The sequence below is a fragment of the Apium graveolens genome, chromosome 3 (assembly GCF_009905375.1).
Source record: "Apium graveolens cultivar Ventura chromosome 3, ASM990537v1, whole genome shotgun sequence".
In the NCBI taxonomy this organism is placed as follows: domain Eukaryota; kingdom Viridiplantae; phylum Streptophyta; class Magnoliopsida; order Apiales; family Apiaceae; genus Apium; species Apium graveolens.
In genome coordinates, this window is record NC_133649.1 from 152,971,309 (window position 1) to 153,043,397 (window position 72,089).

At 36.0% G+C, this 72,089-nt stretch overlaps 1 pseudogene; it reads right to left on the bottom strand.

Moving 5' to 3' along the window:
• Positions 1-29,056: 29,056 nt before the first annotated feature.
• On the bottom strand, positions 29,057-29,844 carry LOC141716113 (18S ribosomal RNA; annotated as a pseudogene).
• Between the last annotated feature and the right edge of the window lie 42,245 nt (positions 29,845-72,089).

Here is a 72,089-nt window from a genome sequence, read left to right on the forward strand (position 1 = left end):
TTTTATGTTGGATACGATATTGGTGTCATTATGGACCTCATTCTCAGGTCTGCTCGGCGGGCCTATCACGTAGCTGATTTTGGCCGTGGACTACATGACCCACTTTGGGTCGTTGTCGTCATAGTCTGCTCGGACTATCAAGACTCATATTGGGCCATGACCGTGATGACCTATTTTGGCATGTGGCGTCACAGGTTTGACCAGTCAATTTTGGGACACAATTAATTCAATATTAGTTGTGTCTTTACGGATTAATTTTCATCCTTATCAGTACTCAAATAATTTATGAACATGGGAGATAATCTTACACTTACAGGATGTCCTACATTTTTGGATTTCTAAAAATATGTAGTCATCAAAACTTATAGGGCTTGCATAATACATAGCAAATGCTACCTAATAACTTATAGGGGCTTGCATGATAATAAGCCCATACTACCCAAAAGGCCAAATCATAAACAGTCTAGCCATGTCTATACGTGTCCCACAACCTCGGTGACACACCTATACAATTTAATTACACTGCATAGGAGGTGTCAAGCATGAGATTATCCACTTGCGATGGATACCTACAAATTCCCAAGTCATACAAATATCATAAATAAATCAAAATACATACTTCAAGATCACACACCTAAATATCTTATTTCTCCAAAATCATATATACATATATCAAAATAACCTCAAAACACTCTAATCCAAAAACACAAACCAAAATCGTACAAAATCACTAATTACTAATAAAATCAAATCTGATTAGTTCTAAAGAATGTCAATTTACTCCATTAAGATGAATTCAAATTAAAAAGAATGAAACACGGAAATCATAGATAATTCCAATGTATTTACATAATGGTTAGGAATGTCAAAAATGAACCAGTAACGAATTCAGAAAATAAATAAATACGGACTGTAGAACAGAATCAGCCCCTGATCAGTTCAGTATTTTACAATTTAAGGCATCTGAATTATGGAAAATGGCAGTGGAACATCAAAGCAAAATGTAGATGTCGAAAAGAGTTTTTTCGGAAAGGTATTTCTCATAATATTTGAACAAATATTCAATTTATTATGAATTTATGAAGTTAGGACCTACAAATAGAACTTAACCCGCCAAATTACACAAAAGGCAATTTTTGCATATTTACAAGTAGAATTTCAGAAAACGTAAAGTACGAAAAACGAAGATTAATCAAATTATCTTTTCAACGAGAATAAAATCAAAGTAAAACGATGAACAACGAATCATATGTGAATTTAACAAGATTCAGACTATACAAACACAAATTCGAATATGAAAAGAAAGAGTACACGAAAGATATCTGTACCTGGAATTTAGTGATTATGAATGCTAACCAATGAATTTTGAAACTCCAAATCATAAAATTTATAACTCATCAAAACTCAAACCACAATCTCCGAAAAGTTCTTGATGTTCATCTCCATCTTCTCTCTCTCAAGTAATATAAGCACCATTTTTTTACAAAACCTAACTCTTCTTTTTTTTTTTTTCTCTTTTTTTAAACCCTCACTTTTTTTAATAAAAGCCTCCCGTCATATCTTGCTGAGAAATCAGTGGTATAATACAAGTACCTTTTTAAAGTCTTACTCTCTCTCTCTCTCTCTCTCTCTCTCTCTCTCTCTCTCTCTCTCTCTCTCTCTCTCTTTATGTTCTTTTTGCACTCTACCACTGAGCTAATAGCCCATCGTGCGAGCCTTCCGCTGGGGGCCCTATATGCCAAAAGCGAGAGAAACCCCATCCCTCTCTTTTCTTTGCCCCCATAACGCCACGCGAGGGATATGGGAATGTAAAAAGGGGATCATATCAATTTGTTCCGACCTGGTATATTAAGCTCATGAGCTTGGTCTTACTTCACTGTTGAGAAATGGAAGAAGACTTCCATCTCCAAGTTTCACCCAGATGTAGCTCCCTTCTTTTTGGGTGTGAAGCGGTGTCAAACTAAAATACCCAACAAATATTAGCTCTCTCTGAAAAGGAGGTGATCCAGCTACACCTTCCAGTATGGCTACCTTATTATGACGTCACTCCGGTCACTAGCCCTGCCTTCGGTAAACCCCTCCTTGCGGTTAAGGTAATGACTTCGGGCGTGGTCAGCTCCCATAGTATGACGGGCGTTGTGTATAAGGCCCGGGAACGAATGCACCACCGTATAGCTGACCAGCAATTACTAGCGATTCCGACTTCATGCAGGCGAGTTGCAGCATGTAATCCAAAATGAGGACGGGTTTTTGGAGTTAACTCACCCTCGCGGGATCGTGACCCTTTGTCCCGGCCATTGTAGCACGTGTGTCGCCCAGGGCATAAGGGGAATGATGACTTTATGTCATCCTCACATTCTCCGGCTTATCATTGGTATTCTGTTCTGGTTCAAAACTCAATGATAGAATCTAAACACGAGGGTTGTGCTTATTGCGACACTTAACCCAACACCTTACGGCACGAGCTGACAACAACCATGCACCACTTGTATCCGTGTTCCTGAAGGCACCCCTCTCTTTCAAGAGGATTCGCGGAATGTTAGGCAATGGTAAGGTTCTTGTAATAACCCCAATTTTTGAAACCCTGATGAATAGTAACTTTTGCTGATGATGCTGATTAAGGAAAATTATCAGACCACACTATATAGGAGTACTGTTATGGAAATTCTAAGATTGTATTAGTACTCCATAAAGTAAATAAGTGTATGTGAAGATCGTTAGAATCCAAATCCGAATACTTTGATTTTTTCCCGAAAATCCACCAGATACCGAAAGAATTGAGTATAAGGTGATAGGATAAAAAGGATTTAAATTCAAGGATTTTAAGAGGGGATCATAAAAAATAATATAAAATATTGAGAAAGGTTTAGAGGAACCCAAGTAATAAGATCCCAGATATGATCCCTCAAACGACGAACGAGAACGAAAGTTAAGCGAACCGTAAAACAAATAAGCGACCAAGAGACAAGCTTGTACAAGAAGCCAAGGATTGTGACATCATCAAACCACAAGGAAGAGACATGTGGCAATGGGATGACATAAGAATGATGACCTAAGCATGAAAAAAAGAAGTGTGTTGTCGGTTGATTGTGAGCCATTCATTTTTTACCATGGTAAATCCTCAAAATTAGACAAGCCATAAACAAAGAAACAAAACAAAAAAAATCATAACACAAACTTGACTTTTCATTTTAAAGAAGCAAGCTCTCGGCCAAAACCAGAGCAGCAACTTCAAACTACCATATCTCCTTTAATACTCACTCAAATAGTATGTTCTATAGCTCTTTGGAAAGGTATTGAGATGGCCTACAACTCTTGTTCACAAGTCTCATCCAAATAAGCATGGTAAGACCCTCGTTTTGACAGTTCTTTCAATCTGACTTTTAGAAACTTCAAAACCTAACTTTGTGTTCTTGATTTCTTTGGAAAGATCAAGCTTGTAGGAGGTTAGATTAAGGCTCCCTAAGGCTTCCTAGCAACTTAACACCTAGCAAGGAAGGTATCAACTTCAAACCCTAGCTTTGATTTTATGATTCCATTAAGTTTTATTGAAGCATTGTTAGTAATAAGGCTTGATCTTTGATTATAAGTAGTTTTGGTGGATTTGTATTGGTTTTGAATATTGGGTCTTTGATTGGTTGGATAAATTGGTAAAACTTGGAGTTGGGACTGAGTTTGTAGTATGATGGTTTGTTAGGTCACACACACACTGTAGAGGGGGTGAATACAGTGTATAGTACACTCAAATCGAACTTTAAGAACTTAAGTAACAGAAAACAAACTTTATTGAAATAATAAACTCTGTTACAGTATGGAACTGTTACCTCTCAGTGATGAACAAATATCACGAGAGCTACAAGGGTTACAATGAATAATCTTTTCTAATAACGATAACACTTATAGTGTAAACCCTATGTCTGTGTTTATATACTACACAGTTACAAGATAATCGCTAATTGATATGGAATATAATTCTGCTTCCTAAAATATATCAATCAGATATCTTTTCTTCCAAGTATTCCATTCTTCACGGAATTCCTTCTTCATGCATATCTCTTCTTATGTTTATCTCAATCTTCTTTCCTTTAATCAGCTACTGTCCTTATCTGATTGTCCTTCAGCACTTAAGTTCTGATATCTATCTTCTGATGATTATCTCCTGATAATATAAGTACTGATATCCTTAAGTCCTGACTTCCAGTATAAGTACTGATCAACAGTTAAGTACTGATTTATCCTGTTCACATAAGATTCTGAAAGCTAAACATAAAACATATTAGCCATGACATTATCAAATATATCTAACAATCTCCCCCAACTTGTAAATTAACAAAATATACAAGTTTAACAGATATTTGATGATGTCAAAAATATTAAGTACAAATGCATGAGAAATAGACTAGATAACTACAACTTACAGTCCTTAAAGTTTTTACCAATTTCAACTTCTGATAACAACTTCAATCTGTATAAATATCAGAATTTAAGCAGTTGTAGATCTTCGACTTGGCTTCTTCATTTTCTGATCTCTCTGATGTCAGAAGTTGTTCTGAGATAGTTCTTCAACAAACATTTCTCAGCATATCTTAGTTCATCAATCATTCTCCTTTTAACATCTTTAAGCTCTGCAGTATCTTCACCAGTTTGAAAGATTGCAGCTCTGAGATCATTAATCTTTGCTTTTCTCAACTCCTGATCTAGTCTTATGACATAAGCTTTGTCAGACTCAAGATTGAATTCAAGTCCCTTAATACCAAGATATGTTCTGATCTGTGCAGTATTAGGCTTCATATCAACAATATCACCATTGTGATCTCTGTACTTTGGGACATATATGCTGTCAGACTTAACAGAATAAAGCCTTTTCTGTCTCTGAATCTGTTCTTTTAAGTAATTTGCAGCAGTCTCTGTTATTCTGTCATCCACTTGAAGTAAGAAAAGTACATGCTCCAATTCTTCAAAATACTTCAAAGGAATGGCATTTTGTCTTATATGATAAACCCTACCATCTGTCATGAAATACAACATGATGTATTCTTTCAAGTAGGTATGGTAAACCATCTGTACAAATTCCAGTTGATTCAATCTCTCAGGAGTTGCTCCAATACCTGGTTCACTCAAGGAAGTTGGATCATTGGTAGTGTTGTGTACTCTTCTTTCATCAGCACTTCCCAATCCAGTTTTATCTCTAGCTTCCTTTCCAGTAACTACTCTTGCTTCAAAACCACTTGCAGTAGTCTTCAAAGATTGAGTCTGTTTTGCTTTAGTGAATCCTGGTAGGAGTGTCTTTGATCTATTTTCTGATATCAAGTTAACTTGAGCTCTGTCAGAGGTTACTTGCTTCTTCTGAATATCAGAACTTACAATTTCTTGACTCTGAACAACTTGAGCCATGTCAGAGGTTGTTTTAAGAACTTTTCTTGAAGTCAGAGCAAGATCATCTTTTTCATCAGCAATTTCTTCTTCCTCAGGAGGTACATAACCCTTGATAGGTTCACCAACCTTTTCTTTACCCTTGGATCTTGGATCTATCTGTGGTTGTGATCTAGCCAATGTTGCTTCAGTATGTGTCCTTTCTTTGATCACAATGCCTTTAAGTTTTGGAAGTGACTTTTTACCAGAAGCTTCAGATTTAGATGTGACTTTCTCTGATTTAAGTCTGGCTTCTTCTTCCTTTAAACTTTCCAAGTCCATTCCTGGATTTTCTTGAAGAAATAACTGTCTTGACATTTCCTCATCAAGATCTAGAAGTTCATCAGAACTTATCCTTTTACCAGCAGCAGAACTTATTCTTTTCCCAGTATCAGAACTTGTTCTGTGACTAGCTTGTCTTGATGTAAACCTTCTACCTTGACTATGACCGCTACCCATTCCAGAGTTTCCTTGGTCATCTTTTCCATCATCCTTTCCTTGCAGTGTCTTGTTGGTTTTGCATTTGGACTTAATTACCTTCTCCCCCTTTTTGGCATCAGCAGGTAGTAATAGAGAGATAAGTAGTTCCACTGAGGTCTGGATTTCAGTAAGTTGTGATTGCTGAGAAGCTTGATTTATCAGAATTTGATCAATCTGAGCTTGTTGTTTCTCTTGAGTTTTCTCAATATAAGCAATCCTGTCAATGGTAGGTTGAAAGAACTTTTTCTTATCAATTTTCCAAACTTGTTCCTGTTTGATAAAGTTCTCCTGAATCTTGTGTAGCTCTGCATGAGTAGTTGAATGAAGACCTTGCAGATGTTTAGTACTCAATGCAGTGACTCTAAGCTGGGTTTTAAAATCATCAGAATTTAACATTTCATCAGCTTTAGTCAAGTGCTCAGCAAGATGTAAAGCATTTGGAACACATGAAACTGAGTTCCATTCCTTAGTCCACTCCTGACCTGCAGGAGTTTCACTCCAAGGCACTGGTGCATCCCTGATAACAAACTCCTTTACCAGTTCAGACTTAGGAAGAGTCGGTGGAGGAGTATATCCTGAAGGACCTGCTTCATCAGCATCTACAGTTGGAGCAGCTTCACCACTATCTCCAACATTTGCAACATAAGAACTTAAATAATCAGTATCTTCTGATAAGACAACAGTGTGAGTAGCAATGGAGGCTTCAGCATCCTCTAATTGCTGATCTGATACTAAATTCTGATCAACAGCCATATCCTGATGCTCACCTAAAATCTGATCATCAGCATCTTGATGCAGAGAAGGTGTTGTTGATAACTCTGGAGTTTGAACAGCATCAGTAACAGGTGTTGTGGAAGGATTATTTGCTGTTGGAGCTTCTAAGAAAAGTATTTCAGGCACAATCAGGTTTTGAATATCAATTTCAGCACTTGTGCCTGGATCAACAAAAGACACAGATGGTGAGTTAGCCTTGTCAGATACAGCTTCCTGAGATGGAGTTGATGGAGAAGAAGTGACTGGAGCAAATTCCTTGTCTTGTGAGATCAGAGATTCCTAATCCCCTTCCTTAGCTGCTTCCTCCTCATCATCTGAAACTGGCCTTTGTGCCCTCTATTTCTTGTACTTCCTTGTTGATTTAGATTCCTTGGGAGTTTCAGGAACTATCATTCGTCTAAGCCTCTTGAGAAGCCTAGAACCCCCAATTTCAGAATCCTTCTGAGAAGTTGCTTTCTTAGCTTCATTTACCACAGGTTCTGAAGAAGGAATCTGGTCCTCAGAATCTGATTCATCTCTCAAAGTAATCCTCCTCCTTTTTTTGAGATGTTTGAAGAACAGTCTTTGTTCTCTTTGGCTTAGAGGATGTAGGCTTCATAGTAGGTGCTGAAGAAGAAGGTTGAGCAGTCTGTGAAGTGGAGAGATAGGATTTGAGATAAGTTCTGAGGGTAGGTTGAGTAGAATGAGAGGTAGGTACTGAGGTTGATGGATTTTGGGTGTTTGGAGTTGGTTGGACATCAGAGTAAATAGATCTATAAGTATCAGGATCAGCATTTACCAGGATCTGTTTTACAGACTTAGGAATCTGTAATGGTCTAACCACTTTTTTCTTAGTATCAGCATTTACCAGGTCATTAAAGTATCGTTTTGCAACCTTAAAAGGTGGGGTTTGAGTGCTGACTAAATGAGGTTCATCAGTACAGTAAGTGTAAATAAGTTGACAGAATCTAGCAAAATAAACAACATCTCGATCCTCTGTCATCCTATCCCCAATAAAAATAATTATTCCAGTTGCAAAATCAAAATGAGTTTGATGAATAATAGCATACCCTATGTGCTGACTCAGAATTGGGATAGCATCAAAATTTGAACATTTGTTCCCAAAAGCTTTGGTGATGCAATCAAAGAAGAAACTCCATTCTCTTCTGATATTAGCCCGTTTCTACTGTCCAAGTTTTGTCAGACTCTTTTCATATCCCAATTCAGCCATTAACTCCCGAAGGGCTGAGTCCTCTGGAATTGAGAAAGTACAATCTGCTGGAAGATGTAAAGCCCTGCGTACTGTACCAGGAGTGACTACAAAGGATGAATCACCCACTTGGAAGATAATACTGGGAGTTCCACGTTTACCACCATCATCAAAAACTCCAGTCCTCCAGAACCTCAGAACTTATTGGCTTGAAAAGAATTCAGGCTGTGTTAATGCATACCCAACCTCACTATGTGCAAGAAGATCTTGCACAAAGTGCAATTCAGATGGAGCTTCAGTGTGATCAAGAACTGCAACATAGTTGTTGGGGACAAACTTTTCTCCATCAATGATTAAATCCTTTGGTGCCATGTGAAAAATATTGAGATTCAAGTATGCCTGTTGGGTGTTTGAGATAATGTCTGTATGAAAAACCAACGTGAGAAAGAAGGAGAAAGAGAGTAAAAGTAAGGAGAGAGATAAAGTATAAAGAAAATAAAAGATTAAAGAAATCTTCTCTCTGTTGTACTTATACTCTGAACAAAAAAAAATATTACCGTTGGACACCTGTCAGACATGCAGTAATAACGGTCAGTTACTGGGCTCGAGAAAATAGGAATCATTACTTACCCAGTTGCCTAGTTTCAAGGAAAAACCGTTCCATTAATCAAGAGAAACAGTTTTAATTCAAAATTTAAACCATTAGTACTGATTGAATTATTTTTCACTGCATCATTGATATTCTGAAAATACATCACATGAAAATGACCAAGATAAATTAGATGAGTAAGTGCTGAAAATGAATCAGAACTTAATATAAAACAAAATATATATGGTCATCAGAACATCAATCAGGATTTATCAACACAAGATGAAATAACTCAGAGATAAAATCTTGAAGTAAAAATAACTTTCATTAATATATCAAGACAATACATTTATGAAATGGAAATTACATCAATACTTAAACAAGATTTTCCCTAAGCTCCTAATCCTAACATCAACAGCTTTAGTCCTAGCTAAGAAGCCTGACAAAGCTGAGGATGAAGAAGAACAGGAAGAAGACAAGATTAAGTCATCTTCCTCTTCCTATCTTCGATAAACAAGATGGCGAGTCAGATGATTCGCTCTTGCTGACGGATAGCTTCCCGCCTTTCCTCCTCCAATCGCTCCAGATGGCGATGGTAATCCATATAGAAGAATAGAAGGTGAGCCAGCACCTCCTGTGGGACAGAATCCCAGATCTCCTCAGGAATGGCTGTTATATGCCACTCCTGCTGCCACTCGGCACAACTTAGCTCCATATTGAAGGTTTGGTAGTTCAAAAACATGTTGTATCGAACCATTGTGTTTTTGACAGAAAAAGGAGGATAAGTGTGTGAGAAGAATGTGATGGAAAGACTGATGTGAAGTGGTTGCTTATATAGGCAAGAGAATGCCAAGAGACGCAAAGATATTTAATGCTGACAGGTAGAATTAATTCTACCTCGTCTCCCTAGACTTTGAAAAAGAATAACAGTCATTGGAAAGAGGAATCATGGTCTAGACCGCACAAGACACAAGAAACAGTGGACTGTTCAAGTACGAATACCATTAATCCTAATCATAGTGACTATTAATCTTCCACTTCAACATATTCTAGTTCGAACTGAGACTGTTATCAAATTTTATGCACAGATAAGCCAAGTAAAGGATTAGACTGAGAAATCAGAACTTAGACCTATACCAGAACTTAACAGTCATCAGAACATAATTTCTTAACTCGAAAAAGGAATGCCCATCTTAGTAAATACTCATACAAGTTCTGAGTTATGGACGTCAGATCTTAATCATCAGAACGTGTAACTTAGAACTTGTCCTCAGAATTTGTGCAATAATGACACAATGACTGTTTATCTAAAATAACATAGACCACCACAGAAATTTTCATCATTCAGATGGAGTGATTAGTGTGTGCATTAAGCTAAAAACAGACAAAGAGTAAAGTCTGATTCACTTCAGTACATCTTAGAAATAAGGCATAACTAAAATTTTGCTAAAGATCTGTCATTGTCCTGAAACCTACTGATGAATGAGTTCATGCTTGAGTCCATCTCAACTGTTTTGTGCTAATTTTATGCATCTTTTGCAATTCTATTTTACAGTGGCTTCTCAGTGTAAGTGAGTCACGACTGTTTATCAGAATTTATGCTATTTTCAGAGTATTTCTCCAGTAATCATAGAGTGTGAAAAGTCACCAAGAAAATATTTTGCTTTTCTAATACATATTTACTTAATACCAGCAATGCACTTGGATCGTCCCTTCCACATTTTTACTCTAGATCTCAAAGGAGTACCTGATTTTATTCTTTGATCTTTTTGCTTTTTCTTTTGATAAGAGAGGTTTATCAGCACTTAGTACATTCAGCAGTTTTACTAGTATCAGAACTTAACAGATGAGTAGCATTATTCTAATTTGTGACTTAGTAATAAGATAAACAAAGTAAACTTAACTAAGCTCAATTATCAGAATTTGCTAGTGTCATAAGATTTCCACCGAAATAATTACTTCTTACATGGAATCATTTGTTTATTGAAGACTACTAGGTCAGTTATCTAGCACAGTTATTCTCATAGGATTGAATAGGTACTAGAACAAACATATCACTTATCAGAGTTTAGAAACATATATCAGACAACAGTCAGTACTTAAAGACATTTATCAATTAAGCACAGAATATACAATGAGATTAATTCTGTAAATACTAAGCATAAAGTCTGATAACACAGAACAAGTCTAAGCAGATTTAGAGAAAGAACCTGAAACCATTCCAAGTTCATTTACCAATCTTGTAAAAGTAGCTTCACATAATGGTTTTGTGAAGATATCTGCCAATTGTTGATCTGTGGGAACAAAATGCAATTCCACTGTACCTTCATCCACATGTTCCCTGATGAAGTGGTACCTGATGCTGATGTGCTTTGTCATTGAGTGTTGAACTGGATTACCTGTCATAGCAATAGCACTTTGATTATCACAGTAAATAGGGATTTTGAAATATGTTAACCCATAATCCAGTAACTGATTCTTCATCCAAAGAATCTGTGCACAACAGCTTCCTGCAGCAATATACTCTGCTTCTGCAGTTGATTGGAAATTGACTTTTGTTTCTTGCTGTACCAAGAAACCAATCTGCCTCCAAGAAATTGGCAACTTCTACTTGTGCTTTTCCTGTCAATTTTGCAACCTGCAAAATCTGCATCTGAGTAACCTATTAGTTTAAAATCTGATTCTCTAGGATACCATAATCCCAGAGCAGTTGTTCCTTTAAGATACTTAAAGATTCTTTTTACAGCTGTTAAGTGAGGTTCTCTTGGATCTGCTTGAAATCTTGCACAAAGATAGGTAGCATACATGATATCAGGTCTACTAGCAGTTAGATAGAGTAGAGAGCCAATCATACCTCTGTAGTCAGTAATATCTACTGATTTACCGGTATCCTTATCCAGTTTTGTCGCAATGGCCATTGGAGTGGATGCACTTGAACAATCTTGCATTCCAAATTTCTTTAGCAAGTTTCTGGTGTACTTGGTTTGACAAATAAAAGTGCCTTCCTCATTCTGCTTGACTTGAAGGCCCAGAAAATAGCTAAGTTCCCCCATCATACTCATCTGATATCTTGACTGCATTAGTTTGGCAAACTTCTTACAAAGTTTGTCATTTGTAGATCCAAAAATGATATCATCAACATAAATCTGGACTAGAAGTAAGTCCTTTCCATGGTTGAGGTAGAACAGTGTTTTGTCTATTGTCCCTCTGTTAAATCCACTTTCCAGAAGAAACTGAGCTAAAGTCTCATACCATGCTCTAGGAGCTTGCTTTAAGTCCATAAAGTGCTTTATCAAGCCTGTAGACATAATCTGGATGTTTGGTATCTACAAAACCTGGAGGTTGTTCAACATATACCTCTTCCTCCAATTCTCCATTGAGAAAAGCACTTTTCACATCCATTTGAAAGATAGTAAACTTTTTATGAGCAGCATAAGCCAAAAATATCCTTATGGCTTCTAACCTAGCAACTGGTGCAAATGTTTCATCATAATCAATTCCCTCCTGTTGAGAATATCCTTTTGCAACCAGCCTTGCCTTATTCCTTGTAATTATGCCATCATTGTCAGTTTTGTTTCTGAATACCCACTTTGTACCAACAACAGATCTATTCTTTGGTCTTGGCACTAGGGTCCAGACTTTGTTTTTTTCAAATTCATTCAACTCTTCCTGCATTGCTTGCACCCAATCAGCATCTTGAAGAGCTTCTTCCACTTTCTTTGGCTCAGTCTGAGAGAGAAAAGAATTGAAAAGACACTCATTTGAAGTACCTGTTCTAGTTCTGACACCTGCATCAGGATTTCCAATTATCAAATCAGGTGTATGTGATTTTGTCCACTTCCTTGCAGATGGAAGGTTTTCTCTAGAACTGGATGCTCCCCCATGATCCATGCTATCTTCATTTTCATTTTCTGATGCTCCCCCTGAAACTATGCTCTCTGAGTTGGATTCTTGAGTATTTAGATTTTCAGCACTATCAGAACTTGGCTTATCAGAACTTGACGAATCAGAACTTGAAGAGCCAGATGCATGTTCTGATGTTTCTTGAGATGTGGTAGGATCTTGAATATGCTCCCCCTGCATAGGTGCATCTTCCTTTAACGTAGTCACCACAGTTTCAATAACATCAGAGTTTAATCCATCAGAGTTTGCAGTATCAGGACTTAGACTGTCAGGATTTTCAGTATCAGAATATGAGTCTTCATTTTCAAATCTCAGCTGATCATGGTCAATGAAATCTTTAAGACCAATGATCTTCTTGTCATCAAAAGAGACATTGATAGATTCCATGACCACTTTTGTTCTCAAATTATAGACTCTGAAGGCTTTTGTGGAAAGTGGATATCCAACAAAGATTCCTTCATCAGCTTTTAGATCAAACTTTGATAGCTGTTCAGGATGAGTCTTGAGAACAAAACACTTGCATCCAAATACATGAAAATATTTCAGATTTGGCTTCTTTTTCTTCACCATCTCATATGGTGTTTTTCCATGCTTGTTAATGAGTGTTGCATTTTGAGTAAAATAAGCAGTCTGCACAGCTTCAGCCCAGAAATAGGTTGGAAGCTTTGCTTCTTCAAGCATTGTACGTGCAGCTTCAATGAGAGTTCTATTCTTCCTTTCAACAACTCCATTTTGCTGTGGAGTTCCAGGAGCAGAAAATTCCTGCTTTATTCCATGGCTTTTGCAGAACTCTTCCATTATCAAATTCTTGAACTCAGTGCCATTATCACTCCTTAAAATTTTCACAGAATCTTTGACCATTTTATCCAGCTGTTTGACATGATCAATCAAGATAGATGCAGTTTCACTTTTTGTGTGCAAGAAATACACCCATGTGTATCTGGTGAACTCATCCACTATGACCAACGCATACTTCTTCTTTGCAATAGACATGACATTTACTGGACCAAATAGATTAATATGTATAAGATGATAAGGCTCAAGAATTGATGATTCAGTCTTGCTCTTGAATGAAGATTTTCTTTGTTTGGCTTTCTGACATGAATCACAAAGACCATCAGGAGCAAATACTGTGTTTGGCAATCCTCTCACAAGATCTTTCTTGACCAGTTCATTTATATTGTTGAAATTTAAATGAGAGAGTTTCTTATGCCAATTCCAGCTTTCTTCAATTGATGCTCTACTTAACAGACAGATTGCAGAACCATCAGTACTTGTTGAAAGCTTAGCTTCATAAATGTTACCACGTCTGTATCCTTTCAGAACAACTTTGCCTTTAAATTTACTCACAATTTCACAGTGTTCTTCAAAGAAATCAACATGATAACCTCTGTCACAGATTTGACTTATACTCAGTAGGTTGTGTTTAAGTCCTGAGACCAGAGCTACTTGTTTAATTATGACATTTCCAAGATTGATATTGCCATATCCCAAAGTTTTTCCAATGTTGCCATCTCCATAAGAAACACTTGGGCCAGCTTTCTCCACAAAGTCTGATAGCAGGGCCTTATTTCCAGTCATATGTCCTGAACATCCACTGTCCAGAACTAGAATATTTTTCCTGTTGCCCTGCAATCACAAAGACCACTAATTATTAGTTTTAAGGACCCAGACTTGCTTGGATCCTTTGGCCTTATTAAGTTTGTTAACATTTGCAGCGGATTTAGCATCAGAGTTTATGTTAACATTTTTCTTGTCAGAACTTACACTATCAGACTTTGAATCAGAATTTACACTAGAAGGAACAATGGAAACTTTCTTCAAAGAAGGTTTTATTTGATAATAATCATAGTACAAACTATGATATTCCTTACAAGTATAAATGGAATGCCATAAACTACCACAATGAAAACAAGGATTTTGTGGTTTGTATCTAACAGACTGACTCTTAACTCCTGATTTTGAAGGTAAGGAGTTAATATTCTTATTCTTCCTGCAAAAAGAAGCCAGATGGTTAGAACTTCCACAGTTATGACATGTTTTCCTAGGAGCATCAGGAACAGGTTTATAATCATTGCTTTTATTCACACCTTCCTTTCCATTCCTATTTTTCCTAGGTGATTTTACCTTGTTTGCATTCTTGACATCTTTCAGCTTATGCTTAAGCTGCTTCTTTGTCATTAAGCCTATGTTCACTTCAGCTGTCTTTTCCTATTTTAGTTTGTTAGAAGTTAATTCCTCTTTAACTTCTGATTTCTTATTTTCAGACTTTACAGTTACAAACTTAACAGGTTTAAACTTTGGCTTTTGCTTAACAACAGGCTTAATTTCTTCAGTTCCTTTATCATTCTTATCTTCTCCATAACCTAAGCCCTCTTTCCAGTTTCCACTACTTAGCAAATTTTGAGTTGTTTTGCCAGAGTTAGTCCAAGTCCTGATAATCTCTCTTTCCTTTTTTAACTCAGTTTTTAGAGATTCATTTAGTTTTAGCACTTCATTCCTAACATAAAAAGCATCATCTCTATCCTTCTGATTTTGATGGAACATGACTAACTCTTTTTCTAAGAAATCATTCCTTTTCTTAAATACAAGATTTTCAGAAGTTAATCTTTCACATGTTAAAGTTTGATCTTTATAGCTAACAAACATGGTTTTAAGATATCTTCTCAACTCATTAATATCATCAGTATGAAAAGCATAAGTAGTCTGAGGTACCTCTGTTTCAGCAGCTTCAGAACTGCTCTCAGCACTTTCTTTATCAGCATTTGCCATTAATGCATAGTTCTCCTCACTTTCAGAGTCTGAGGTGTCTGTCCAGCTTTTCTGCTTTGTGACAAGAGCCTTGCCTTTGTCACCCTTTACCTTCTTGCAGTCAGGAGATATGTGGCCTTTCTCACCACAGTTATAGCATTTAACATTGGTGTAATCTCCTCTGTCAGACTTTCCTCCTCTGCCTTCAGATCTTCTGAAATTCTTCTTATCAGAACTTATGCTTTTCCTGGAAAACTTCTTTCCCTTCCTGAACTTCCTGTATGCAATCTTTGTGATTCCTTTCACCATAAGAGCACACAGCTTCATCATCTCCTCATCAACATCGGTCTCAGGCAAGCTTTCAGAATCTGAGTCATCATCACTCTCAGAACTTGATGACTCAGTATCAGACTTTATGAAAAGAGCTTTACCCTTGTCTTTCTTTGAGGAAGCTGCTTTGGGGAATTCTTCTTCAGCCTTAAGAGCAACTGTCCTTGACTTTCCTCATTTTCTCTTGCTTCTTTGTTCCATCTCCAGCTCATGAGTCTTGAGCATTCCATAGATTTCGTCAAGAGTTGTTTCATCAAGATTGTAGTTGTCTCTTATTGTCGTTGCCTTCAAATCCCAGCATTCAGGAAGAGCTAACAGGAACTTAAGGTTTGAATCTTCAAGATCATACTCTTTATCAACCAATGACAAATCATTCAAAAGTTTGACAAATCTATCATATAAATCATTCAATGACTCATTAGTCTTTGAGTCAAAGTGTTCATACTCTTGAGTGAGTATTGTCTTCCTGTTCTTCTTAATTGTGTCAGTTCCCTGACACCTTGTTTCCAGAGCATCCCATATCTCCTTAGCAGTCTTGCAGTTGATTACCCTGTTTGACATTACATTATCAATGGCACTATGCAGTAAGTGTCGTACCTTAGCATCCTTAGCAATTGATGCTATGTCCTCAGCAGTATAATCACTCTTCTCCTTTGGTACGGTCTTTGCTGCTTCACCTGTAACTGCAACAGCGAGTTTGGTTGGTTTGTGAGGACCTTCCTTGATTCTATCAAGGTATTCTGGATCTGTTGCTTCCAGGAACATGGTCATCCTTACCTTCCATATGGGATATTCAGATGGTCTCAGTATGGGGACTCTGATGGTCTCATACCGACTCTGAATTTGTGTCTTTGGTGGTTCCTCAGTTGTGGTAGGCTTAGTTGGAGTTTCTGTGTCCGACATGATTGTGTTTGGATCTTTAACTGTATGTATGTTAACAGATAGGCTCTGATACCAATTGTTAGGTCACACACACACTGTAGAGGGGGTGAATACAGTGTATAGTACACTCAAATCGAACTTTAAGAACTTAAGTAACAGAAAACAAACTTTATTGAAACAATAAACTCTGTTACAGTATGGAACTGTTACCTCTCAGTGATGAACAAATATCACGAGAGCTGCAAGGGTTACAATGAATAATCTTTTCTAATAACGATAACACTTATAGTGTAAACCCTATGTCTGTGTTTATATACTACACAGTTACAAGATAATCGCTAATTGATATGGAATATAATTCTGCTTCCTAAAATATATCAATCAGATATCTTTTCTTCCAAGTATTCCATTCTTCACGGAATTCCTTCTTCATGCATATCTCTTCTTATGTTTATCTCAATCTTCTTTCCTTTAATCAGCTACTGTCCTTATCTCAAAAAGAAGCACTTAAGTTCTGATATCTATCTTCTGATGATTATCTCCTGATAATATAAGTACTGATATCCTTAAGTCCTGACTTCCAGTATAAGTACTGATCAACAGTTAAGTACTGATTTATCCTGTTCACATAAGATTCTGAAAGCTAAACATAAAACATATTAGCCATGACATTATCAAATATATCTAACATGGTTGAATATTGTTGTATTGGTGGTTGTGAGTGAATTGATGATAATATAGAGTGTTAATTAAATTGGAAATCGCGTAAACATAAACGTCATAATGCCCGATTTTCCTTAACTGTTCTGTTCTTAACTTTAGGACCCGTGAACTCACTGAAAGATTTTAACCTTTACCATGTTTAGATAGTTCCTGTTACGAGCTTCTTTTTGATATGTGGTTCGCATGAATCCGAAGTACGGTTTAGGAGAAACGACCATTTTAAGTAACGGCATTTCACGAACGAATCATTACCCCTCGCCTTACTTTAAAACCTTGGTTAAGGCCATTAAATGACTAATTGGAGTATGAAACAATTATGTAAAGTGGGTTAGGCAGTTGGTAGGGGACTCGTGAAAGAATCGCCTTAAAATCCTTAATGGTTAATTTATTAAAAATGGTGGAGCCGAGGGTACTCGAGCGACTTAAGTGAATCGTTAAGCGCAAAAGTGAACGTTAGGGTCTAATTGGTTAAAGTATAGATTCATAAGCGACTTTGGTTTAATTCCAACTTATATGTTGTTTATAGGTTACCAGACTCGTCCCAAGCCTTTTATCACCCCCAGTCGCTCAGGCAAGTTTTCTACCCGTTATACTGTTGTTGTGATGTAAATATATGTATATGCATTATCTTGTGATAAGTGCATGATTGTTATTAGCAAATTTTGCGATATATTGGAGCATGCTGATATGGTATATATGCATGTCTGTTTCGTAATCTTGATATCTAATTGTTGATTCAATTTCTTATAAGTTGCATAATACCTATGCTAGAGATAAGCAGTAGTTGCATATACCCTTAGCATAGGGGACCCAAAGGTGAACATATTTTCTAAACCGGGAGACGATGTTCCCGAGTATATTATATATATATATATTTATATATATATAAATAGTTTTCAAAATTATTATTTGAATAAGGTTTATTCGATAACTTTATTTCCCTTAATGAATATTATTTTGAATATTCATTCCAGGACTTATGACTCCGCTTATTTTATTTAATGAATATTGTTTTGAATATTCATTCGAGGACTTATGACTCCGCTTATTTTATTTAATGAATATTGTTTTGAATATTCATTCGAGGACTTATGACTCCGCTTATTTTATTAAATAATATTCTTTATTTTATTAAAGAATAATGTTTCGATAATCAAACTTATTTTCGATTATTCAAATAAAGATCGTACTTTCGTATAAGTATATCTTTGGTTATTTATTATTCATTTCAAGTATGAGTTTTAAAACTTCTACTTCAATTATTTTTATAAAGATTATTCTTTATGGGAAAATTATTTAAATAATAATATTCAGATATTTTCTAATATATTGAGACTGATTTATTTTATTAAATCAGCATTACTCCAAATATTCTTAAAAAGTCTTCAAAATGATTTTAAAAGTTAGGGCGGATCCCAAAACTCATTTTTATATTTAAGATCCTCCTTTCGAAGGGGATTTAAATACTCGCTCAAAACCTGAGGGATCCGGCTCTGTGGTGTGTTTTATATTCGCAACAAGGTTGCTGTTTTGATAAAAGAGTTTTTGCTTACTTACCCAACACTCGGGAAGTAAAATTCTTAGAACAAGTTAATCCATTAACAGGCACCGCCTGGGAAATATCGGTGAGTTTTCCTTTCCAACTAGATACGACTTTTTGGTGGAGCCGTATCAACAAGTTTCTACTTGGGGAAAGGGGGGACAAGCTTTACGTTTCAGAGTCATGGATTTAATCTGAACTAGGAGTGGTGTAAGTGGTCGAGTGGCGTCGGCCCAGCCTTATAATATTGGCCCAAATGGCCTGGAAGTTCCGCTAAGACAGTCCATTCCTTAGGAGTCCAGTGTTTGGTTGACAAGTAAATCCGACAGGTTCTCCTCTACATGTAGAAAGGCTCCCGTAATGAGTTCATCATCCAATTGGATATTTCTGCAATACTACCCAGAGCACTTCGATAGAAAGGCTACGGCTGGGCGATTGTTAAATATTGGCAGGGTCGAGTTTTCAAAATGATGTTTTCATCAAATGAAGTATCTCGTAACTTCATTTCATTCTGATGATATTTCAAAGATTAATTCTATACAAGTTTTGTCGTGTAGCTTCATCTATGGGATGGACTAATTATAACTTGAATGGTGGTAGTTCAAGTAGTATTCGGAAAAGATATAAGTATATTGGAGTATCTTGTAACTTCATCTTTTCAACTTATACCTGGTTAATGATTATCTTATGCTTGACAAAGATTTTCACAAAAACGTTGAGACAAGGTTAGATATATGAGATCACCTTGCAACGATATATTTATACAGTTATAAACTGGAACTCTGTGTATATTATACATGGAAGAGGATTTAAAAATTCTGAAAAGTATATATATATACTAAATATTTTGCGACTTGGTCGCATTAAGAGATCAAACTTGGTTCATTTCTTCTTGACCAAGACTTTCATGAGTACTATGAGGATGCTCATATATTGTTAATTATTATACATATTATTTTGGTGGGCTTGTTGCTCACCCTTGCTTTCTGCTTTCATCACATAACATCAGATAGACAAGATGAACATGACCAAGCTCCCAATTCGCGAGCGGATAGGAAACGTTCCGCAGTTTCCTATAGGCGTTGATATCGCTGTAGCTGAGGTAGGAACTACCAATAGACTAGGCTTTCAACTTTTGATGTACCAGACTTATGTATCTTTATGAATTGTAATAATGGCAAAGAAATGTAAATTTATTCAAAAACCCTTTTAAGGTGTAATGGCATATAATTGTGGAATAAAATGACTCATGTTATTTTTGGATATTCATCTCTGAGACTATAACTTGTGGTGTGTGTGTTTATTGTGGGGTCACAGTATGGAGTAGTTGATTATTTATTAAGATTGGGTGTTATTAAGGGAAATGGAACTCGTGATAACCCGGATCCCCGACCCCGGATTTGGGGGTGTTACAGAAATGGTATCAGAGCTAAGCGTTATAAACCTCAGAGATGATGTGACGTTAAAATAATAAGTTCACTAAGATAATAAGAACTCTTGCCAAGTTCATAGTCAGACTACCTAACATAGTACTGACAGTTAAAACCCTTATGGGAATCCTTATAAATATCGTGATAGAAGCGTAGTTCGTTATCGTATATGGTAGCGGGACTCCGAACCCTGAGGTTGAGGAGCAACAACGCGATGATGTTTTATTACTTATTGGAGATCAGATTGTGGATCCGATAGAGGGTCCTAACGCAGGACCGGATGATGTTCATATTGAGGATATAACGATTGAGGATGTTGTCCTAGAAGGGATTGTTGTTGAGGAGGATCCCGTGGGGGATCCTGAAAAGAATGAATAAAGGACCACTGAGGAATTGATAACAATGGTTAGGGCGACTACCAGAGGTAGGATTGGCCGGTCAGTACCGGAGGTTCGTTCAAGTTTGTAAAGATAATAGCCCCTTTAACGCGGCTTACTCGTAAGACTGAGAAGGTTGAATGGACAGAGAAATATGAGAACAGCTTTCAAGAACTGAAGCAAAGGTTGGTGACGGCTCCTATGTTGGCATTGCCGGATGGAAAAGGAGATTTTGTGATTTGTAGTGACGCTTCGCATAAGGAATTAGGGTGCTTCTTATACAGCACAGCAAGGTAATCACGTACGCGTCAAGACATCTAAGGGAATATAAAATTCGATATCCCCACCCATGAGCTTGGGCTCGTGGCAATAGTTTTGCGCTAAAGATTTGAGGCACTACTTTTATGGAGAGAAGTGCGAGATTTACACAAGCCATAAGTGCTCTAGTGCATTTTCACGCAGAAAGAGCTCAACATGTGCCAGAGGAGGTGGTTAGAGCTAATCAAGGATTACGATTATGAGATTCTTTATCATCCAGGGAAAGCCAAAATGGAGGCTAATGCCCTTAGTATAAAGGAGAGACTCAAGATGAAAATGTCTTTGGGAGAGTTGATAAGAGATTTTGAGAAAATGGAAATAGAAGTGAAGGTAACCGGAGCCGATACTGAAACGCTGTTTGAGATTGCAATACAGTTCGAATTATCGAAAAAGAACATATTGTGCCAAAAAAAAGTGATGAATGAAGGCAGAGAGTCAATGACTGGAGAAGAGATGAATACCAAGAAAGATGATAAGGGAATAACGAGGTATTCCTACAGAATTTGGGTTCCAAATGTTTAAGAGCGTAAGGACTGGATCTTAGATGAAATCCATAGCTCGAGGAATAAGATTTAGGGCAAACCCCGAATGTGATAGTCAGGGAGGTTGCCATTAAGAAAGAAGGAGCCCATAACATAATGAAGTGGAAAACAAGGATTTTTAACGTATAAGATAACCCCAAGTACGGGAGAAGGATGAAACATTTCATACTAAGGAAACGGAAAGTCGAGTAAGGAAAGGAGACCCGATACGATACTCCTATACGGCAATTTATGGACCTGTCTAAAAAGAACTTAGACTATTATCCCCAACCACCACTTTGAGGAGACAGTGCGGTGGGAAATTCTTTCAGGACCTTTAAGTCGCTAAGCTCTCAGAGTTCCAAGGAACAAGCAAACCCAGTAGAGGCGAGAGCCTGGCTAAAGGAAATATAGGAATCATTTGAGATTCTAAATGATGGACGAATCACAAAAGAACTGTTTTTGTCACTTACCCTCCTAAGAGAGAGGCCACCCGCTGGTGAAAGACCAAGAAAGGCACGGGGCCATAGGTTAGAATAAACTGATTAAAGTTCAGTCAATTATTTTCGGGAAAGTAATTCCCAAGGCTATGGAGATAGTGTAAAAGCTTTAGAGCCATAACAAAAGCGGAGGAGTATGATGAATTAGGAATCTAAGTTGTAAAAGTTGTCAAGATTCGTTCTGAGGACACGAATCCAGAATGACGGGATGTTTGAAATCAATGCTTATGTTGTGTTGGTTCATGTAATGGTTGTAATGGAAATGAAAATAAAAGACTGAAAAGGGAAGGAGTATAAAGGGATATAAAAGACAATAGAGTTTGAGGAATGATAAGGGAGTTGGGTATGAGGAAACCCTAAAGACTCGTAGCAATAGAAATAGAAAAGTGTGTATTCATCAGGATGAGGGTGATTCACCATAAGTTAAAGTTGATGGTTGAAGGCATAAGAGATACATATATTTTATCCCCTATAAGTTGGGAGGATTCGAGGAAATCTTGAGATAGTTCGAAGGATAAATAATGAGACGCGGATAGACTGAGGAGACAAGAAAGTAAGAAATTAGGAAAATTGGATGAAGGAAGTGACCTTCAAGAATGTGAAGTGTAAGACCGGTGGCATGATACCCAGAAAGGGAGACGCCAGGTATGAAAGATATCCCAACATTGAGATGACTGTTGAGATAAACAACAAAAGTAAATTAGGAATTATTAAGAAGAAGTTCACGTTGAACACGACCAATATCTTCCAGAACATCCCTGTTATCATTACCAAATCAGGAAAGAAAAGTGGATAACCGTTATTGTCTTTTGGAGGCCATATGGATTGACCTCATTTTGGATAATGATATTATTATGAAATTTGGTATAGAATATCAAGGTGGAAATGATTGAATAAGATACCCTTATCAGGGATATATGACTTGATTTACCCATGGAAGGATGTGAGTACCTTTGTAAAGGAGGAATTAAGGATAAAACCTCGATAACTTGAGATGAACCATAGGGGAATGCATGAAGGTTGGCATTTCACCCTTAATAGGGACAATATGAGTTTTGACAGTATGAATTGGAAAGGATTAAGGTAACAACAACCTTCAAGGATCAGTGGGGAAATTTTTCCGAAGTATATAGACAATGATTCTGGTATTACTAAATGGTATCTTGATATGCCCTGAGCCTAGGGTGTACCTGATGAAGGATTTAAGGATAACCTTAGAGGTTTTACAAGGAGAAAGGTAGTATTCAAAGTTCTCAAGAAAATAAATTTTGATAAAGGAAATATGACGTATTTATAATAATGCAAGGTGGGGCATGTATTGAACCTTAAGAAAGTATAGATCGACCCAATGAGGGTCGAGATTGGTGAAAACAAGAAGGAACCAAGATAAGAGACGTCCTAAGTATGATCGAGAGTCAGCCGTGACAATGTTCACATCTAAAGACTAAGGCAATGACTTATGGAAAAATGGTGATTTTTTTTTCTTTTCTCACCAGGAATTAAGAAAAGCATTTTCACATAAGCAGTGATTGAAATGAGGTAGAAAATTTAGTTGGAGGTGGTTAAAATGAGATTGATTGTAAGGAAATTTTACTATCAGGAAAGGGCAAAGAGATGGCCGACACTTTAAGTGTAAGAGGACAATTATAGGCGCTCGTGCCAGAGGAATACAGTGATGATGGTTAAAGCTATGAAGGTTGTATTATGGTTTGGAAGATTGACATTCCTTCTGATGACTGTGCAATACCCAACCGTAATAGTAGTTTGGTAAAGGTTTAATTCGTGTAATCGCCATGAGCGGGCTATCTATCTTAGAAGGTACTATCTTAAGATAATCCAGGACCATGTTTCAAGAAGGACTAAACGAACCTTTGAGTTAAGTCTTCTATTGAAGGCATATGATTAAGAATGGTATTAACCTGCTATCGTTGCTTTGATTGAAACTCTTCTGCAATTTTATCTGCTTCATGTCATGAATGTACGTCAGGATCTGGAGTGTTCTTCATGAATTATGAATGGTGATTATGTTAACTCCTTAGAAGAACTCGATAAGGTAGGTATGGACTTTGTGTGGTTAGATATAAAGATTTTATGGAAAACAAATGACTATAGTACTATAGTAATGCATCAACGATTCTTTGAATAATGAGCCGATTACAACCCTGAGAGTTGTATTGTAATGGATGTTGAGATTGAGTACCACTAATCGGGTTGTGGTAATGTATAAGTTGTTATTGATAGACTATTTAAGTCCATTATCTACCAATTGAATATTTATTCCTTCTTATCAAGTAGAGGGTCGTATTACTATATGAGGAAGGTTGCGATGCAAGCATAGAATTCTAATAACGATGATGTCTAGAATGAAATCCCAGATTCGATTTTCGATGTCGAGGAAGTTCCAAAGGTGATTGTTTATAAGCTCGTGCAAGAGCATGGGTCCATAGAATGATGGATGGAATAGCAAAAATATTTAGGCATGTGAAATGTGATGCTATAATACTTGATGTTGATATATATATATATATATACGTATATGTTTTGTTCTCCTATGACAAACCTCTATAGTTCAGAGGTAGATTCCAAGCCAGATATTTTGTGGCAGTATTTTTATATATATATGATTCTCTTCAATTCGGTCTTTTCTCTCCTTTTCATTTCATGTAAGCTGAGAAGAACAACCCTTCCAGAAGGGGAGGTATTGCCGAATGACTATCTATCTGTGTGATAGAAGCCTAGTAGGATACCACATGTTGTTTAATTGTTTGTCAAGTACTAAAGGTTGGCCACCTTCTGTACTAACTATGCAATAGAACAAGTGTTCATGATCATAGTGATCTCTCAATAAATTCCTTTACTTCTATATGATTGATCAAGCTTCCAAAGATAGAAGCAGCTAGAAAATGAGTACTGCAAGTGTGTTGTCTCCAAAATCGAAACACGTTCATGATACTAAGGTTGACGCGGTTAGTAAAAGGTTATAGAATACTAACGAACAAAAGTATATCCAGCATAGTATTATGTACGGAAGATAGTAATGACTATGAACAAGAAAAGAAGGAGTATTGAGAATCAAAAGCTATAGTGCTAGAAGCTATTATGAGAGTCTATGTAATAGACTTGAAAGAATTTGGAATGATCATTTATCGCGGATTGAGTTTTCTTACGACAATAGATCATATGTCATTATCCAGGTGTCGCCTTATGAGATCCTTGATGGAAGACAATGTCGATCTCCCTTATGTTAGGATGAAGTTGTAGAGCGCAAGATGCTCGGACCCGCAGTAGTCCAAAGGACCAAGGATATAATAGATCTAATCAGAGGACGGCTGGTAGTAGCCCAAGATGGACACACGAAGTATGTTGATTTGACACGAAATAACAAAGAGTAGGAAGTAGGGGACCTAGTGATGTTATAGGTATTCCCTTGGAAAGCATGAATGAGGTTCAAAAAGAAAGGAAATCTATGCCTACGAATTGTTGGACCCTTTGAAGTATTAAAACGTATTGGGAAGTTAGCATATGAGATAGCCCTACCCCCGAACATGTAGCAAGTTCATAACGTGTTCCACGTATCAATGTTAAGGAAGTGTAATCAGGATGCCAGACAAATAGGGGCATATGAGCGCATAGACATGCAACCAGACGTAACCTATATGGAGCAACTAGGAAGGGTTATAGATCAAAAAGGGACAAGTGCTTAGGAGAAGGGTTATCAAACTAGTCAGAGTTGGTGGTAGAACCACAATGTGGGAAAATTGACTTGAGAGTTAGAAAGTACAATGCTAAGAAAGTATCCCTATTCATTTTTATCTGATTCCGGGACGGAATCCTTTTAAGGAGGGGAGACTGTAATAACCCCAATTTTTGGAATTTTTGAAACCCTGATGAATAGTAACTTTTGCTGATGATGCTGATAAAGGAAAATTATCAGACCACACTATATAGGAATACTGTTATGGAAATTCTAAGATCGTATTAGTACTCCATAAAGTAAATAAGTGTATGTAAAGATCGTCATAATCCAAATCCGAACACTTTGATTTTTTCCCGAAAATCCACCAGATACCGAAAGAATTGAGTATAAGGTGACAGGATAAAAAGGATTTAAATTCAAGGATTTTAAGAGGGGATAATAAAAAGAAATATAAAATATTGAGAAAGGTTTAGGGGAACCCAAGTAATAAGATCCCGGATATGATCCCTCAAACGACGAACGAGAACGAAAGTTAAGCGAACCGTAAAACAAATAAGCGACCAAGAGACAAGCTTGTACAAGAAGCCAAGGATTATAACATCATCAAACCACAAGGAAGAGACATGTGGCAATTGGATGACATAAGAATGATGACCTAAGCATGACAAAAAGAAGTGTGTTGTCGGTTGATTGTGAGCCATTCATTTTTTACCATGGTAAATCCTCAAAATTAGACAAGCCATAAACAAAGAAACAAAACAAAAAAAATCATAACACAAACTTGACTTTTCATTTTAAAGAAGCAAGCTCTCGGCCAAAACCAGAGCAGCAACTTCAAACTACCATATCTCCTTTAATACTCACTCAAATAGTATGTTCTATAGCTCTTTGGAAAGGTATTGAGATGGCCTACAACTCTTGCTCACAAGTCTCATCCAAATAAGCATGGTAAGACCCTCGTTTTGACAGTTATTTCATGTTACGAGCTTCGTTTTGATATGTGGTTCGCTTGAATCCGATGTACGGTTTAGGAGAAATGACTGTTTTAAGTAACGGCATTTCGCGAACGAATCATTACCCCTCGCCTTACTTTAAAACCTTGGTTAAGGCCCTTAAATGACTAATTGGAGTATGAAACAATTATCTAAAGTGGGTTAGGCAGTTGGTAGGGGACTCGTGAAAGAATCGCCTTAAAACCCTTAATGGTTAATTTATTAAAAATGGTGGAGCCGAGGGTACTCGAGCGACTTAAGTGAATCGTTAAGCGCAAAAGCGAACGTTAGGGTCTAATTGGTTAAAGTATAGATTCATAAGCGACTTTGGTTTAATTCCAACTTATATGTTGTTTATAGGTTACCAGACTCGTCCCAAGCCTTTTATCACCCCCAGTCGCTCAGGCAAGTTTTCTACCCGTTATACTGTTGTTGTGATTTAAATATATATATGCATTATCTTGTGATAAGTGCATGATTGTTATTAGCAAATTTTGTGATATATTGGAGCATGCTGATATGGTATATATGCATGTCTGTTTCATAATCTTGATATCTAATTGTTGATTCAATTGCTTATAAGTTGTATAATACCTATGCTAGAGATAAGCAGTAGTTGCGTATACCCTTAGTATAGGGGACCCAAAGGTGAACATATTTTCTAAACCGGGAGACGATGTTCCCGAGTATATTATATATATATATAAATAGTTTTCAAAACTATTATTCGAATAAGGTTTATTCGATAACTTTATTTCGCTTAATGAATATTATTTTGAATATTCATTCGAGGACTTATGACTCCGCATATTTTATTTAATGAACATTGTTTTGAATATTCATTCGAGGACTTATGACTCCACTTATTTTATTTAATGAATATTGTTTTGAATATTCATTCAAGGACTTATGACTTCGCTTATTTTATTAAATAATATTCTTTATTGTATTAAAGAATAATGTTTCGATAATCAAACTTATTTTCGATTATTCAAATAAAGATCGTACTTTCGTATAAGTATATCTTTGGTTATTTATTATTCATTTCAAGTATGAGTTTTAAAACTTCTACTTCAATTATTTTTATAAAGATTATTCTTTATGGGAATATTATTTAAATAATAATATTCAGATATTTTCTAATATATTGGGACTGATTTATTTTATTAAATCAGCATTACTCCAAACATTCTTAAAAATATTTTCGAGTCTTCAAAATAATTTTAAAAGTTAGGGCGGATCCCAAAACTCATTTTTATATTTAAGATCCTCCTTTCGAAGGGGATTTAAATACTCGCTCAAAACCTGAGGGATCCGGCTCTGTGGTGTGTTTTATATTTGCAACAAGGTTGCTGTTTTGATAAAAGAGTTTTTGATTACTTACCCAACACTCGGGAAGTAAAATTCTTAGAACAAGTTAATCCATTAACAGGCACCGCCTGGGAAATATCGGTGAGTTTTCCTTTCCAACTAGATACGACTTCTTGGTGGAGCCGTATCAACAAGTTTCTACTTGGGGAAAGGGGGACAAGCTTTACGTTTCAGAGTCATGGATTTCATCTGAACTAGGAGTGGCGTAAGTGGTCGAGTGGCGCCAGCCCAGCCTTATTATATTGGCCCAAATGGCCTGGAAGTTCCTCTAAGACGGTCCATTCCTTAGGAGTCCAGTGTTCGGTTGACAAGTAAATCCGACAGGTTCTCCTCTACATGTAGAAAATGGTGGGGTTGCACTACTGCGACTGATCATCGTGAGTGGTCTTCCTGGCGCGGCAAACTCCCGTAATGAGTTCATCATCCAATTGGATATTTCTGCAATACTACCCAGAGCACTTCGATAGAAAGGCTACGGCTGGGCGATTGTTAAATATTGGTAGGGTCGAGTTTTCAAAATGATGTTTTCATCAAATGAAGTATCTCGTAACTTCATTTCATTCTGATGATATTTCAAAGATTAATTCTATACAAGTTTTGTCGTATAGCTTCATCTATGGGATGGACTAATTATAACTTGAATGGTGGTAGTTCAAGTAGTATTCGGAAAAGATATAAGTATATTGGAGTATCTAGTAACTTCATCTTTTCAACTTATACCTGGTTAATGATTATCTTATGCTTGACAAAGATTTTCACAAAAACGTTGAGACAAGGTTAGATATATGAGATCACCTTGCAACGATATTTTTATACAGTTATAAACTGGAACTCTGTGTATATTATACATGGAAGAGGATTTAAAAATTCTGAAAAGTATATATATATATACTAAATATTTTGCGACTTGGTCGCATTAAGAGATCAAACTTGGTTCATTTCTTCTTGACCAAGACTTTCATGAGTACTATGAGGATGCTCATATATTGTTAATTATTATACATATTATTTCGGTGGGCTTTTTGCTCACCCCTGCTTTCTTCTTTCATCACACAACATCAGATAGACAAGATGAACATGACCAAGCTCCCAATTCACGAGCGGATAGGAAACGTTCCACAGTTTCCTATAGGCATTGATGTCGATGTAGCTGAGGTAGGAACTACCAATAGGCTAGGCTTTCAACTTTTGATGTACCAGACTTATGTATCTTTATGAATTATAATAATGGCAAAGAAATGTAAAAATATTCAGAAACCCTTTTAAGGTGTAATGGCATATAATTGTGGAATAAAATGACTCGTGTTTTTTGGATATTCATCTCCGAGACTATAACTTGTGGTGTGTGTGTTTATTCCGGGGTCACAGTACGGAGTAGTTGATTGTTTATTAAGATTGGGTGTTATTAAGGGAAATGGAACTCGTGACAACCCGGATCCCCGACCCCGGATTTGGGGGTGTTACAGTTCTTCACTTTGCATCAAATTAAACCACATGCTCCACCTCTTGTGTAGTCCCCCTTTAATTCCTTTGAGTTTCATTCTTGTGAATGTACTCCCCTGGCGGGATACTTAACGCGTTAGCTAAATCACTGCACGGGTTGATACGCATAACGCCTAGTATCAATCATTTGTGTCTAGGACTACTGAGGTATCTAATCCCATTTGCTCCCCTAGCTTTTGTCTCTCAATGTCAATGTCGGCCCAGCCGAGTGCTTTCGCTGTTGGTGTTCTTTCCGATCTTTACATACTACACTGCTCTACCAAAAATTTCCTCTGCCCTACCGTACTCCATTTTGGTAGTTTCTACCGCCTGTCCAGGGTTCAGCCCTGGGATTTAACGGAGGACTTAAAAAGCCACCTACAGACACTTTACGCCCAATCATTCCGGATAAAGCTTGCATCCCCTATATTACCACGGCTGCTGGCATAGAATTAGGCGATGCTTAGTCCCCAAATATCATCATTGCTTCTTTTCCGAGAAAAGAAGTTCATGACCCGTGTGCCTTCTACTTCCACGCGACATTGCTCCGTCAAGCTTTCGCCACCTCTGCCACCTTTAGGAGTCTGGGCCTGTTTGATATTGAGTGCAATTAATATAACATATAGGGGGTGAATGTGTTTCTTGGATTTTACTTGACTTTTAAAATTGATTGAATTATGGATGAACAAAGCAGTTAAGAATTATAGAGACATAATGTTTAACAGTAAACATACAAAACACAATATATCAAAAAGTCACTTAATTGTATTAATTAAGTTTGTCTTGCTACAAATTTATATTCTTAAAAATAAGAACTCAGCTACAATCTTGAAAGAGAATATAAAATTTTATAGATCTATTTGTTACATCTAAACTAATGACCCGTGCATGCTTTATAGACTAGCAGCACGGGTTTACAAAACTTGTACTAAAATGTACTAAATCATTTTCTAAAGCAACCCTGTCTATTTCCTTTTCCGATGTTAGTAAATCAGTGCAGAATCTTGTAGGTCTGTGACCATCCTTTGTCCAGTAAATCTTGGCTCTTGATCTTGTATTCATCAAGCTGCTTTTGTACTCTTTCCAGTTCAGTGAATGAATTATTTATTGACTGATAATCTTGAATCTTGAACTTGTTTGTATTCTGAATTTGAGATAGTTTGTCGAGATTTCTTTTTATTCTGTAAAGAAGTAACATATCGATAAGTAAATTGACTTATCGATATCTTGAGTTCTCAACATGTATATTTGACTTGTCGAGGTCTCTAGTTCTCTACATGTAGATTATTTATCGACATTTCCAGTTCTCTACATAGGCTTTTAACTTGTCGACATCTTGAGTTCTCTATATGAAGACTTTGACTTGTTGATATATCTAGATCTCTACATGCAAAAATGACTTGTCGATATCTCTGAGATCTCTACATGAAGAATTTGACTTGTCGATATCTTTGAGATCTCTACATGAAGAATTTGACTTGTCGATATCTCTGAGATCTCTACATGAGAAAATGACTTGTCGATATCTCCAGTTCTCTACATATTCATTTCAATTATCAATATTTGAGAACTCTACATGTAGAAAAGACTTATCGATATCTCTTGGGACTTCTCTACAAGTTATTTTGGACTTCGCGACAGACTTCTCGATATCCCTTGATATGTGACTTGTCGATATCAGACTTAGAATATTTTTCCTAGAACAGTAATAGTCAAATCCAAGCTGCTACACTTCTCTCTGAGGTATGATCAAGATTTGATCTTCTTCCAGAGTTTATTCCTAAACTTGAAGGTTGTTCATAGAAAAATCCCCTAGTCTAATATACTAAACATTTTTACAGACTCAAGGAATACAATAATAGAATACAAATATAGATTATCATATAAATTAATCTTAGGGTTGTCAATATGACTTAGTCATGTTTGATATAGGCACATCTTGCACAACAATCTCCCCCAATTTGCGAGAAGATTGCTTATCACAAATTCATGCCTAATAACAAGACTAATCCCAAGCTAAAATCTATTACAATAAAATTGACAGATTGACAAAATATACTTTTTATACATTTATCAGCTACATCAGTTCACATTTACAAAATTAGGTAAATTTCTCATAACCAGGTTCTTTTCTACCGAGGTCCTTGATTTTGACTAGTACTTCAAGTTCTTCAATAAATTATGTTCCTATTAGAGCTTCCACTAGTTTGAGCCATTCATTTAATGAGTAACTGTTGAGAAGATGAATCATAAATTTTGAAACTCTGTCAGCCTTAATATACAGAAATTGTCCATCTTAACAAACCATGCTCAACCCTCTTGCCTTCGGTTCATTAGATCTTCTTTCAAACATCTTAATCTCTTCAGCATATTTCCTTTCTCTTTCTTCCCCCTCGGCCCTTTTCCTAGCATGTTGTTGTGCAAGGCATGCCTATACAATAACAAGACCAAGTCACATTGACAACCCTAAGATTTAGTTGTTTAATAATCAATTTTGAACTTTGTATTGTATTACTTGAGTTTGTAAAATGGTTAGAAGATTGGACTGAAGTATTTTTTCGTAAATTGTTCAAGCCTAAGGAATAAACTCTGGAAGAAAATCAAGACAGGCCATGCCTCAGAGAAATGATACATAAGCTTGGAGTTGAATAAATCTGTTTTATGAAAAATGTTCGAAGTGAAGATATCTACAAGTCACGGATCAAGTAATATAAAGAAGTCATTTGAGAACTCCAAAATGACTTATTTAGAAGTCCAAAATGTCTTATAGAGAAGTCTTAGAGATATTGACAAGTCAAATGAAGATATGAAGATTGGAGATATCGACAAGTCATTTCTGCATGTAGAGAACTCAGAGATATCGACAAGTCAAAATGAAGATGTGAAGATTGGAGATATCGACAAGTCAAATTATCATTAGAGATCTCAGAGATATCAATAATTTAAAATATATATAGAGATCTCTGAGATATCGACAAGTTAATTCTACATATAGATATCTCATACATATCGACAAGTCATTTAGCATGCAAATATCAAGAGACCTCGACAAGTCAAATGTACCTATAGAGAACTCAGAGATCTCGATAAGTCATTATACTTATCGAGATGTCACTTCTCTATAGAATAAACTGGAGATCTCGACATGCCTCTCAAATACAGACTGTAAACAAATTCAAGATCCAAGATTATCAGTCAACAAACAATCTATCAACTAGATTGAAAAGTCTACAAAGTAGCTGGATAGAATACAAGATCAAGGGCCAAGATTAACTAGACAAAGGATGGTCACATACCTGCAAGATTCTGCACAGATTTGCTAAGCTAGAAATGGAAATAGAATAAGGTTGCTTTATAAAAGGGTTTACTACAGTTTAGTACAAGTTTTGTAAACTTGTGTTGCTAGTGTATAAAGCATGAACTAGTCCTTAGTTTAGAAGCAAAAAATAGTTTTACATTTTCTTGTATTCTCTCAAGGAAGAAGCTGAGTTCTTATATTTTTAAGAACACGGATTTTTTTGCAAGAAAAACTTATTAATACAAATTAAGCGAGTTTTTAAATATAGTGTTTGTTGTGCTTATTGTTTTAATTCTGCTAACATAATAGCTCTACAATTAAAATGCTTTGTTCACACTCCATTATCCAAACTTAAAAAGGCTAAAAATCAATAAAAACACATTCACCCCCCTGTGTTGTACTCAATAGCTAACACATGCCTTATGTTCCTTTCTCTTAACCTTTCAGCCAACACAACATTCCTCATCCTTTTACTTGAATCCCTAGCATTCATCAAACTGATCACTCTCTTCAATTCAATAATTAAAAATGTCTCTATTACTTCTCTATTCAGAAAAATGAAGGTGCCATCCTTGTAGTAGATTCTGACTTCTCCTATAGAAACTCTGTTATGCTCTTAGAAATTAATAGAAAGTCATCTTGATTGAAGCTGTTCCAAATAGCACCAACCCCAGCCTGAAGTTTTCTTGGTTTTCTTCTTGCAGTCGTAAAGTGAGTTTTGGTTGGAGGTCTGAGTGAAGGTGGTTTTGATATTTTCTTGGCTAGCTATGAAAGGTATCTTGAGTATGGAATTTGCAGTTGGCTTGTATAGGTACTTGGGATTTGAGGTTTGAAAAGATTGAGTGTTTGTATGGCTAGGTTTAGGGGTTTGAATTGCTAGAGTTTTTGATACTTGGGCAATCTGTTTCTTTTCCCCTTCTCCATCATTTCTTCTTCTCTTTCCATCATCCTTTCTCTTCTCCTCCTCCTTCCTTTTCTTCTTATCATCCACCTTGCTTCCAGTTGCTTTGCTAGACTAACTTGGATTTGAGCTAGAAGATTTATGTTCATCTTTCTTCTTCTCATCATCATCCAAGTCATCTTTTGTGTTAATTTGAGCTCTTGGTAACATTGATTCAGCATTTTTCAAATATCTAACAATAATCTTCAAGGCTTCCACATCTTCAACAATGTTATTTTTATTTAACGTCAGATCTGTCTCTATGATCATCAACAATTTCTTATTCCCTATGACACAGTGCTTTAAAATCTGAAAATGTTTGCACTATTTGGTGTTAGGATAAATGTAGGTCACTCCCTTACTTGGTTGAAGGTGGGCTTCTGGAAATGCAACCATTTGACCCTTTTTGAGTTCATCGAGCAAGAGAGTGTCCTATGGAATCATCATGTTAACTTTATTAATAAAGATGTCCAGCTCGGATGCTTTTCTTGATTGTAGATAAGAGAGAGGGAGAGAGAGAGAGGGAGAAAGGGAGAGAGAGAGAGAGAGACATGCATGCATCTGTCCACACCTGAGTCATTGACATTGGCAACAATCCTCTTTTCCATGAAGTTTCTATTAATCACCATCACCACCCTCAGGAAGTTTATGTTCCTATCCAAAGCCTTCTTGTATGTGAAATGATTGTTGTTTAGAGAGACTCTAAGGGCTTTTAGGAGTTCATCAAATTTGTTATCAAGACAAGGTCCCTCAGCTGCCTTCATAAGTCTGTCCATTTCAACATCATCTTTCTTTTGAATTGTGGCTTGGCTTGATTTTAGCTGTAGTTGAGACTTCATCTCTCCTTTACTCTTGATAGCAGGCACAAGAGGTGTAGGTAGAGAGATTTGGGTCCTTATAGCTTGAGGTATTTCCTGATGGGGTATCTTTAAAGCTCCCATAATAGCTCCCGACGTCACTGAGGTCCGCATTTGTAGATATTTGTTGGATTCTATTAAGGTCTTGATTTCTTGTTGCTGGCTGGTGACTAGAGAGGTTAGCTGAGATACTTGAGCATATAGAGAGTCATTTGAAGTTTGTAGATTGAATACTTGTGTTTGTAGATTTTGGATTTGAAGGTTGGTTGAGGTGGAAGGTATAGGTTGTAAACTTGATCCAGATAAAGTGCCAAAATAATTCTGAACAACATTACTAATCTCCTCCATTACCAAAGCTGATGGTTCATACCTAGCCTTGTACAATTGATCCAGTTTGACCTTGGAGTCATTATTTTGAGTAATCTGCTTCCGGATCACCTCATGCAAGGCTATGAAAGATTCCCTCAACTTGGATACATTTTCTTCAACTAGTGTGTGAGAGAGAGCTTGAAGCTTATCTGAAAACTTGTTGAACTTTAATTTTATGTCTGAGAAAGTAGGCATCAATTCATCAATTTTATCATTGAAAATTTTCTTGACTGCAGTTTGATGATTGTCTAGAATGTTCTTCATAGCTCTTCCAATATGATGAAAGGCCTTCAGTTGAGATTTGTACACATCCGTTACAGCATCATAAACCTCTTGAAGAGTGAGGTCCTTGGAATTGCTTTCTAGAATGGTTACATATTCCTCTATTAATTGAGCCAAGGCCTCCTCCATGGTTGCTGTGAAGTCTTTGGACAACCATGCATCCATATTACCATCTGCTTCATCTGCAATCTTCTCTTGTTACTCCTCAACATCCTCCTTATATGAGAGCAGAATGGCCTGGCAGTCTTGGTTGGAAATGTCAGTGGTAATGAGTTGTTGGGTTATATTGGCTAGGCGTGCAAGCTGATCAACCAAAAGATCATTGAATGTGGTTGGTTGGACTTGAACATCTTACAACCATTGGGAAATGAGTGTTCAGGATTGTGTGTAGTGGTTGATGTTGATGGTTGGTTGGAAGTGGATGGGATAGAGGTAGTAATTTTTCCTGTAACAGGGGTCATATTTTGACTCACGATAGAAATTGTGGTTGTGATAGTGTGTTGTTCACTAGAAGAGTGAACCTCCATTTGAATTGGAGGGGATTTGACCAGGTTACTATCATGTACCATGGCCTCAAACTCTCGTTCCTATTTCAGGGAACTGGCACCTCAATGTGCTAGACTTTCCTTCTCAATGACTAGATCATTGGCAATTCTACTCCCATCTTCAATTGATAAAGCAATTTCAGCCAGGGTTGTGAGAAGAGTTGTTCCTACTTGAGAAACCTCTAATGGAATTGGAGAGGGTTTGAGTAGCTCCCCCTGAAGAGTACTACCCTCAAACCTAGCAGTCTGTGAAGGCTATGATACGCATGAAGGTGCAATAGGGACCTGCACATGGTCTTCAGTAAAAACTGATAAAACCTCTATGTTTTTTATGGTGTCATCAAGGTTTACCTCAGCATGTAGCCTCTCACCATCTAATGATTCCTTCTTAGTGGTGACCACAGTTTCTTGAATTCTGTCACTTAATGTTGGCAAGGCTTGAGAGGTGGATTCAAGCCTTTCATTATATGAAGAAGAAATTTGGGAAATAAGATTAGAGATATCAGAATTGATTTTTGGCAATTCCCCCTGAATGGATGATAGAGTTTCAACTGATGTGCTCTCATTATGTGTGTCAACCAAATGACTTCTTTCAACCTCTTGAGAGTGCTCAAGAGGTGGTGCAGACTCCATACAGGATACATTGGGGAGAATGCTTTGTTAAATAGTGACACCTTATTGAGAAGGTGCTCCTAGAGTCTGTTGATGCCCCTTTGTTATAACTGCATCTTTTTTAGAAGATGTAGAGGTGGCTATTTGAGTGGTCAACTCAACCTTTCTTAACTTCTTTGGTTTTCTGACCATGGTTGACTCAATATTTATTTGGTCCTCACCACTCTCAGTAACAACAACCATGGGTGTTTGTTTTCTCTTCTATTTACTAACTCCATCCTTTTGAGAGGATGAAGTAGTTGGTTTTCTAGATTCTAATGGTTTTGAAGAAATGGTCTCAGTTATTGAAGACCCATGTATGCTATCCTGTTTTTGTACTTCTACAGGTGCAGAGGCCATAGATGTACTAGTTATAGCACTGGATCTCATGTCAGGCATTGGGTAAGGGTAGGTTCTAAATCTCTCCAACAAAAAGTTAGTGACATGTAGAGCTACCTTTACCTAATTCTTTGTAGTTAGTGAACCAAATAAAACTTTGAACACTTGTTTACAAATGCCTATTTGATTTCTATCTATACCATTAGTCATATGAATGTCAGTTACTTTATGATTTAAAGTGGACATTATAAACCTAGGGAATAAAATTTCCTTACCTCTACTTACTAAAGGCATTGCCAGCCTTGTGCTTAGTTCTTCCAGGATCAAACTTCCAACATTGAGTTGTCTGTTGTAAGCCATGGAGTACACCAACTTACGCACTACACTGGAGATATTGTCATAGCCAGTCTTTCTGCATGTGAATGCTCTAATGGTAGAGTCAAACACAAAAGACCATTCCCTTATGAGATTATTCTTTTTCAGTCTAGCCATGTCAATATTCTCACTATAGTTGATGAAGTCCATAAACTCAGCTAATTCCTGTGGTGTTGGAACCTCCACAATATTATTTGTAGAAATCCCCAAAGCTTTATTGACATTATTTGTATTGAATTCCACAGCTACACCTTGAATTGTGCAATTCACCACCAAAGATACATCTTGGTATTCATGGACAATGGTGTTAATCACAGGAGAGCTCCAGAATTCATTCAACACATCCAAGTAAAGCACATGATTAGCTGTCAAGGTCCCTGAGAGATATGAATCTCACAAAGCACTTGAAGTTTTCAGGAGCTTGGTTTGCATCAACAAATGCCAAATAGTTGGTGCCCTCTTTTGGTATAAAAGCTCTAACGTTGTTGACAACCATTGAAGGTGTTTGAGCTTGAGTGGGTATGAAATTTGAGAGAGAAAGAGCTTGAAATGAGTGAGAGCGGTGAAAATTTGTAGAAGTTAGGTCAATTGAGATCTCGAAAGCGTAAATAGGGTTTATGTCAAGATGTCTGGATATTTATAGGCTAGAGATGTGACTTGTTGAGAAGTAAGAATAAACGGTTGGTATTTTCTTATTGAGAAGTCACGTTAATTGGAAAACTCATGTCGAGATGTCATTATACTTACTCTTACCAAGAACTAGATAGTGACTTATCGAGATATAGAATAAATGCCCAATTTGTCCTAATTGGACTGAATTATTTCAATTTACATTGAATACATCAACATAAAATTAGAATTGATTTTATATCAAAAGTATTTTACTGAAATAATTTTTTGAATTAAATAATTCCAGTTCTGAGTTATTGATAAGTCTAAAGTTTATACTTACAGAAAACTCAATGTTGATACTTATATCGAGATCTCTACAATACTTATCGAGAAGTCCATCGAGAAGTCATAAAAAAGATTTATCGAGAACTCTTTGAGAAGTCTCAAAATGACTTGTCGAAAAGTCATTTAGACTTATCGAGAACTCAGTTCTCTACATACTTTTGTTCTTTTTTAGTTTTGTCTTATATTAATTTCACATATTAAAAATGTGAATCAACAATTAGATAGTTTTTCTTAGAATATGAAAAAATTGCAAGTTAGGTTTAAATTTTAAAAATAAATATAAAGAGAATCCTGAAATATTTATAGATCATATTCCAGTTAATTTCCAATTAAGTCAAATTAATTTTGATTTATCAGAAATTAATTTGCTGCAACACATTAGCTGAGTTCTTGCCTTTAGGATGAAGAATTTAACATACCAATTTCACCTACAAGTCTAGTGAAAGTTGTTTCATCCAAAGTTTAGTGAAAATATCAGCTAATTGTTTTTCTGTTGGAACAAAAATAATCTTAATAGCACCGTTTGCAACATGTTCTTTAATAAAATGGTACCTTACATCAATGTGATTAGTTCTAGAATGATTAACTGGATTAGAAATAACGGATATGACACTAGTATTATCACACATGATTGGAATTTTATGTAACAATAGACCATAATCGATTAATTAATTTTTAATCCAAAGCACTTGAGCACAACAACTTCCAGCAATTATGTATTCAGCCTCAGCTGTGGAAGTTGACACAGATTGTTGTTTCTTACTGTACCAAGATACAAGTCTTTGACCAAGGAATTGACAGCTTCCACTTGTACTCTTTCTGTCTATCCTAAATCCAACAAAATCTGCCTCTGTGTATTTAATAGCTTCAAAATCAGTTCTCTTAGGATACCACAATCCCATGTTTGGTGTTCCCTTCAAATATCTGAAAATCCTCTTGACATCCATCAAATGTGATTCTTTAGGATTCGCTTGAAATCTAGCACACAGACATGTTTCAAACATGATGTATGGTCTACTAGCAGTTAAGTACATCAAAGATCTAATCATTCCTCTATAGCCTGAAATGTCTACATTTTTTTCTTTCTTATCTTCATCCAACTTAGTAGCTGTAGACATAGGTGTTAATGCAGGTGAACAGTCAACCATTCCAAATTTCTTTAATAAATCTTTAACATATTTGGTTTGACTGATAAATATTCCATCACTTCTTTGGCTAACTTGAAGGCCAATGAAATAACTTAGTTCTTCCATCATGCTCATCTCATATTTACTATGCATGAGTCTTAAGAATCTTTGACATAGCTTTTCATTTGTCGAACCAAATATTATATCATCCACATGGATTTGAAATAGGATAATGTCAATACCATGTTGCTTGTAAAATACAACCTTGTCAATTATCCCTCTTGTGAATCCATGTTTGAGTAGAAATTTGGACAGTGTGTCATACCATGCTCTAGGCTTGCTTCAATCCGTAAATAGCCTTTAACAGTTTATAAACAAAATTTGGAAATTCTGGATCTTCAAAGTCAGGTGCTTGTTGCACATAGACTTCTTCTTCCAATTCACCATTAAGGAATGCACTCTTTACGTCCATTTGATACACCTTGAAATTTGAGTGTGCAGCAAATGCAAGAAAGATTCTTATTGCTTCAAGTTTTATAACTGGAGAAAAAGTTTCATCATAATCAATTCCTTCTTCTTTTAAGTAGCCTTTGGAAACCAGTCTTGCTTGGTTTCTTGTTACAATTCCATATTCATCCATTTTGTTACTGTACACCCATTTTATTCCAATGATACTTTTGTTCTTTGGTGCAGGAACCAATTTCCAAACTTTATTTCTTTAAAATTGATTTAGCTCTTCTTGCATGAAATTTATCCAGTCATGATCAAGTAGAGTTTCTCAGTTTTTTTTGGCTCAATTTGAGACAGATACATGCATGCAAGCATTCATTTGCAGTAGCGCTTCCAGTCCTCACTCCATCATTTGGATCACCAATAATAACATCTATTATGTGACTCATGTCACATTTTCTGGTGTGATCTTGTTGACTAGAGTTGTATGCATTTTCTCCATTATTGGCATGACTTGCAGAACTATCATTTCTTCCTCCTCCTGAGTTTGTGCCATCAAATTCAGGTGAGTTTCTACTTTGAGATGAATTATCATCTTCACAGTTCACTGGTTTAATTGATTCTTTATCCATTTAGTTGTTTGTGTTGATCTCAACATCATCTTCAGAATCACTATCAATGTTCAAATTTTCAAATTTAAGGGTTTCAGCTTCATTTTCATCAAGGCATTCCAAGCATGGACATTTGTCATCATCAAAGGTCACATTTGTACTTTCCATAATATTCTTTTGCTCAAGCACATAAACTCTGTAGGCAGTTCTTTCCAATAAATATCCCAAAAAAATAGCTTCAAATAGTTTAGAGTCAAAAATTCCAACATATTCAGAGTTGTCTTAGAGCACAAAACATTTGATTCCAAACACATACAGATGCTTTACAGTAGGATTTCTTTTTGACAAAATTGAGTAAGGTGACTTGCCATGGTTTTTGTTGATTTGATATCTGTTTTGAGTATAGCATGCAGTGTTTACAGCTTTTTCCCAAAAACTTGTTGGCAAATTGGCATCTTACAGCATTGTTCTTGCAGCTTCAACTAGAGTTCTATTCTTTATTTACCATTTTGCTGGGGTGTTCTTGTAGCTGAGAACTCTTGAACAATGCCCTTGTCTTTGCAGAATTCACTTAAAGCTGCATTCATGAATTTTGTGCCATTATCACTCCTCAATCTTTTAACACAATTTTATCCTCAGCCTGCTTCTCAACTTTATTTATGTGTTCAATGATGATGTGTGGAGTTTCATCCATTTAATGCATAAATTCCACCCAAGTGTATCTTGAGTAGTCATCCACCATCACCAATGCATATTTCTTCCTTGATATAGATAAGACATTAACTGGTCCAAACATGTCCATGTGAATAAGCTGCAATGGAGCACTTATTGAATTTACAATATTACTCTTGTGACTAGACCTCTTCATTTTTCCTTTTTGATAAGCCTCGCAAACTTCATCTTAAGCAAATTCCAGAGTTGCCATATCTTTCACTAATTCCTTTTTCACCAAAGTATTGATTTCTTTGTAATTCATGTGAGAGAGTTTCTTGTGCCACAACTTACTCTTCTCAATGGATGCCTTGGTGTAGAAGCAACATATTCCATCCTTGTTTGCTGAATTTAAGTCTGCAACAAACAGGCTTCCTTTCCTTACACATATTTTAAAGCAACTTCACCAGTTTTCTTGCTAGATATTGAACAATCTTCTTTGTCAAATATTACCTTGAAACCTCTGTTTGTGAACTGGCTGACACTTAGAAGATTTACTTCAAGACCAACAACTAGTGCTACATCTTTAATGATAATATTTCCAGAAATCAACTTGTCATTTCCCATTGTGAATCCTATACTGTTGTCTCCAAAAGTTACCAATGGGTCAACCATCTCCTCAAACTGTGATAACAGGGCTTTATTAACTGTCATATGCCTGGAACATCCACTGTCAATGATTCATATGACTTTATTCTTCTTGACCTGCACATAATGAGGATTAAGTGCATTTAGCTACCCAAGAAGTGTTGGGTACTTTCTTCTTTTTCACAGAAGTTCATAAGTAGAATTTGAATATTCAAAAAGAACATCATTCATAGTTTGATCAACATTTTCCTTCTTAATCTCAGATACAAGATTGGCTTCCTTTATATCTTTTCTCAAATTATGATAGCTTGTCATAACCTTCATATTGCAAGGAATGGAGTCAAACTTATCACAAAAGAAATAGGGATCTTTAGCCACGGCCTCATTGTACTTGCATGCTCCAACTTTTTGGCTCACTAGTAGCCTTTCCACAAAGGTGATTTAGATGATTTATTGAGCCACATTTTTAACATTGCTTCCTTGGAGCATCTACAACATAGGCATAATTGATGCTTTTTTTACACCTATTTTTCCATTCCTGTTCTTTTTCTTTTTCTTAGTGTTCTCAGTCTTGATCTTTTTGGTTGATGTCTTGGTAGTTTGACTCACTATAGGCTTCTTCTCACATTTGGTGATAAGAGTGGTTTCTGTATTTTTCTTCTCTTTGTCTTCATCTGTAATTTATTGCTTGATGGCCAACTCCTCTTCACTAAAATTCACCCTCACAAGCTTTGAACAAAGGTGCACTCATATTTTTCAGCATCACAGGAACATCAAGGTTCAATGTAACGCCCCAAATCCAGAGTCAGGGATTTAGGAGGCCAAGCCATCTTGAATCCTGTCTAAACACTTATCTTTGCACAATATTATATATATACTCACACACCTATGACCCCACACTTATCAACACACACACACACACACTTACAGGTTATTATCTTGGAAACAAACTATGCATTACTAGAGTTATTAAATCCGTAAAGTGATAGTTATTACAGATCAAAAGTAATTAAGTTTTATCACGGTTGTAACCTTTATTTAAGGTTAGACCGGAGACCAAATATATGTTTCTTCAATACTACCTTACATAAGTTGTACTTATATATAAGCCGTACTAAAAACAACTGAAACCCAATCCAGCTTATACAGTCTACATGTGGTATTGCACCAAACAATCTACGAAAAAGTTGGCCATTTCCTACTCGCTTCCGGGCTGTGAGCATTCTGACCGGCATCTTGGTTCACTGTTGTGTTGTGTCATTTTAAGAAAACAAGTGTAAGCTATAATGTCCAACATAATAATTTACAGTATTGAAAGACTATACAAGGAATTTATATATAATTCCGTATATGGATATATGTTTGTTTAAAGTAATTTTTCTTGTTGATATACACCTATTTTCAAAAAAAAATTTGATTGACTTATTAGGCTGCAAATACCTTAATGGTAAACCCAGCACCTAGGCTTGGGTTACTATATCACATCTCAATTTCAATTGGAAGAATAGGACATTCACCGGAGCCCTCGAAATACAATGATCAGTCGTATAGCGGTTATTGTTCTCTACATGTAGAAGGACGACTCTCATACATCCAGTTGCCACATTTGCCACATTCGAGCATATTATGTGTGGCCCATGCATCCAGGCTTTCCACATACTTCGCATGTTTACATGTGGCACACCAGTAGTCGCTCCGGTACACAAAGTACTAAAGTCTACCCCTCCTTGTCCTTTAAAGAATCTTATCATAATTTGGAACTCGAATTTTATCAAATTTCCTCAAGCATTTTTCTTGTTAATAGACATAACTCATCTCATATATGTATATATGTACTTCCGAGAATTTTCGAAGGAAGTACTAAGATAATGTGAGTTGACCGTTGTCAACGGATAAGTATTAGAGGGGGGTTTCTTTTGACACTATAGTTGAAATATTTAAAATACATCAAGATAATATTCTTCGAGGTGCATCTTATGAAGCATTCTGAGGTGCCCCACCCTCGTCAAAAACTAGAATAGTCTTGGTGCAAAACATCATTAAGTTTGAAACGTCATTAAAAATAGTTCATAAATGAAAGGAGTAAATGAGAGGTCGCGACATCAGTGGCCATCTCTGCGATGGCTTTGATCGCGGGTTCATTGGTAGGTGGATCATCCAAGAATGCCTCAACTTGAGTGGCAGGTGCTGAAGTTTTGTTTTTAATAGAAGGAACATTAGGTACGATTGGGTTTGCCTTCACAGCTTCATCTTCCTTCTCCTTCCTGATCTTCTCGGCATCTTAAGAGGTGTCTTTACCTAGCTTGGACCAGTCAAGGTCAGGAAATACATTCATAGCAGATTTCATGAAGTCTTTGGCACCATTGGACCAACCGGTCTTGTACATAGCTCTTTTCGCCTCCAAAAGGGTAGCCTTAAAGCTACTAGCTGTGGTCTCAAGCTTTTTCTTTTTTTAGCTCCAATTCATGCACCTTCCTAGCATGCTCATCTACAGCTTCCTCTTTCTTCTGGTCCATGGTGTTGATGGTATGGTTCAGCTGGTCTATCTCCTTAATGAGCTTTGATTCTGAGCTCCTTATCTTCTCCAGTGTCTCTACGACTCTCTTTCTCTCATCATCCCGGGCTTGAGGGTGGACTTTAGTTGCTACACTTCCTATGCTAATATTTGGTCCACATGGGAAACTTCAGTGATCTGCTCCCCGTGCTTCAGATGCAGGAATGAACTTTGGGTGTTTACCAGGGTGATCGCAGGTGCAGCTTCCACAAACTTGATTTTATCCATTGAACAATAGTCTCCTTAGGCACTTGGTTTCTCAACATCTCAGTAAACATTTGAAGCTTCCTGGTCTCTTCAGGAGCAACACCGTTCCTCGATTTCTTTTTAGATCTAGAATAGGGGTTTTAGCTGTTTCAAGAGTGGCTAGAGAGAGTTTTCGATTGGAGGATGAACCAGATCTGTCTTGAGTAAAAGATGAATGGGGAATCCTGGAAAAGGGGTTGCTTAAATTACTCTAGAGTTGCCTTCATCCTAAAAAAGATCTTCGAAATTGATGGTCTGTTTGATGCTGGAGGGCATACAGAAATCCATTTCTGTAAAAGGCATATAGGATAAAAATTATGAAGTTTAATAAGGATGCATTATAACAAGTAAGGATAGTCAGGAAAATACAACATGTAAAAGGAATAAGAATGCAAGCAAAAGTCCTATAATCTGAGATGTACCAGCATCACTGGTTTAACCTCTTGATGCAAATCTACACTTTCTCAAATTTGGTCATGCCAATAAACTTGTACCATCACCTAAACTGGCAGAAATATTCAGGGCTTGTTTGGCATATTTTAGTTGGTCGCCACTCAAAGAGGTCATGCTATGAGTATCTACATAGGAATATGAATTACGAGCTAATTACTAAGAAAAGACTCGTACGTGATAACCTGTCAAGATGAACTAAGAGCTTGAAGGGAGGATGCAAAAGTTTGGACTTGTAAGATGGACAACCATAAGAATATAAAAAGTTCTTCTGCCAACCGGTCATACCTTTCTTATTACCTCTAATACACTTTCCCTCGTGAATTTACCAACCAGCTAGATAGAAGCTCCCCGAACCTTTTTTGTAGGTTTTAACTGGTAAAAGTACCTTAGTTCTTTAGCGGAGATCTTGACATGAAACTCTGTGTAGTATAAGATATATATACAAATGGCCATACGAGAGGAATTTGGGGTAAGATGGATTGTGGATATGTCGTATCTTTTCAGTACTTTGACAAGGAAGGGGTGCAAAGGCAAGGCTATTCCCATTCTATAGTGATGAGCTGATAACATAGCTTCAAGTATGGCTTGCTCGGGTCCAAAGTTATCAAACCTATGACAACGTTCACCTCTAGCAGGAATAACTAGGTGACATTCGGGATTACAGGAGGCTTGGAGGTTGGCTAGTTTTACTCTGTTCATGGTGGTGTCTAGATTTTCACAAATCAGATCGGCATGCTTAGAAGCAACAAAGTTAAGTTCGCTCTTTGTAGCATCTTGGTTTATGTTATGAGGTTTAAGTACTTGGGTGACTAGTTGGACATGGACAAAGGAGTCAAGGGAAAGAGATTTTGACTCAGCTTCCTCTGATTTGGTCAAGTTTAATGCATCCACATCAAGGTCTTTATTAGATAGGGGTTGGCTGTTGGCTTCGACCTTACCAAGGCACGTTCAAGATATAGCACCACTACCTTGGAACGGGTCCAGGTGCTTATGATTCTAAGAGAAACTAAGGCTGTGGAGCTCACGTTTGATAGGTTGATTAACTGATTGATCTCATGGATGATCGAGTTGTGGGAGCTAATAACAGCGGATTCGCCTGACATCTGCAAAAGTGCAAAGCAGGGTAAGGAAATCGCAAACATATCCCCGTTATGACTGAAGGAAGAAAAAAGGGAAGGTACGACCCCTGGATAAGACCTAGCTTCAGGATAATTAATGCTGAGAAAGCTCGCAATAAGTCAAAAGGGGATTTTAGGCCTTGATGGCATACGGTAGTACTAATGGTATGGGCACCTAGAAAATTAGACAAACAGGTTAGGAGGATAACAGGTAGGTAACAGAAGCTTATGTATGGACCTCTTAGAAGAATGACAGGACCATGTTCAGGTCCTTATATGAAGGGTTTTGAGCATATAAACGCAACGGAAATGATGTAAAATTAAATTATAACCAGAATAAGATTGAAACCCTATGCATGATCCATGCGAAAGTAGATATTTAGTTCGTAGTAAGAATCTTTACCTTAAAGAAGCTTTAAGAGTTCATTAATGGAGGATTAATGGAGTTCCAAACCTTGTTGAATTACCGTGTATCCCGCTCTCACGATCTACGCTCTACTGTATCCACACGAACGCTTTTCTTGAAGGATTGATATGTACTAGCACCCGAAAACTCCAGCTCTACCTCTCTTCCTCTTTCTATTAAAGAAGCCAGGGTTTTGTAAACTATATATCCTAATATATAAATCAGCCCTCAAAGAGTTTATATAGAGAGAAGAATGAGTTTTCTATTTATAATCTAGTTATAATTAATACTAATCTGAAATCCCAATTTATTATTTAATCAAATCACACTTAATTAATTAATAATTTTTTTCAGAATTAGTTTAAGTAATTTATCTAATTTATTTATTTAATTAATTAAGTCATACTTAATTAATATCATAAATAAAACAAATTAATTATTTAATTTAAATTCATAATTTAAATTATTTATCCTTCAAACATTCTTTGTGTGTGACCCTGTAGGTTATTATTATGTTGGCAATAATTTTAATATCTCATATTAAAATTATAAACAATGAGCGGCATCTAGTAATACATCATTGATACCCAAGTAATAATAATTAAATCGGTGATTCAATTAAACCTTTCGTTATAATGTACAATGTAAGATAATACATTTAACCACATATTATAGATTAAACTAGAGGCATGTAATATGTGATCCTCATTATTGTATAATCCATGTTTCATTGATCAATAAATAGACTATTGTATCAAATCAACATTGGAGCGTGGCCACGCATCTCATATTCTAGCTCACACAAGAGGCCAATAATATCACTCCTCAAATTAGGAGGGTTAAATCATTTCTAGATCATTCATATTTCTCATACGATTCATTATAGACCCGAAATACACTTTTATCATTACCCGTTCAAAGGTAACTTTTAATGTAATAAAAGTACATTAATTCTCTTATAAAAATTTAGTGATTTCAAGTATAAGGACCATTACATCATTATCACAGTGAGAATTACTTATGACACAATAGATATGTAGAATCTCACATTGGGTATGTCCAGCATAATGTACATTTACATCTGCCTGTCCAGCATAATGAGGTGTGATCATCAGTAAAAAAACACGCCAGTCTTAATGCATTAATATTATCCCTTAATAATAATACTCGACTAGGGACCTTTAGGAATATTGATATTATTCCCATAATCTCATTTCTAAGTCACGTACTTAGAGATATAGAATTCACATCATATTCCGATAATCTCAGTGGGTCTGTAACGTTATCAATACTATGTACTTTACATATATATCTCCTTGATCATTAATCTCATTAATAAGGTGATATCGCCTAAGCACATGTCCAAACAGTCTCCTTGAATGTTTCGAAAGAATCAATATATTAGGATTTCATTATAGAATCATCAATGTTCTTGTTGTGAACTATTCAAGCTAACATCACTTATATTTAGACAAACATAAACCAGACATAGACACATAATCATCCTTGTTTGTCCAAAACATTAGATTCAGAAACTAGCATCAGTGTAACCCTTTACAAATAGTTCCCTATCTTCTTCATATATCAAAAATAAATCTTTAGTCCTCTTTAAGTACTTAAGAATATTCTTGACAACTATCTAGTTACCCTCACCAAGATTAGGCTGGGATATGCTCGTCATGCTTAAAGTATATGAAACATTTGGACAAGTACATATCATTGCACATATTATAGATCCAAACGGTAAAGCATATGGAACTTTCTCAAATGGCCCTATTTAACTAATGATTTAAGGGGAATATATCCTTTGAGATCACTGTCCCATGAGACATCGAAACATATTCTTTTTTTGCCTCCTGCATCCTAAAATAATGTAATATGTTAACAATGTATGTACTCTGACTAGGTCGATTAATCTCCTCAATCTATCTCTATAGATCTTGATCCCTAATATATAGGTAGCATCTCCTAAGTCTTTCATCGAGAAACTATTTCTCAACCAAGTCTTAACAACCTGTAGAGAAGATATATCATTTCCTATTTGTAATATGTCATCTATATATAATACTAGTAATGTCACATGGCTCCCACTAACCTTCTTGTAAAAACATGGTTCATCTTCGTTTTGAATAAAGCCAAAATGTTTGACTGTTTCATCAAAATAAATATTCCATCTCCTTAAGGCTTGCTTCAATCTATAAATAGATAAAAGCAACTTAAAGACCATCTTAGCAAACTTTGAATCGATAAAACCCATAGGTTGTATCATAAATACATCATCTTCAAGGCTCCCATTTAAAAAAAACGGTTTTGATATCCATTTGCCAGATCTTATCGTCAAAGTAAGCAGCTATTGCTAGCAAAATCCTTTTGGATTTGACCATAACAACTGGTGAAAAGGTCTCTTCATAGTCTATACCATGAATTTTCTTGAAATTGTTTTCCACTAGTCGCGCTTTATAGGTCTGTACTTTACCATCCATGTCGGTTTTCTTCTTGAAAACCCACTTGCACCCTATAGGTTTTACCCCTTTCGGTGGATCAACTAAAGTCAATACTTTATTTTGATACATAGATTCCATTTTGGATTTCATGGCCTCCATTCAAATCTTAGAGTCTGGATTGTTTGTAGAATCTTGGTTGGTGAGAGGCTCATCATTATCCGTGAGCATCACATCACCATCTTGAGTCAAGAGAAATTCATAATTTCTCTCGAGCTCATGGTGAATCCTACTAGATCTACAAACAATCTGTGTTTCCTAAACAAGATTACTTTCAACATTTTGATGTATATCCTGATCTTTTTCCAACTCTGGTTCAATGTTATCATGTGGTTCTCGATCGTCATCAAGATGTGTTGTCCTCCCACTGATTTTCTTAGAAAGTAGTTTTCCTTCAAGAAATACAGCGGTCCGAGCTACTAACACTTTATTCTTGGAAGGATTATAACAATTATACCCTTTAGTCTCACTTGGGTATCCACAAAATAACATCTATCTAATTTTGGTCCAAGCTTGACAGAGGCTAAACGTTTCACAAATGCTTCATGTCCCCAAATTTTCATAAATGACATGCTATGACCTTTCTTAGTCCATATCTCATATGGAGTCTTTTGAACCGCTTTTTCGGAACTCGGTTAAGTGTATATGCAGCCGTTTCTAGAGCATAACTCCAGAAGCTGATTGGAATATCCGCTTGACTCATCATCGATCGCACCATGTCCAACAAGGTACGTTTCCCCCTCTTAGAATCTCTATTCAATTGAGGTGTTCTAGAAGGAGTTAGTTGTGATACAATATCATACTCCTTCAAGAAACTCTTAAAATTGAGGCATAAGTATTCTCCTCCACGATCTGATCGTAAAACTTTAATACTTTTCCTTGTTTGCTTTTTTACTTCGGTCTTATATTCTTTGAACATTTCAAAAGAATCAGATTTATTCTTCATAAAACATACATATCCATATCTACCAATGTCATCAGTAAATATTATAAAATAGTAAAAGCCACCCCTTTCCATCATCCACATTGGACCGCATACATCATTTTGTATAATTCCTAATCGTTCGATGGCCCTTTCACCTTATCAGGTAAAAGAAACTTTAGTCATTTTGCCAATGAGACAAGCTTCGCATCTTCCGTGTGATTCAAAATCAAACTTATCCAAAAATCCATCTATATGTAACTCATAAATGCATTTTTCGTTAATATGGCTTAAACGATAATGTTTGAGGTAATGTTTAATTTGAGTCATCTTAGAACACATAAATTGTTACTAATTGTGCAACATTATAAGACTTATCATTGAAATAGAATAAACAACTGTTGTTTATTTAATAAAATGAATAACCTTTCTTGTCTTGACAAGAAATTAATATAATGTCTCTACTAAAGACGGGCACGTATCAACAATCTACCAAGTTCTCAACTTCGCCTTATGGGAAAAATTAGGTACCGACTTACTCCAACTAGAGAAACAACTTTTGCTCCAATTCTAACCCGATACATGAAGATTGACCATTGATGTATTCTTTTTTAGATCTTCCAAATAAGCTCGACAGTTTAATTTTCAATTATTCGGTTATTACCATAGAAGTGACAACTGTCTTCTTTAGCAATACCACTAATAGGCTTCAAATTCCCCCTTGGGATTGGAATCTGGTTTGGCACTGAATAAAATCAAATCCTAATCTTTCTTGTCCAGTTTCCTTTTCCATTTGCATTCCATATGTACACCTTCAATATGGACGTAGTTCATGCCTTTACCATGTTGTTTTCAGGAGTTCTAAACATACCTCACAACTCAATGGGTGTTTTGTCTATCTCATTCATTCATTCATAACAAACTAAGAATATAATCAGTTCAAAGATTGCTTGATCAAATCAAGCTGAGTCTCTAGACTAATATTGAAACCCATCAAGGTATATATACCTATCATGTGATACCCCAAAATCCGGGGTCAAGAATCTGGGTCGTCACGCAATCCTTCAATTATGTATAACCTGTATTAACTCCATAATCCAAAAATTCCATATCACATACCCCCAATCTCACACACTCACAGGTTATAGCCTTAGAAATGATGTACAACAAGTATCATCTGTTATTACTGTTAGTGTTTGTGCCCTAGAGACAACACTATTATGTATATATTATGAAACATTTGGATTATTAATTATGATTATATGGATGATTCTTTAGTAATTTATTATATCTTTATTTTCTACGATAAAATGTTAGATTAATAAATGTCCTTGGAATATGATATGTATATTTGTATCTCTAAGTATGTGACTTAGAAATGAGATTATGAGAATAGTAATGATATTCCTAAAGGTCCCTAGTCAAGTATTATTGTTAAGGGACGATAATAAATACGTTGAGATTAGTGTGTCTGTTGACTGATGATCACATCTCATTGATCATAGGTATGGTGATACTAAAGTCAAAACACAGGCACATGTATTAAATACATGGTGCTAGATTGACCCGTTGTGAGATACTACATGTTTAAAATGTCATAAGTTAATCTAACAGTGATAATGATGTATTGGTCCTTTGACCTGAAATCATTATATTTCTATACGAGAATTAATATACTTTGATACTATTGAAAGTTATCCTTGACTGGGTAATACTAAAATTAGACATTGGGTTTATTATGAATCATAAGAGAAATATGAATTATCTAGATGGGATTTAGCACTCCTTTATTAAAGGAGTGATATTATTGGCCTCTTGATTGAGTAAGACTATAAAATGAATGGTCGTGCTCAAATACTGATATGTTTAATAGTTTACTCATTGATCAAGGAAATAAGGATTAAACGTTGACAGAGGATGACACAATGCATGCCTCGAGTTTGAACTATAAAATAAGGCTAAAGGGATTATATTACATTGTTCATTATTCACGAAAGGTTTAATTGAATCACCAATTATTATTACTACTTGGGGAGCAATGATATATTACTAGATGCCACTCATTGTTTATAATTTTATTATTAGAAAATAAAATTATTGCCAACGTAATAATAACCTAAAGGATCACACACAAAAAACATTTAAAACAGAGTGTTATTTAAATTATGAATTTAAATATTTTATTGTTAATTAGAATTTAATTATATAATTAATTAAGTGAGACTTGATTAATTGTATATATATTAGAATTCAAAATTGATTAATAATATAAACCCAAAATCAAAATGGGTCATTTTAGAAGCCCATTAAGATTAGGGTTAGGCCCAAATCCCCTCTCCCTATATATACATTAAGATGTATATTTTTAGGGTCTAGTTGATACATCATGTTTTTGAGAAAACCCTAGCAGCTCTACATCTTAGAGAGGCTAGAGAGAGAGAGAGAAAAGAGGCAACCAAATCGGCTAGTACCGGCTCCGGTGATCGTTGGACGATCGGGCGTTCGTGTGGATACCTGTAACACCCCCAAATCCGGGGTCGGGGATCCGGGTTGTCACGAGTTCCATTTCCCTTAATAATACCCAATCTTAATAAACAATCAACTACTCTGTACGGTGACCCCAGAATAAATACACACACCACAAGTTATAGTCTCAGAGATGAATATCCAAAAAAATAACACGAGTCATTTTATTCCAAAATTATATGCCATTACACCTTAAAAGGGTTTCTGAATAGATTTACATTTCTTTGCCATTATTACAATTGATAAAGATACATAAGTCTGGTACATCAAAAGTTGAAAGCCTAGCCTATTGGTAGTTCCTACCTCAGCTACAGCGACATCAACGACTATAGGAAACTGCGGAACGTGTCCTATCCGCTCGTGAATTGGGAACTTGGTCCTGTTCATCTTTTCTATCTGTTGTTGTGTGATGAAAGAAGAAAGCAAGGGTGAGCAACAAGCCCACCAAAATAATATGTATAATGATTTACAATATATGAGCATTCTCATAGTACTCATGAAAGTCTTGGTCAAGAAGAAATGAACCAAGTTTGATATCTTACCGCGACCAAGTCACAAAATATTCAGTATATATGTACATATATACTTTTCACAATCTTTGAAATCCTCTGACATGTATAATATACACAGAGTTCCCGTTTATAACTGTATAAAATATCCTTGCAAGGTGATCTCATATATCTAACCTTGTCTCAACGTTTTTCCGAAAATCTTTGACATGCACAAGATAATCATTTACTAGATATAAGTTTAAAAGATGAAGTTACAAGATACTCCAATATACTTATATCCGAATACTACTTGAACTACCACCGTTCAAGTTATAATCAGTTTCAAAAGTTCATCACCCAGATGAGACTACAAGATAAGACTTGAATATATTCAATCCTTGAAATATCATTATAAATAATGAAGTTACGAGATACTTCATTAAGTCCCGATATATATATACACCTATATATATATATATATATACATTTCATACACTCCTTGAAAACCTCTGTTATGAAAATTATAAACAGAGTTGCAATATCCAATGAATTTTGGAAAGGAGAAAACCTTGGCATAAACCTGATATCTTGCAGATCAGGCAAACATACCAATAAGTAACCTTTTTTACTAGTAGATGGACGAATTCCCCACTGGTCATCACCCTGGCCGCAATAGGACCTTATGCTGGACTGCCACTCAGCCACTTACGCATTTGATGGACTCCCACCGAGCCACTTACACTTTCATGGACGCCCACTGAGCCCATGTTGCTTATGCCGACTCAATAGATGGACTTACTTCCCGAACGTTGGGTAAGTAATCAATTCATTTATCAAAACAGCAACCTCGTTGCGAATGTAAAATACACCACTGAGCCTGATCCCTCAAGTTTTGAGCGAGTATTTAAATCCCCTTCGAAAGGAAGATCTTAACTATAAAAATGAGTTTTGGGATCCGCTCTAACTTTAAAATCATTTTGAAGACTCGAAAACATTTTTAAGAATGTTTGGAGTAATGCTGATTTAATAAAGTAAATCAGTCCCGATATATTAGAAAATATCTTAATATTATCATTTAAATAATATTCCCTTAAAGAATAATCTTTATACAAATAATTGAAGTAGAAGTTGTAAAACTTATACTTGAAATGAGTATTAAATTACCAAAGATATACTTATAGGAAAGTACTATCTTTATTTGAATAATCAAAAAAATAAGTTTGATTATCGACACCTTATTCTTTAGTAAAATAAAGAATACATTTCAGAAAATAATCGGAGTCATAGGTCCTCATATGAATATTCAAATAATATTCAATTAAATAATATAAGCGGAATCATTTGTCCTCGAATGAATATTCAAGTAATATTCATTAAATAATATAAAGTTATCGAATAAACCTTCTTCGATTAATAGTTTTAAAAACTATTCATATATATATATATAATACTCGGGAGCCTCGCCTCCCGGTTTTAGAAAAAGTTCACCTTTTGATCCCCTATACTAAGGGTATACTCAAATACCGCTTATCTCTAGCATAGGTATTATGCAACTAATAAGCATTTGAACCAACAGATATATAAATCAAGAATACGAAATAGGCATGCATATATACCATATCACATGCTACAATATATCGCAAGAATTTGCTAATAACAATCATGCACTTATCACAAGATCATGCATATACACATATACATCACAACAACAGTTATACGGGTAGAAAACGTGCTTGAGTGACTGGAGGTTACAAATGGCTTGGGACGAGTCTGGTAACCTATAAACAACATATAAGTTGGAATTAAACCAAAGTCGCTCAAGAATCTAGACTTTAACCAATTAGACTCTAACGCTTGCTTTAGCGCTTAACGATTCACTCGCTCGAGTACCCTCGGCTCCACCATTTTTAATAAATTAACCATTATGAGTTTTAAGGCGATTCTTTCGCGAGTGTCTTACCAATTGCCTATTACACTTTACTTAAATGTTTCATACTCCAATTAGTCCTTTAAGGTCTTTAACCTATGTTTCAAAGTAAGGCGAGGGGTAATGGTTCGTTCGCGAAACGTCGTTACTTAAAACGGCCGTTTCTCCTAAACCGTACATCGGAATCAAACGAACCACATATCAAAACGAAGCTCGTAACATGAACTATCTAATAATGGTAATGGTAAAAACCTAGCAGGGAGTTCTCGGGTCCTAATGTTAAGAACAAAACAGCCTAAAGTAAATCGGACATTACGACGGCTATGTTTACGCGATTTCCCAAATTTAAAACACTCCAATTCAACCCACAATCAATCCACAATCACAACCCAATCAAAACTCCATCCATACTACATCATAACAGCCCCAACAACTCAACATTAACAATTTTTACTTATCTTAAACTTGAATTTAAAACTATACTTAAGTCCTTTAACTAATCAACAAGATTTCAACATCCAATTCACTACAACTCCCTCCCAAACTCTAAACATACAAGCATCAAGCTTCTCTTTTACCATAACAATAAAAACCATCCTAATATACAAAGTAAAGTTAGGGTTTGGAGATGTTATACCTTCCTTGAAGTGATTTGAGTAGCTAGGAAGCCTTAAGAAGCCTTGAGATATCTTAGGGATGCTTGGATCTTAAAGGAAAAACAAAGAAAATCATGTTAAAAATCTTGAAATCACTATTCATTATCTTCTTCATTGATTTCTTGGAAGAGATTGAGAATGAATTGGAGGCTTAAACTTATAGGATAGCCATATCTATGCATAAGGAGTATTAGATAATTACCTTACTAATTAAGGAAGCTTGGAACTTGAATTTTGAATTTTCCTCCTTGAAATGAAGAGAAAAGCCGAGAGCTTCTTGATGAAGAAGTGAAATGATTTTTGTGTTTGTGAGTTGTTTTGCCTAGCTTGGTTGCTTTTGATTTGTTTTTGGTTAATTACCTTTTTAACCTTGAACTTTGTGTGGTTTTAAATCAACCACACCTCCTTCCCCTTATGCCATGCTTATGTCACCTTGCTATGTCATCATCCCTTACTTTCCCTCTTCTCATTGGTTTGATGACATCATCCCCTCTAATCTCTTTGATTAGCTTTTAATTATTTGGCTAATGACCGCTGATCTGTTATACGGTTCGCTTAACTTTCGTTTTCGTTTATCGTTTGAGGGATCATACCCGGGATCTTATTACTTAGGTTTCCTTAACCTTTCACAATACATTATATTCCTTTTATGATCCTCTCTTATAATCCTTGAATTTAAATCTTTTTAATCATGTTACCTTAAACTCAATTCTTTCGGTATCTGGTAGATTTCCGGGAAAAATCAAAGTGTTCGAATTTGGATTCTGACGATCTTTACATACACTTATATATCATATAGAGTACTAATAAGATCTCAGAATAACAATAAAAGAACCCCTACATAGTGTGGCATGAAAAGTTTTCTTATTCAGCAAAACACTATTCATAAGGGTTTCAAAAATTCCGAAAATTGGGGTTATTACAGTCTCCCCTCCTTAAAAATATTCCGTCCCGGAATCAGATAGAAAATGAGTAGGGATACTTTCTTAGCATTGCACTTTCTAACTCTTACGTAATTTTCCCACATTGTAGTTCTACCATCAAACTCTGACTAGTTTGATAACTCTTCTCATAAGCATTTATCCATTTTTGATCTATAACCCTTCCTGGTTGCTCCATGTAGGTTACGTCTGGTTGCATGTCTATGCACTCATATGCCCCTATTTGTCTGGCATCCGAATTACACTTCCTTAACATTGATATGTGGAACATGTTATGAACTTACTACATGTTCGGGGGTAGGGCTAGCTCATATGCTAACTTCCCAATACGTCTTAATACCTCAAAGGATCCAACAATTCGTAGGCTTAGCTTTCCTTTCTTTTTTTGAACCTCATCAATCCTTTCCAAGGGATACCTTTAACATTACTAGGTCCCCTATTTCCTATTCTTTGTCCTTTCGTGTCAAATTAACATATTTCTCATGTCCATCTTGGGCTACTACCAGCCGTCCTCTGATTAGATCTATCATATCCTTGGTCCTTTGGACCACTGCTGGTCCGAGCATCTTGCGCTCTACAATTTCATCCTAACATAAGGGAGATCGACATTTTCTTCCCTCAAAGATCTCATAAGACGACATCTCGATACCTGACATGCGATCTATTATCGTGAGAAAACTCAATCCGCGTTAAGTGATCATTCCAAATTCTCTCAAGTCTATTACACAGACTCTCATTATAGCTTTTAGCATTAGAGCTTTTGCTTCTCAATACCCATTCTTTTCCAGTTCGTAATCGCTACTACCTTCCGTTCCTAATATTATACTGGTTATACTTTTGCTCGTTAGCGTTCTATAACCTTTTAATAACCACGTCAACCTTAGTATCACTAACGCGTTAGAATCGGAATACCATTGTACTGATACTACTTCCTTTAGCTGCTTCCATCTTCAAAAGCTTGATCCCTCATATAGAAGTAAAGGAATTTGTTGAGAGATCACTATGATCATGAACACTTGTTATATCGCATAGTTAGTACAGAAGGTGGCCAGCCTTTAGTACTTGACAAGCAATTAAACAACATGTGGTATCCTACTAGGCTTCTATCACACAGATAGATAGTCATTCGGCAATACCTCCCCTTCTGGAAGGGTTGTTCTTCTCAGCTTACATGAAATGAAAAGAAGAGAAAAGAACGAACTGAAGAGAATTGTATATTCGTAAAAAAAAAAATTATTGCCATAAAATATCTGGCTTGGAATCTACCTCTGAACTATAGAGGTTTGTCATAGGAGAATAAAACATATATGTATTTATATCCACATCAAGTATTATAGCATCGTATTTCACATGCCTAAATATTTTTGCTATTCCGTCCATCATTCTATGGACCCATGCTCTTTCTCGAGCTTATACACAATCACCTTTGAAACTCCCTCGATATCGAAAATCGAATCTGGGATCTCATTCTAGACATCATCGTTACTAGAATTCTATGCTTGCACTGCAACCTTCCTCGTATAGTAATACGGCTCTCTATTCATAAGAAGGAATAAATATTCAATAGGTAAATAATCGACTTAATTAGTCTATCAACGATAACTTATACATCAACACGACCCGATTAGTGGTACTTAATCTCAACATCCATTCCAATACAACTCTCACGGTTGTAATCAGCTCATTACTCGCAGAATCATTGCTGCATTAATATGGTCCACTACTGACCTACTGTCGTCATTCACTTTCCATGAAATCTTAATATCTAACCATACGGAGTCCATACATGTCGTATAGAATTCTTCTAAGGAGTTAACATAATCACCATTCATAATTCATGAAGAACACTCCAGATTCTGACGTACTTTCATGACATGAAGGAGATAAAATTGCAGAAGAGGTTCAATCAAAGCAACGATAGCAGGTTAATACCATTCTTAATCATATGCCTTCAATAGAAGACTTAACTCAAAGGTTTGTTTGGTCCTTTTTGAAATATGGTCCTGGCTTATTCTCAAGATAGGACCTTCTAAGATAGATAGCCCGCTCATGGCGATTACACGAATTAAACCTTTACCAACTACTATTACGGTGGGGTATTGCACAGTCATCAGAAGGAATTTCAATCTTCCAAACCATAATACAACCTTCACAGCTTTAACCATCATCACTATATTCCTTTGGCACAAGCACCTATAATTATCCTCTTACCTTTAAGGTGTCGGCCACCTCTTTGGCCTTTCCTGATAGTAAAATTTCCTTACAGTCAATGTCATTTTAACCACCTCCAAATAAATTTTCTACCTCATTTCCAATTACTGCTTGTGTGAAGATGTTTTCCTAAAAAATCTGATGAGTAAAAAAAAAATACCACCATTTTTCCATAAGTTATTGCCTCAGTCTTTAGAGGTTAATCATTATCACGACTAACTCTCGATCGTACTTAGGACGTCTCTTATCTTAAGTCCTAATTGCCCTGAACAATTTTGACCATTACTGGTTCGATCCATACTTTCTCGTGGTTTAACACGTGCCCCACTTGGCATCATTATAATTATGTCATATTTCCTTTATCAACATTTCTATTCTTGAGAATTTTGAATATTACCTTTCTCCTTGTAAAACCTCTAAGGTTATCCTTGAATCGTTCCTCATGTATTCCCTAGATACAGGGCATATCAAGATACCATTTATTAATACCAGAATCATTGTCTAAATACTTCTGAAAAATTTCTCCACTGATTCTTAAAGGTTGTTATTACCTTAATCATTTCCAATTCATACTGTCAAAACTCATACTATCCCTATTAAGGGTGAAATGCCAACCTTTATGCATTCCCCTAGGATTCATTTTAAGTTACCGATGTTCTATCCTTAATTCCACCTTTAAATGGTACATGCATCCTTCCATGGATAAATCAAGTCATATATCCCTGATAAGGGTGTCTTATTCAATCATTCACACCTCGATAGTATATGCCTAATTTCACAATAACATCTGTATTCAAAATGAGGTCAATCAATATGGCCTCCAAAAGATAACAACGGTTATCCGCTTTTCTTGCCTAATTTGGTAACGATAACAAGGATGTTCTGGAAGATATTGGTCGTGTTCAACGTGAACTTCTTCTTAATAATTCCTTATTTACTTTTGTTGTTTATCTCAACAGTCATCTCAATGTTGGGATATCTTTCATACCTGGCGTCTTCCTTTCTGGGTATCAAGCCACTGGTCTTACACTTCACATTCTTAAAGGTCACTTCCTTCATCCAATTTTCCTAATTTCTTACTTCCTTGTCTCCTCAGTCTATCCGCGTCTCATTATTTATCCTTCGAACTATCTCAAGGTTTCCTCGAATCCTCCTAACTTACAGGGGATAAAATATATGTATCTCTTATTCCTTCAATCATCAACTTTAACTCATGGTGAATCACCCTCATCCTTACGATTACATACTTTTCTATTTCTATTGCTACGAGTCTTTAGGGTTTCCTCATACCCAACTCCCTTATCATTCCTCAAACTCTATTGCCTTTATATTCCTTTCCACTTCAGCTTCTTTTTATTTTCCTTTCTCTTATCATTATTTCATGAACTAACACAACATAAGCATTGATTTCAAACATCCCGTCATTTTGGATTCATGTCCTCAGAACGAATCTTGACAACTTTTACAACTTAGATTCATAATTCATCATACTAAAGCTTTTACACTATCTCCATAACCTTGGGAAGTACTTTCCTGAAAACAATTGACTGAACTGTAATCAGTTTATCATAACCTCTTGCTCCGTGCCTTTCTTGGTCTTTCACCAGCGGGTGGCCTCTCTCTTAGGAGGGTAAGTGACAAAACAGTCTTTTGTGATTCGTTAATCATTTAGAATTTCAAATGATTCCTATATTTCCTTTAGCCAGGCTCTTGCCTCGACTGGGTCAACCTGTTCCTTGGAACTCTGAGAGCTTAGCGATTTAAAGGTCACGAAAGAATTTCCTACCGCATTATTTCCTCAAGGTGGTGGTTGGGGATAATAGTCTAAGTTCTTTTTAGACAGGTCCATGAATTGCCATATAGGAGTACCGTCTCGGGTCTCCTTTCCTTACTCGACTTTCTGTTTCCTTAGTATGAAATGTTTCATCCTTCTCCCATACTTGGGGTTATCTTATACGTTAAAATCCTCATTTTCCACTTCATTATGTTATGGGTTCCTTCTATCTTGATGGCGTCCTCCCTGACTATCACATTCAGGGTTTGCCCTAAATCTTATTTCTTGAACTATGACTTTCATCTAAGATCTCATCTTTAAGCTCTTGAACATTTGGAACCCAAATTCTATAGGAATACCTCATTATTCCCTTATCATCTTTCTCGGTATTAATCTCATATCTATTTGTTGGCTCTCTGCCTTAATTCATCACTTTTTCTGGCACAATATGTTCTTTTCCAATAATTCGGTCTGTATTGCAATCTCAAACAGCTTTTCGGTACCGGCTCCGGTTACCTTCACTTCTATTTCCATTTTCTCAAAATCTCTTATAAACTCTCCCAAAGACATTATTATCTTGAGTTTCTCCTTTTTACTAAGGGAATCAGCCACCACATTGGCTTTCCCCGAATGATAAAGAATCTCTCAATCATAATTCTTGATTAGCTCTAACCGCCCCCTCTGGCGTATGTTGAGCTCTTTCTGCGTGAAAATGCACTAGAGCACTTATGGCTTGTGCAAATCTCGCACTTCTCTCCATACAAGTAGTGCCTCCAATATTTAGGGCAAAACTATTGCCACGAGCCCAAGCTCATGGGTGGGGATATCGAATTTTATATTCCCTTAATTGTCTTGACGCGTACGCGATTACCTTGTTGTGCTGTATAAGAAGCACCCTAATTCCTTATGCGAAGCATCACTACACATCACAAAATCTCCTTTTCCATCCGGCAACGCCATCATAGGGGCCGTCACCAATCTTTGCTTCAGTTCTTGAAAGTTGTTCTCGTATTTCTCTGTCCATTCAAACTTCTCAGTCTTACGAGTAAGCCGCATTAAAGGGGGCTACTATCTTTACAAACTTGAATGAACCTCCGATAGTGACCGACCAATCCTACCTCTGGTAGTCGACCTAACCATGGTCATCAATTCATCAGTGGTCCTTTATTCATTCTTGTCCGGATCCTCCATGGGATCCTCCTCAGCAACTATCCCTTCTAGGACAACATCCTCAACCGCTACATCCTCAATATGAACATCATCCGATCCCGCGTTAGGATGCTCTATCGGATCCATAATCTGATCTCCAATAAGTAATAAAACATCATCGCGTTGTTGCTCCTCAACCTCAGGGTTCGGAGTCCCGCTACCATATACGATAACGAACTACGCTTCTATCACGATATTTATAAGGGTTCCCATAAGGGTTTTAACTGTCAGTACTACGTTTGGTAGCCCGACTATGAACTTGGCAAGAGTTCTTATTATCTTAGTGAACTTATTATCTTAACGTCACATCATCTCTGAGGTTTATAACGCTTAGCTCTGATACCATTTCTGTAACACCCCCAAATCCGGGGTCGGGGATCCGGGTTGTCACGAGTTCCATTTCCCTTAATAACACCCAATCTTAATAAACAATCAACTACTCTGTACGGTGACCCCACAATAAACACACACACCACAAGTTATAGTCTCAGAGATGAATATCCAAAAAATAACACGAGTCATTTTATTCCAAAATTATATGCCATTACACCTTAAAAGGGTTTCTGAATAGATTTACATTTCTTTGCCATTATTACAATTGATAAAGATACATATGTCTGGTACATCAAAAGTTGAAAGCCTAGCCTATTGGTAGTTCCTACCTCAGCTACAGCGACATCAACGCCTATAGGAAACTGCGGAACGTTTCCTATCCGCTCGTGAATTGGGAGCTTGGTCATGTTCATCTTTTCTATCTGTTGTTGTGTGATGAAAGAAGAAAGCAAGGGTGAGCAACAAGCCCACCAAAATAATATGTATAATGATTTACGATATATGAGCATTCTCATAGTACTCATGAAAGTCTTGGGCAAGAAGAAATGAACCAAGTTTAATATCTTACCGCGACCAAGTCGCAAAATATTCAGTATATATGTACATATATACTTTTCACAATCTTTGAAATCCTCTGACATGTATAATATACACAGAGTTCCTGTTTATAACTGTATAAAATATCGTTGCAAGGTGATCTCATATATCTAACCTTGTCTCAACGTTTTTCCGAAAATCTTTGACATGCACAAGATAATCATTTACTAGATATAAGTTTAAAAGATGAAGTTACAAGATACTCCAATATACTTATATCCGAATACTACTTGAACGACCACCGTTCAAGTAATAATCAGTTTCAAAAGTTCATCACCCAGATGAGACTACAAGATAAGACTTGAATAGATTCAATCCTTGAAATATCATTATAAATAATGAAGTTACGAGATACTTCATTAAGTCCCGATATATATATACACCTATATATATACATTTCATACACTCCTTGAAAACCTCTGTTATAAAAATTATAAACAGAGTTGCAATATCCAATGAATTTTGGAAAGGAGAAAACCTTGGCATAAACCTGATATCTTGCTGATCAGGCGAAGATACCAATAGGTAACCTTTTCTACTAGTAGATGGACGAATTCCCCACTGGTCATCACCCTGACCGCAATAGGACCTTATGCTGGACTGCCACTCAGCCACTTACGCATTTGATGGACTCCCACCGAGGCACTTACACTTTCATGGACGCCCACTGAGCCCATGTTGCTTATGCCGACTCAATAGATGGACTTACTTCCCGAACGTTGGGTAAGTAATCAATTCATTTATCAAAATAGCAACCTCGTTGCGAATGTAAAATACACCACTGAGCCGGATCCCTCAAGTTTTGAGCGAGTATTTAAATCCCCTTCGAAAGGAAGATCTTAACTATAAAAATGAGTTTTGGGATCCGCTCTAACTTTTAAAATCATTTTGAAGACTCGAAAACATTTTTAAGAATGTTTGGAGTAATGCTGATTTAATAAAGTAAATCAGTCCCGATATATTAGAAAATATCTGAATATTATCATTTAAATAATATTCCCTTAAAGAATAATCTTTATACAAATAATTGAAGTAGAAGTTGTAAAACTTATACTTGAAATGAGTATTAAATAACCAAAGATATACTTATAGGAAAGTACTATCTTTATTTGAATAATCAAAAAAATAAGTTTGATTATCGACACCTTATTCTTTAGTAAAATAAAGAATACATTTCAGAAAATAATCGGAGTCATAGGTCCTCATATGAATATTCAAATAATATTCAATTAAATAATATAAGCGGAGTCATCTGTCCTCGAATGAATATTCAAGTAATATTCATTAAATAATATAAAGTTATCGAATAAACCTTCTTCGATTAATAGTTTTAAAAACTATTCATATATATATATATAATACTCGGGAGCCTCGCCTCCCGGTTTTAGAAAAAGTTCACCTTTTGATCCCCTATACTAAGGGTATACTCAAATACCGCTTATCTCTAGCATAGGTATTATGCAACTAATAAGCATTTGAACCAACAGATATATAAATCAAGAATACGAAATAGGCATGCATATATACCATATCACATGCTACAATATATCGCAAGAATTTGCTAATAACAATCATGCACTTATCACAAGATCATGCATATACACATATACATCACAATAACAGTTATACGGGTAGAAAACTTGCTTGAGCGACTGGAGGTTACAAATGGCTTGGGACGAGTCTGGTAACCTATAAACAACATATAAGTTAGAATTAAACCAAAGTCGCTTAAGAATCTAGACTTTAACCAATTAGACTCTAACGCTTGCTTTAGCGCTTAACGATTCACTTAAGTCGCTCGAGCACCCTCGGCTCCACCATATTTAATAAATTAACCATTATGAGTTTTAAGGCGATTCTTTCGCGAGTGTCTTACCAACTGCCTATTACACTTTACTTAAATGTTTCATACTCCAATTAGTCCTTTAAGGTCTTTAACCTATGTTTCAAAGTAAGGCGAGGGGTAATGGTTCGTTCGCGAAACGTCGTTACTTAAAACGGCCGTTTCTCCTAAACCGTACATCGGAATCAAACGAACCACATATCAAAACGAAGCTCGTAACATGAACTATCTAATAATGGTAATGGTAAAAACCTAGCAGGGAGCTCTCGGGTCCTAATGTTAAGAACAAAACAGCCTAAAGTAAATCGGACATTACGACGGCTATGTTACGCGATTTCCCAAATTTAAAACACTCCAATTCAACCCACAATCAATCTACAATCACAACCCAATCAAAACTCCATCCATACTAAATCATAACAGCCCCAACAACTCAACATTAACAATTTTTACTTATCTTAAACTTGAATTTAAAACTATACTTAAGTCCTTTAACTAATCAACAAGATTTCAACATCCAATTCACTACAACTCCCTCCCAAACTCTAAACATACAAGCATCAAGCTTCTATTTTACCATAACAATAAAAACCATCCTAATATACAAAGTAAAGTTAGGGTTTGGAGATGTTATACCTTCCTTGAAGTGATTTGAGTAGCTAGGAAGCCTTAAGAAGCCTTGAGATATCTTAGGGATGTTTGGATCTTAAAGGAAAAACAAAGAAAATCATGTTAAAAATCTTGAAATCACTATTCATTATCTTCTTCATTGATTTCTTGGAAGAGATTGAGAATGAATTGGAGGCTTAAACTTATAGGATAGCCATATCTATGCATAAGGAGTATTAGATAATTACCTTACTAATTAAGGAAGCTTGGAACTTGAATTTTGAATTTTCCTCCTTGAAATGAAGAGAAAAGCCGAGAGCTTCTTGATGAAGAAGTGAAATGATTTTTGTGTTTGTGAGTTGTTTTGCCTAGCTTGGTTGCTTTTGATTTGTTTTTGGTTAATTACCTTTTTAACCTTGAACTTTGTGTGGTTTTAAATCAACCACACCTCCTTCCCCTTATGTCATGCTTATGTCACCTTGTTATGTCATCATCCCTTACTTGCCCTCTTCTCATTGGTTTGATGACATCATCCCCTCTAATCTCTTTGATTAGCTTTTAATTATTTGGCTAATGACCGCTGATCTGTTATACGGTTCGCTTAACTTTCGTTTTCGTTTATCGTTTGAGGGATCATACCCGGGATCTTATTACTTAGGTTTCCTTAACCTTTCTCAATACATTATATTCCTTTTATGATCCTCTCTTATAATCCTTGAATTTAAATCTTTTTAATCATGTTACCTTAGACTCAATTCTTTCGGTATCTGGTAGATTTCCGGGAAAAATCAAAGTGTTCGAATTTGGATTCTGACTATCTTTACATACACTTATATATCATATAGAGTACTAATAAGATCTCAGAATAACAATAAAAAAACCCCTACATAGTGTGGCATGAAAAGTTTTCTTATTCAGCAAAACACTATTTATAAGGGTTTCAAAAATTCCAAAAATTGGGGTTATTACAATACCTTGGAGAGCAGATCTTCGAAAGGAGGGCTGTTGTGTTGGTTCATCAAGATCTATACATTCATCATGATCAGTAGGAAAGCTTTATTAAGGTAAACATCTAATCTCTGAATTAAATATCTTGTTTCGCATGGATCCTGCGTTTGGGGTTTCATTTTTCATATTTATTTATGATTTTTCCGCTGCGTTTGTGTCACAAATCCCAACAATGGTATCAGAGCTACTTGCGAAACGTTTTAATTCAGTTGTATGTTTACAATTTTGATATAAGTGAGCATGTATATAATTTTTGGTGCGTGTATAAGCCTATATATATATGATATTCATGATATATATTTTATAATAATGTGATGGTTGTATGTATCGCTATGTGAGTATATATGATATACTTTATTTTTATTATGGAGATTGTATACAATGCGATTTCTGAAAAAGCTGAACAGATTTGGTGAAATCTATGTCCAATGTTCCATTTTTGCAAACGATATGTGTTTTCCGACTGTAATTGGGTCACTGAGCAAGATAGACATAGTCATGTTCGCGTCTGTAAGCCATTGGATGTCGTTACAGGCCTCGAAACAGCGATTTTTAGTTTTTAGAAAGTTGATTTTAATTTTATATATTTTGGTAAACATGTTGTGTTTGATTATATAGTCTGAACTATAATATGTGATACCATGTTAATATTATAAGTGTTTTGTTATGTGTCATGTGATATCATGGTGTATAGTTATGGCCTTAAGACCCTTTAGTTAATGGTTTTTTATTTATGATTTTGGTTTCTAAATACGACTTGCATGTCGTTTATTCTTTGTAATTCGTTTATCTCGAATGTAACTCGAGTTTTCTTATGTAAGTACAGTATTATAGGTTGTTTTAATGTAATGTACTTCAAGGAGGCATGATCCAAGAGGAGAAGCAGCAATCGAGATAAGAAGAATGAAGACTTGTAATTATAATTGTATTTATATTATTCACCATAGATTGACCTTGGTCCTTTCATTAGCTTGAAAGGATCACATAGGATAAAGGCCATAACCAAGCATGTTTACATACCGCACTTTATATATTGATGTATGAATGTATGTATAGAATAGCTAATGATGCATGCTTTAATTAGATTAATCATGCATGAATGTATGTATTAGATACGTCACCCATGCCATGCCTGCTAAATAAGATAAAATCTGTAACGACTCAAGATTTTAAAATTTACAAATAATTATAAGATTCTCTTATTTATGAAACACGGAATGAAATACGAATCTTCTTTATTTTCAACATGGGGCAATTTTGTCAATAACGGGTTCATTGAACTTGTAAGGCTGTGGGGTTTAAGCGATACCGATGTGACTCCTCCACTACCTGGAAATCAAACCATTGACGAGTATTGATTTGAAGTATTATATTCAAGGGAAAATTGGGAATCTGTTTATGATGGGATCATGATCTTTATATTACTAACAAAACCCTAATGTTTATATTAAGTTGTTTAGATGCCTTCCAATATGTCCAACGCGTTAACCCCTAGATCGATAAGGAGTGGGTTCTCCAGATCGAAGTACTCCCATCTATCGTGAACTTAAAGGCATAGAGTTTGGTGTGATTTATTGGATAAATAAGAATAAATGTTGTTCCACTAAACTATCCAAGAGTTATATAGTTGATAAAATTGACAAATGTTGTCTACCTTATTGAATCATGTTTTAGAAGTAAAGCCAAAGCTGAACTAAAATGTTGTGAAATTTGGATCTTGGCTCACTAGAAAGTATATTGAAGATATTCTTTCCGAATTAATAGTTAGGGTTATTAATTTGATAAAATAGTGGGAGATATATATTTTAAATATATATTAATAATCACTTGAACATAATTTAATAATCATCTGTAGACTAATTTATCTTATGCATTTTAAACATTGTAGATATCAAATGGCAATCAATTCAAACAACTTCTCTGTGCGATCATTCCTTGAGAAGGACAAGCTGAAAAGAACAAACTTCCATGACTAACAGAGGAACTTGAGGATTGTCCTCAAACAAGAGCGCAAGCTCTATGTCATAGATATCCCTCGCCTGCACCTCTTCCTGAAGGAGCATCCCGTGCTCAACATAATGTTTATCAGAAACATATTGATAATGACACGGATGTTCAATGTCTCATGTTAGCGACCATGAGTGCTGAACTTCAGAAATAACATGAAAATATGGATTCTTATTATATGATTGAGCACCTTAAACGTATGTTTGAAGGACAGGCTCGCCAAGAGAGGTTTGATACTTTAAAATCATTGCATGCATGTAAGCAGGGAGAACGTGATCCGGTTGGACCGCATGTTCTAAGAATGATAGGGTATATTGAGTACCTTGCCAAGTTGGGTGCCCCGATTGCTATGTAGCACCAGATTGACCTAATTTTGCAATATTTAAACAACAGCTATTCTTAATTTGTGATGAATTACAATATGAATGAGATAGATAAGAACCCCACCGAATTGTTGGCTATGTTGAAAACTGCTGAGACCAACGTTCAGAAGGCATCCCCTGCTCCCATGTTGATGGTGAATAACGGGAAGGCTAAAGACAAGGGTAATGGAAAGGCAAGAGGAAGATGTGATCTAAATCTAATGCCAATCTGAAACCTGATCTGACCAAGGCTTTGAAGCCTAAAGGTGGTGTTCCAAAGGTTGGTGATTGTCACTACTGCAAGAAACCAGGTCATTGGAAGAGAAACTGTCATGCTTATTTGGAGGATCTGAAGAAGAAGAAGGTTGTTGTTGCTGCTTCTGATTCAGGTATTTATGTTATAGAAGTCAATTTGTCTATTTCTACATCTTGGGTATTAGATACCGGATGTGGTTCTCACATTTGTATAACTGTAGGGAAGTAGGACATTGGCGAAGGAAGAAGTCGACCTACGAGTTGGAAATGGAGCAAAGGTCGCTGCTTTAGTTGTAGGAACTTATCATTTATTGTTGCACACTGGGCTTGTTTTAGAACTAGATAATTGTTTTTACGTGTATGCGATTTGCAGAAATATTATTTCGGTTTCTTGTTTGGACAAGAAAGGTTTTTCGTTTTTGATTCAGAACAATAGTTGTTCCTTTTCATTCAATAATGTTACCAATGGGGTTGAACGTTTGTTTAATGTTTTATATGTTCTTGATTTAGATAATCCTGTCTATAACATAAATAATGATAATAAACATATTAAGATGAAAGAATCAAATCAAACATACCTTTGGCATTGTCGTTTAGGTCACATAAATAAGAAACGCATTTCCAAATTACATAAAGATAGTTACTTGGATAAGTTTGATTTTGAATCATACGATGAATGCAAATCTTGTCTCATTGGCAAAATGGCTAAATCTCCTTTTATCGGACAAGGTGAAAGGGCCACCGAACGATTAGTTATTATACATAGTGATGTATATTGTCCAATGCGTACGATGGTAAGAGGTGGCTTTTACTACTTCATTACATTTACTGACGATTTCAGTAGATATGGATATATGTATCTTTCGAAGAACAAATCCAATTCTTTTGAAAAGTTCAAAGAATACAAGGCCGAAATGGAAAAGCAAACAGGGGAAAGTATAAAAGTTCTACGATCAGATCGTGGAGGAGAATACTTAAGCCTTGAGTTTAAAGGTTTCTTGAAGGAGTGTGGTATCGTATCACAACTTACTCCTCCTGGAACGCCTCAATGGAATGGAGTTTCTGAGAGGAGAAATCATACCTTGTTAGACATGGTGTGATTGATGATGAGTCTAGCAGATCTTCTAATAAGTTTCTGGGGTTATGCTCTAGGAACGGCTGCATATACACTAAACCGAGTTCCAAATGAATCGGTTCAAAAGACTCCATATGAGATATGGACTGAGAAACGTCACAACATGTCTTTTATAAAAGTATGGGGATGCGAAGCGTTTGTGAAACGCTTGGTGTCTGACAAGCTGGGACCAAAATCGGATAAATGTTATTTTGTGGGATATCCTGAAGAAACTAAAGGGTATAGTTTCAATAATCCTACCGAGAACAAAGTGTTTGTTGCTCGAACCACTATATTTCTTGAAAAAGAGTTACTTTCCAAGAAAATTAGTGGGAGGACTATAGATCTTGATAAAGATCGAGTTGTACAAAATAACATTGAACCAGAGTTGGAAAGTGGACAGGAAGTACATCAAGATGTTCCTGCTCGGGAAACACATGTTGTTCGTAGATCTAGTAGGGCTCGTCATGAGACGGAGAGATATTATGGATTTCTCTTGACTCAAGATGATGATGTAATGCTCATAGATAATGATGATCCTCTTACCTACCAAGAAGCTATGAACAGTCCAGACTCTGAGAGATGGCTAGAGGCCATGAAATCCGAAATGGAATCCATGTATCAAAATAAAGTATGGACTTTAGTTGATCCACCTGAATGGGTAAAACCTATAGGGTGCAAATGGGTTTTCAAGAAGAAAACTAACATGGATGGTAAAGTACAGACCTATAAAGCGCAACTAGTGGCAAAAGGTTTCAAACAAATTCATGGTATACACTATGATGAGACCTTTTCACCAGTTACTATAGTCAAGTCCATCAGAATTTTGCTAGCAATAGCTTCTTACTATGACTATGGGATTTGGCAAATGGATGTCAAAATCTCTTTATTAAATGGGAGCCTTAAAGAGGATGTATATATGATACAACCTGAGGGTTTTGTCGATCCTAAGTTTGCTAAGATGGCCTGTAAGCTGCTTCGATCTATTTATGGATTGAAGCAAGCCTTAAGGAGATGGAATCGTTATTTTGATGAAACAGTCAAAGAATTTGGCTTTATTCAAAATGAAGATGAACCATGTGTTTACAAGAAGGTTAGTGGGAGTCATGTGGCATTCCTAGTACTATATGTAGATGACATATTACTAATAGGGAATGACATATATTCTCTACATGCTGTTAAGACTTGGTTGGGAAATAGTTTCTCGATGAAGGACTTAGGCGATGCCACCTATATATTAGGGATCAAGATCTATAGAGATAGATCAAGGAAATTAATCGGCCTAAGTCAGAGTACATACATTGATAAAGTATTGCATCATTTTCGTATGCAAGAGACAAAAAGAGGATATGTCCCAATGTCTCATGGGATATTGATCTCAAAAGATAACTGCCCAAAATCATTAGATGATAAGGTCCGTATGAACAAAGTTTCATATGCTTCGGTAATTGGATCAATAATGTATGCGATGTATGTACTCGTCCTGATGTTTCGTATGCCTTGAGTATGACAAGCAGATACCAGTCTAATCCAGGTGAGGGTCACTAGACAACTGTCAAGAATATTCTTAAGTACTTGAAGAGGACTAAAGATTCATTCTCGATGTATGAAGGAGATGAGAAGCTGGTTGTAAATGGTTACACTGACGCCAACTTCCAGACAGACAGAGACGATTCAGTATTTCAGTCAGGTTTTGTGTATTGCCTTAATGGAGGTGCTATAAACTGGAAGAGTTCAAAGCAAGAGATGGTAGCTGATTCTATAATGGAAGCTGAGTATATTGCTGCCAGTTAAGCAGCCAAGGAGGCTGTTTGGATACGGAAATTCATAACGGGACTTGGTGTGGTTCCATCGATCACAGATCCAGTTGATCTTTACTGTGATAATAATGGAGCTATTGCGCAGGCTGAAGAACCAAGGTCCCATTCCCGGGAAAAGCATATTCTTAAGAGATATCACCTTCTTCGAGAGATTAATGAAAGAGGAGATATACATATATGTAAACTGCATACTGATGATAATGTTGCAGACCTACTGACTAAGGCTTTGTCACAGCAAAAGCACGAAGGTCATACTAGTTCCATGGGTATTAGATACATGGGTGATTGGCTCTAGTGCATGTGGGAGATTGTTAGTGTTTGTGCCCTAGAGACAACACTATTATGTTTATATTATGAAACATTTGGATTATTAATTATGATTCTATGGATTATTCTTTAGTAATTTATTATATCTTTATTTTCTGCGATAAAATGTTAGATTAACAAATGTCTTTAGAATATGATATGTAAATCTGTATCTCTAAGTACGTGACTTAGAAATGAGATTATGAGAATAGTATTAATATTCCTAAAGGTCCCTAGTCAAGTATTATTGTTAAGGGACAATAATAAATACGTTGATACTAGTGTGTTTGTTGACTGATGATCACATCTCATTGATCATAGGTATGGTGATACTAAAGTCAAAACACAGACACATGTATTAAATACATGGTGTTGGATTGACCCATTATGAGATACTACATGTTTAAAGTGTCATAAGTTAATCTCACAGTGATAATGATGTATTGGTCCTTTGACCTGAAATCATTATATTTCTATACGAGAATTAATGTACTTTGATACTATTGAAAGTTATCCTTGACCGGGTAATAATAAAAGTA